This window comes from Balearica regulorum, chromosome 2 (assembly GCF_011004875.1).
Source record: "Balearica regulorum gibbericeps isolate bBalReg1 chromosome 2, bBalReg1.pri, whole genome shotgun sequence".
Lineage (NCBI taxonomy): Eukaryota > Metazoa > Chordata > Aves > Gruiformes > Gruidae > Balearica > Balearica regulorum.
Window position 1 is genome coordinate 73042438 of NC_046185.1, and position 72089 is coordinate 73114526.

Genomic DNA, 72089 nt, shown 5'->3' on the forward strand with positions numbered 1-72089 from the left:
ACGTGAATGTTTATCTGGAAAGTATGTCAGGATCTTACAGGAAATCTGGCTATGGCAGAGTATTTTCCCAGACTCCTAAAATTCAGGAGATGATAACTAATAGTGTTTTCTTTTTATCTAGTGTTTACTTATACTACAAAAATAAAATATGACACAGACAATATTGATGGTTCAGAAATATAGCTACAGCCATCAATATAGTAAGAAAGATTGGTAGGAAACTTCTCCTTTCTTGAATGTGTGCTTTGAGTGGCTGCAAAATATTTAACGATGTTGACACTCAGATGGTCACAGTGAAGCTTCAGCCTGAATGTCTTCCGGAGATGAATGAAGCTGCTTATGATTCAGAAATATTATTTCAGCATATGATAGGTGCTGTTTTCAGACACCACATCAATTATAGCTTTTCTCACGATAAAGATTTTCCTCACAAGCAAAAGCATAAAGACTACACAAACCATCAACCAAAAAAACAGTCCTTATATTCTGAAAAAGAAGTGAAAGTGTCAAATGAAGGGGGCAAAAAAAAAATTTACTGAGGAGTTTTATTTTACTCTGGATGGAAGTTTTGGTTAGCTATAATAAATGCTCTGCTAGCAAGTATATTCTCTCTGCTTGCCTGCTGACACCATCTACCCTATTTTACTTCTGTGGCCTTCAATCTAAAACTTTGTCTGTGTGGTTTTGCCTGGTTCTGTAGCTGCTCCAGGTTGTTGCAGAGATTGTGTATCTGCCTATTTCTGGTTAGCAATCTTGTGCCGTCTGGAGCATGTGGGAACACAATCAAGCTTTCACCACTTATTTTTTGCATTTCTTATTGTCCGTTTCTGTATAAAAACCAGTTAGTCATACAAACCCTAAAGTTATGTACAGTTGTTGAAAGAAATTGCCCTGACAGCAGCAAGTATCCGTTGTACTGCCCTGCTGACTCAGAGTTACTCACTGGTGCAGGAGGGTGTGAGGTTCTCACAAGAAAAGGAGGTGCGCTGCCTGCCACCTCCACCCCAGCAGCCACCTCTGGAGGGCTTCGAGATGCTCATTCCAGGTGTGTGGAGGAAAGTTAGACTCCTAACAGCTATGAAACACTGTAAATGTGATGTGAATATGGCCATGGTGCAATGGGAAAGTATCTCTCCTTAGAATAGTTTTCCAAGGAGGAAGGTGGTGTACAGAATTGCTGGAGGTGGCATCCACAAGAAATGTTGCTTTGAGGTATGCCGTGAAAACCTGAACTGAGCAGCTAGCCTGTTTGCATGTCAGAGAATAAGCAATTAAGGTGCATGTTGTTTTGATTTGTCTTTTTCTGGATATTCTGTTTGGGTTTTTTTACACAATCAGTGCATCTACAAGGGATTGTATGCTGATGGTCGATGAAGCTGTATTTACACGATTACTGAAATTATTTATTCAACAGGAAGGCAACCTAACCAATTCATCATTGTTTAAATTTTAATTCAGTGAAAATGTAACCACTGGAAAACACGGTTTGCATCTATAATTAATAGGTTGTTATGCTTAGTAGTTTACAATTTGATGTACTTTCCTCAAACTCTGTGAAGAAGTGTTTCATGTGATCTCTTTCTGAATTCACAACAGATGAAAATGGCCTGGCTCGTTTGGTACAAGGAGGTTCATTCGCAGGGAGATGCAGATCCCGTTTGCTGTTTGCTGTCTAATATAATTTAGGCAGAGCAGCGCAGCGTTCCCTTTTTCTCCTGACAGCTATTCTCCCTCCAAAATGAGGTTCTGGCAGTCTGCTTTTGTACAAAGTAGACTCAAATGTAATTATGCTGCTATGACAACTTAGTCTTATAGCACTCACCATCCTTTTTCTTCTTGCCTTTGTAGTGCTGCTATGGGTAGAAACTGATTCTGTTTTTTCTTCTTCCAGTATAAATAGACATGCACGTCAATGAAGTCTAAGTTGTACTGGTATAAGGTCGGGGTCAGCCCCAGCATATTAAACACTTCTCTCCTAAAAATGGGGGAGTGCAAAGAAGGAAAAAATGTAAGGTGCTCAGTCCCCCGGCTCTCACTTACTGCAAGCTATGTTAACCACCCCTATCCACACATCTGCATGGGGAAGGAAACCTTCTCTGTTTGACTCTCCACACTCACATGAGAAGACGGTAGCCATGGCCACATCTCTCCCCTCCTTACCTTCCATCAGGAAAAAGCCACATTATTTCTTCAGAGTGTTTAGTCCTTACAAAGGGGTCCTGTGCGTGCTCTCACCCAGGCTGCTCCTGGGGCTGGGGTGGCTTACGGCATGAGAACGAGTTACTGCCATGCGGGGAGGCTTGCGTTGAAAGAAAACAAAACTTTTCTGGCCGCTGCATGGTGGCTCTGAAGGAAGGCAGACTGAGGGGCTGAGAAATACATGGGAAGAGCCGGTGAGGGGGAGCTGGCCGCAAGGACACCCAGGTTGCTGGAGGATTTAGCTGCTCTGGTGGGAGAACATCACGGGAAATGTTCGATAGCTGAGGAGTGTTTTATAGAGAATGGGCACCCGCTTTCTGTTCCCTACTGCCCGTGCCTAGTCCTTGTACAGGGTCTGAGCCTGCCGTCTCCTGCTATGAAAGCAGAACCTTTGTTGGAACAGGCTTTAGCTTCCCTTTAGATCTTCTCATCCAGCCTTTGAGGGAGGCAGTAGAAAGTGTCTTTTGACAGTCACTTCAAAATTCGGAGCCTGGTGCAGGCAGGGTAATAACGCAGAACGCCTAGGGCCAGCCCTGAGGGAACACGTGGTTTCGTTGTCAAGACATCTCTGTTAATTGCTACCAAAGTCAGAGGTTTTCCATGGGTTTACTTTTGGTGAGTTACGTTCAGCAAAAAATTGTAAGTGTAGCCAACATAACTTAATTTGCAGTGACAAGCAGGGAGCTGTGGAGAGGTGCCAGAGGTGTGATAGAGAGCATTTTAGTTTCATGTGGCTTCCTGAAGCTCCCCAGAGCACACTGAACAGAGTCCAGCCTTTTTTTTTTTCTTTTTATTTAAGGCAAAAAATATTCCCTTTCCAGCTGTGAAAGCAACTGCATAGGCCAGAACAGAAGGTGTTTGTGGTAAAAAGACACAGAGCCTTAGCCAGACTATTTTGATCTTTTTTTCCCTCCCTGAATTCTCCAGGGAGGAGAGGAGCTGGCATCAGATGGCAGGAGAGACACTCAGGGCTTCTACTTAATTTTTTCCTTCTGTCCTGTGCCCTGGAAGAAGTGGGTACTTCTGTTTGCCTGATGTCCTCTCTGTCACTGAGGCTGAGACCTGGGGTCAGAAAAAGACTGTTCCCAGTCAGCATTGCTGAGACCAGACCCAGTGAGGGGCAGGAGGGAGTTTGTGGCTCACTGCTTCTGAAACAGGCTCCTGTCTAGAGGCGATGACCCACACCTTACCTGCCCCGGAGCCCCTGGTGCCCCATGGCCCTCATCTTGTGTGCTCCCTCCTTGCCGCCATGTTGTCACCTTGCAGTGGAGATGTAATTCCCCAGCTCCTCCTTCCCCGCTGCACCCACGCAGCAGCTGCCATTTTCAGAGCTGGGGGTAAATGGAGTGAGCACACTGGGTCTTACAGAGTTGGAGGAATTGCAGCTGCCTGGGGTGCTGCAATTCAGCCTCAAAAACAAGCTGAGGAACAACAAGCGTTAATGGTAAGGAAGTTGTTGGCCTCTGTAAACTGTGTGGATTGTCACCTTGCTTGTGCAGGGCTCTTTTCTAGGTTTAACCCTCCGAAGCCCTGCAGCAGAGATGGGACTTGGTTCCCCAGACAAGGGAACCATGACAGCCACAGTGGGTCTGGACCTCTTCTGACATTGTACCCCACCCCGAGTGCTTGATTCTGGGTGATCCTGGGTGCTGCGGCACCCATGCCTTCTTCCCTGGCTTGGCCCTTCAGCGGGGTCTGTCAGCACGGGTGTCACCTTCATCCCAGGATGGCCTGGAGCCCTGTATGTCTGGGAACACCAGACACAGAAAAGCTGCTTTCAAAATGGCATCTGGCAGCCCTTTCTCATCCCCTTTGCCCCTGCCTCAGAAACAAGAGAACAGACACCACCGCAGGTGTTTTCCGCGTGTTACTTTGAAGGCTTTGAAGTGGCAGCCTCAGAGAGGTGTCTTTTCTGTGAAGAAACACCTCCTTTTCCACTCACCCCTTGACATTTCCATGGATGAACTAAGAAGGTTCTAGCCTCTTTTAATGAAGTAATGCAGATTTCATATACAGGCTGGTCACCCTGGAGCTCACGAGAGCATATGAGAGGTTTCTTGTCTGAAATAGAGACCCAAACGCGGCACTGACTTCACAAACACTGTTTCTGTCTCAGACCCCACGTTTGCTTGTGCACGTGTTCCTGGCCAGCCGTGATGCTGTCTGCTAAGCACCTCCTGGCCGAGACCTCACATTTTCTCTGGTGGGTGGCTCTTTCCCTGTCTTGCTGTCTAGACTTCTTGTGTCTTGCAGACCAAGAGTTTGTCTAAGACTCATGAAAGCTGAGGCAGATCCCTGACAAAGTAATGTTGGTTGTGGGCCTTGTCTGTAGCTGAGCGAGATGAAATTGGAAAGGGAACTTTTTGTGTTTCCATTGAGCTACAGTTGCTGGCTTACAGCCTTCCCACCGTAGAGGCTCCTGAGGAACCTTTCCCGGGGGAAAGTCTTAATGCATCTCCATACGTGTGGCAGCTGTTCTCCTCCAGGCAATCAAAGTGTTCCCGAGTCGATTTTATATCATGTCCATATTCTGCCCAACCTCTTTCCCCTCTTGCACACACTGCTCCCTACACCCCCCTGTTCCCAAAGGATGTCCTGCTGAGCACCAGTCTGCTTTACCTCTCCTCCAGTTTGTCCTCAGCTTGGAGGGTGCTTGTCCTGTTGCACACTAGATCTCCCACCTCGGGATCCATGTGCACCCCTGCTCTTGGTAGCAGATCACTGTCTGCTGTAATGCATATCAGCCCTGGGCACTGGCTGCTTGAGCCGTTTCACCCGTCTGGGTTTTTTTCCTCAGAAGTAAAACCCCTGCTCTTGTTTTTATCTGAGATGAAAATACCTGAGCATGTTCATTACTAAAATCAAGCCATATTCACAAGAAAAAAAAGGCATATGAAAGCTTTATATTATCACAGTCTTGACTCTTCTACAGTAACCTGTCCTGTGCCATCAGTAATATCCCCACAGAGTGCAAAACAATACCTAGTGCTGTCTCTTGTATTTACTTTGTGAAGATGCTAATGACTGTGGGACCAAAATAAAGTGGGTCTTCCCTGAGGATATGATACCATTTTGTTCTGAGAGGCAGGTCGTAACAGCTGAGATGTATGTGCACTTGCTTTCTGGTGTGCACTTCTCATTTCTTCTTTCCTGTTTTCTTACAGAAGCGAAGTTAAGAGTCACTAATACCAGCTGATTGTTGTCAGTAGGATAAATATTCTCTGTTTGAGGGTTTCATAAGAGAAGAAATAGGAATCACACTCTTCCCTCCTTCTGTGTAGCTCACATCACAGCTTTTTTCCAGGTGATGCTCAAACTTAATCTTAACAATAGCAATTTGCTATCAATAAATTAGAAGTCGAGTGATTGAACATAATAAAAGGAGCTCATTGGGATTCTTGTTTCATTTCTTTCGTCAGCTTATATAGTAGTTGGACAAACAATGTTTCCTGGTTCTGATTCCATATTAGATTCTATGGCTCTGTATTTCACAGCTACCATAAAACCAGGTACAGCAGTGATGGAAGCCATAGAAGTACCTAGAGAGATGATAAAAATATTGTTGCTAAGTCCCTCAGGGTATGCTTTGTGAGAGAAGACACTTAATCTAAAGAATAAGGGATTGTTAACTTTTACTTTATAGCATATGCAATACTAGAATTTATTACTCTAGTGTGCAATACTGATGTGCTATTTAAGTTTTGGGGTTTTTAATCTGTGAGATAAAAGAAGTTCCCAAACCTCCTGCCTCAGTTTTCCTGTGTGCAGTATGTGGATACTGGTGATACTAAGTGCAAGTGCAGTAAATTGAACACTAGCATACATATATAGCACACAGGTGGAACATGAGTCACTTGTGTCCTGAAAAGGTTTGGGTTTTCTCTGGATCAATAAAGGATTGATTTCTAGTTTAGCCACAGTAATGTAACTGTGTACAGTGGGCACCACTTGCAACACTCCGCAGTTCCTGCATTTGAAAGCGTCCAGGAGAGCTGGTCAGGGTTACATGCACTGTGGCACTCTTCAAGCTGTCTGTAACAAATAGTTAATAAAACACTGCTATGTGGATGTCCAAATCTGTCCCCAACAAAATAACCTGCATGAAGGATTAACACAATCCCTATTTGTGTTTACACAGGCCCTCAAGCGGGCTAGACCTCGTGCGCTGCCAGGTGTGGTCACTGCTGCGAGGAGCTCACTGCCGCGTGTGCAGTGCAATGGTGAGCAGGAACAAACAGAAGAGAAACAAAGGAAAGAAGCACAATTCAGCCACGCAGTCTCACAGTGCTGTCCCTTCATTACTTGCTGTATATAATAGTAATTAGTAGAAAGTATTGCCAACCTTTTTTTTAATGTATGTTATCCAACATACTTTTGTATTTTTGCATTTACACTCAGTTTCTTTTTTAAACTGAGTATGAATTGACAGGTTTAGCCCTTAGCTGCTTTCAGCATGCTGGGAGAGGGGAGTGCTATTTCTTTACCTTTCTGCTGTGTGAGGGAAAAGCAGTCATTCTTTACACAAAATCTGCATCAATGGCAGCTTTTAAAGACTTCCTTGCTTGATGTCTGAATTTAGTTTTTAAAAATTTTGAAGTGCCAGCTATTTCTGCATAAAAGCTGCTTATCCTTCAATTGCAAGAACTTCAGTTTGCTGACAGCATCTAGACAGCCCCAACTGAAAAAGCGTGTGATGGTTATAGCTTCTCTTGGCAAGTGGGGGAGATTAAGAGCAAAATCCTATGGTGATGAAGATCGCTATGCTCAAGTCCCTCTCTGCCATTGATCTCTACACATCCTCAGGCATGATCGCCGCTTTCCACATTTCCCTGCCTCGCAGTGAGCGTACATTGCTGCTGTGCAGATCCATCTGCAGGAGCAGCCTGTCTCTCTGTGCTCTCTTGATGTTGGATCTGGGCTCAGCCAAGAGGCAGCCTGTGCTCCGCTGCAGTGCTTGCACATGGCTGGTGGTTGTCTCACACTGCTTCATGCTAGTTTGCAATGCTAACGTGGCTACTTCACCCATTTCAGTGTCTGACATTAATTCATCCCTCCTCTGTGCCTCCAGGGTAGTAGAGGAGCACAGTGCATTTATGCTTTGTTAAATCTGCACGACATTCAGTGAGATGCATTTTCATTATTTTCATCTGGGGATGTGCAGTATAGAGGGACAGTGTATTGATTTTTCTGTTTATTTTCCCATCTCTGAATGAATAAATGTTTTTCTCTCAGCAGCTGTAGACTCATAACCTCAGGCTCACCAATATTTACCTTTTCAGTTGGCTCTTCCAACTTTCACTTACCTGTTGCATAACTTGGTCATCTACCATTACATGGTTCTCAGAGACATAAAATTAAGATATACATTGATTCCAGCCCCCTTTTTGCTGGGACCTGAAAGGAGAAAGTCACTACAGGAACAGGGGCCCACAGCAGCTAGGAAGCTGACCCCCGTGACTGCAGCGTGTTCAAAATGCCAGAGTACCTTTGGGACTATGAACCCTGGTGTCCGTGTAAAGGGTCTGCTGTGATACCAGTACCAGGGTCTATGGCATCTCTGTCTGCCCATCCATGCCCAATTTCTACTGGAATAAGCAGAGGCTGGATAGGTCAGTGGCTCTGGGCAAGGAATTTTTTACTGTGGGCTTTTGGAGGCAGCTTTTGGATGCAGAGCTCCACATATTAGAAGAGAACAGGGCTGGAACTGACATAACACAATTACAAGCGGCAGGTGCTGTGATCCTTCTGCGTCATACCATCCTTTCAGCGGCTCAACTCCGCATGCGTGCACAGGCAGTGGGTATCAAACAAGCGTTGCAGGCTCACGTGTGTCTCCTTTCTAACATAGTGCAAGCACTGTATGTCTAAGGAAATGGAAACTCCGAATAACTGGCTCAGTCTCAAAATACTGTTTGTATGGATGCTCATTTTAGGAACCATATTTTCACCTAGCTCACAGGGAAGGCTGCTTTACCCCTGCAGGTGGAATCAAGATAGGCAGCTTCACAAACCTCATGAAAATCTTTCTTAGTAAGCAGACCAAAGCTATCACTGAACACAGAAAATACTTTTTGAAAGGAGTAAAAACATACGTAGTTTTTGTGCTTAAGCTGACAGGCTAGGCTGAGAATAGCTGATAGTCCCTGCCTGGTTCCAGAGCCCCTTGCAAGCTCCAGCAGCCTTGCTGCAAGCTGTTGCCTTAAACCTGGAGGAAAGGAGCACCTGCAGCCTTTTGGGGCTTATTGTGTAACAGCTGCTGTTTGCTGGGGCTCTCTCTCTTTCAATTTGCAAGTACTCCTTTGCTTTTTTCCCCCCTTGAGGTTACTTTGGACTCCTTTCTTCTTTCCTTTCCATGTACTCTGTGATTTAAAAGAATTGGTCATGACAAACGTTGAGTGGAGGACTCCAGCAACGTTTTTCCCAGCACCTCTTTGCATGGCAGTGTGCTGGGGAACCTTTGTGAAGACCTTTAGCCTTGTTAGAAGATAAAGATCTGTAAAGCATCAAGTCCTACTGTGCTCCTCTGCTTTATTTTCCTCCACCCTATGCATGCCATGGGGTCACTGGTATGAAGGTGGGCCCATGAGAAAAACCTTCCCTTTCCCAACTCTTTGCCAGCAGCCCCACATGCAGATGTCCCCGGGTACTGCTGTGCCACTGCAGAGGAAATCTCTGTGCTGGCGGAACATGTTTCAGCAGTGGCTTTCCCTGCCAAGCCCCCAAGAGTGCCAGTTGCTGGTGGAAGCTAGGTTTTGGTTTGCTTTTCCTCTTTTTCTGCCAACTCAACATATGAGATGGTGGTACTTTTTGTGATATTTTAGTAGTTAACAAATATTATGTGCATGGTGTGAGAAAAATCCTACAATGAAATGAGATAGTGTGTAATGTATGTCTTCCTTTACAGCACCTTTTAAATGATTTTTCTTTTTTTAAGAAGCCTATGGAACTGGAGCATGACAGAGGAAGACAGGACAAGCTGAGAAGAAACAACAGAGAGGAAAATCTTCAAGTTTGTGGCTACCAGAGCAAAAGGCAAAAAGGTAGGATTTCATCTATGTGGTTGTTAATCTTTCACCCACTTGCACTGGCTGTAAGGTAGCTGTTGGCTCAGTTTGTGCCACTGCCCATATACTGGCATTGGACCTTCACTTTCTAACGGTGGAAGGGGACATTTGAAAGCTCCAGAAGATTGGGGAGATGGGAGCCAGGTTAAGGCAGACTTTAGCAGGCTTGGTTCCAGGTAAGTGAGGGGTTATACCACTCTGCATGTGAGCTGGCCCTCACAATGCCTTTCTCCCACCTCAAAGTGTCACTGCCTCTTTCAGACCAGCTCAGTTTCACCACCACCTCACATACAAGTACATGAAAAAGAGCAAACCCTGGTTTATTTGCTGAAGCAGCTACCTGCTTAGTGTTTAAAACTGTGCTTTCATTTCCATCGTACTATATGGCAGCATCATAACCTTTAACAGTCCATGAATCAAAAGTTGACAGCTTTTCCCCTTCTGCCATGAGCCTTGTGATTCTTGCTGTGTGCTTTAGTTTCTTGTGGTTAGCCGAAGCTTGCTTGCACATTTTTCCGGTTTAGAAATGTCCATCATTTCCTGTGCTTTTTAACAACAGAGGAATGCCAGCCAAGGCAGGCAGCCTTTCCACGCAGCTCCTCGCTCGTACGCACCGAGGGTGCTTTCGGTAAACAGGGTCACTGCCTCTCCCTGCCTTGAAGCGAACTGCAACGAGACTCCGCTTTATGCCTTTCTTCTGGTGGGAGTGGGGGCTTGGGAGGCTACAGGGGGAAACTGGCCTGAAAATGTCAAAAAACAAACCAAACCCAAACCCCAAATAACCAAAGAGAACCCCACAACTTTTTTTCCAGTTGTTGAAAAAATGTCTTATATACTTATGTGGAAGTTTTCCTATTATTGTTATTATTTCAGCTTGTAGTTGGCCATGGGAATGTTTCCAAAGAAACCAGTACTCTGGGAAACCTTTTGTTTTCCAGAAAGGCTGTTATTCAAAAGCAATTAACATAAAAACATTAAAATCATCTAACTTCAGAGACAGAAGAATGGAGGAAGGAAATATGAGAGTGTGTGTGCACGCAGGAGGGAATACGGCAGTCTGGGGTAATGTAAGAGGCAGAAGGAGGGGACCAGGGGACTCAGGTCAGCACGTGGCTGGGCACAGTTGCCGAGGAGGGTCGGGGTGGGGAGACCACACACATGGGGTAGGCAGGAGCAGGGAGGCCAGCTGGGGGGCTGCTGTCACCTTTGAGGGTAGGACAAGCCAAAGAGAGGTGCAGCAGGAGTCCCAGGATTGAGGATGGAGATGCCCAAGTGTGTCTCCTTTCTTCAGACCAGGTATGAAATTTGTGTTACGTGCTTTTGCAGCTCTGACTGCCTGTCGTCATGAGGTGCAGCTGTGATTTCAAGACCAGGCTTGTGCTCTGGCAGCCCAGGGCAATGCTCCTGAATCATCTTACTTCCTACCGTCAATGCTGGGTGAGGGCACCAGCAGCTGCAGTACTGGTGATTTTACTTTACATAGGTACTGTGCAAGATTTCTCCACCATTTCTCCAGTGAGTTTTGAACTAGCTGGCTGATTTCAGTCGCACTTAAGAGGGCAGGGGGTCACTAGATATTAAGGTATCGTCTAGTTGTGTGGAAATGGAGGTCGACCAGAGGGAGTTTCCAGCTGCTCTGAGGCAGATCTCTCTGCCTTTATTAAAAAAAGCACAACTATTTTAAAGTCTAAACTGCACCATATGCAGCCTGAAGTAAGGCACTTGCTTTTGCAAGGGGGGTGCAACAGCTATACATTTACAGCTTATCTCGTTAGGCCTTCCAGCCTTTCTGTCCTTCTACCTTCACTTGGTTTTCCCTCATCTCTTACCCTGCTCGTGTCTGCAGACATCGTGCTCAGCCAGCCAGAAATGTGGGAGAGACCTCAGTCCTCCTTGGGGAGACCAAGGTACTTGGGAGGCAGCCAGAGGTAACGTTGCAGGCAGGAGACTTGTGGAAAGGAGAAGCAGCAGTAAATACTGTGAAGGCTGAGATCACTGGGGATGGGAGAGATGGACTGGAGTCACTGAGGTGGAAGGGAGGGACGTGGAAGTTGATTAAATATCCCAAACCAGCCACGATTCCCGAGTTCAGCGACACTCGGAGGAACTTACCTGTGTCCTAGATGTGTATTTGAAACAGAAATTCACAAAGACCTTTGCTTAAATACAAGTCTGAAATGGGAAAGCTTGTCCTAGACAATGGTCTCGCACTCTGAAAACCCCAGAGAAACGGGGCAAGAAGCATTGCATCAACAGGCGTGCAAACGGCAGGGCTGGCAGAGCTGGAAGCGACTCCCAGCAGGCAGAGGCTCGAGGGAGCACCGTGTGCCAGTGGCACAGGAGGAGGAGGTGTCCAGGATGCTTCGCTTGCTACAGAAGGAGGCTGTGCAGGTTTTCGGGGCAGTGTTTTTATGGTGGTGGTTTCCTGCAAGCCTTCCCTTCCATTCAAAGCACAGCATAAACTTTTAATAGATCATCAGTAGCCGGTACTGCAGGATCCCCCCGCTTGCATCCTTCTGTCTTGTTTCAAGATCAAATTTTAATTGAAATGAGATGTGGCAGACAGGATGAGTTTCTATAAATAGGCTCTAAAATGCCATCTTTAAGAGGAATGTATGTGACCCAGTTCAAATACTGATATGAAGAAAAAAAGTGTTAAACGCATAGCCCTATTAGGCACTGGAGGGTCTCCGTGTAAATTGTTTCATTCTTTGGCAGATATTTCTTTAGGCTGGTTCCAGCAAATGATAACATATTTTTCTGCTTTGGTGCCCAGTAAATGTATTTTGCTAATAGTTTCCATTTATATTACACTTTGTATTGTCATTGAATTTGTTGCGCTCTTCCTAGTTTCCTCTTCTTTCACAATTTTTATAGAGTTTAATTTATGTAATCTATTACCTGGTATTCCAAAGAGATTTTGTTTGGGCTTTTAACCAAATCCTCATTTAAGATGTCTATTTTTTTTCATGATATAATATTCTAGGATGACCATATGATTTATCTGAGAAACAATTTAGAACATTGTAGGGGTGGTTTAAACACGTAAGGTGTTTAAACTTCCCGTTGCATTTATGTAACACAGTACTTAAGTCGTCTGAGCCCCCCCAGAAGATTACCTGTATAAGTAGCAGAGGCAGCCAGGATTCAGCTTTTGTTATTCAATCTCTTTTCAACATATGAAGTGCTCTCAAACAGCTAGTTACGTAAGTCGAGGTTTGGCGAGGTTGTATTTTTCAGTACTTGACTCTCTGCACAGCATATTTTTTCATTTGGTTTGGGTTTTTCTGCCTCGCTTTCAGAGGGGTTGCATGGATCATCCTTACTGCTGCAGTATATATTAGAAGTGTAAGTATGTTTTCACTATAAAAAATATAAAGCTAAAATAAGAGCCCAATGTACATTTTTAAGTATGCTTATGCAAGTTTAAATAAGTGAAACATAGACCTTTAAATATTATCCATACTCACTGAGCTTGACACAGTATTACTGTAGTCAGCACTAGGAGCCAACTACCATTTAAAGACCAGTAACAAGTTTCCAGGGGTTACATTAAAATGAAGCACTCCTTATCTGTTCCGTGAAGTTAAAGAAAACTTTACCCCATACAGCAGTGCTGGCTGTTTACGTACATGCTGCAGAACTTTTAAAATATTTTGAAACCTGTGTTATATCTGTGTGAAAGCCATTGATGTTACATGAAGATTAAGAAACAATGCATTCACTGGTCATAAATGCAGAGTGCAAGCCTTAAAATTCAAAATATAGGTGCTTTGTTTCTTTTTTTCTTTCTTTTTTTTTTTTTTTTTTTTTGACTAGTGGGTTTACACATAAAACTTACACTAATGGAAGTTGTGAGTTTAAATATCCCAGGCAGTCTCTAGCATGAGAAGTCACAGAGCTTATATTACAAAATGAAATATAAAGTTGCCTCAAGCCACAGACAGCAAGCAGTTTGTTTTGATAAGGTTTTTGGGACAGGCTGATAGTTTAATTCATTGTGACATTGCTATTGCTTGAATTTGGCCATTAATCTTGCTATCTAGTAGATACATCTTAAAATGTGTTTTAAAACTTGTTAGCCTGAGTACCGGCATATAGGAAGGCAGGATAAGGGGTTGTGGAGGAGCAAAAGAGAGGTCCTCTGCCTACAAGTACCTGGTGTGTCTCCGCTCCCTTGAGCATTAAACACATGTTCTTCAGTAGCAAAACACTGAGTAAAGGAACCTCAGGAGAAAACGATGTGCCTGGCACAGGCTTCCTCTCTCACCACTTTGGAGACTTCTTTCTGGGCACAACATCAAAGGGCCTCAGTTGCTTCCATCTCATCGTGGTTCCCTGCTGTGGCATGAAGTGGGCAGTAGAAGAGGACTTTTAGCTAGGTAAGGCCTGGAGTTCCCAGGAACCGAGAAGATCCACAGGCTCCTGGACCATCTTGTGCCCTTTACACACCTGGAGTGCTGTTCTTAGCCAGCCACACCACGATATAAAGCAGACATGACCCATTCATCAAACCAGTAAATATGTGAAATATGAGGTACGTGCCATATGAAAGTATGCATCTCTGTGAACCTTCAAGCTGGCATTTAGATTTGAAAGCAGTAAACTGAGCCAAACTGAGACCTGTCTGCAATTTTTACAGTAAAAAACTCAAAGCATACATGCACAAGGCAGGACTTGGAGTAGATGTGCTGAGTAAAACACCATCTAGACAGGTCTGCAAGTGGAGAAAAAACACAGGTACTTTAAAGTCTGAACTGCACATGTACAGCCTTATATGAGATACTTTCTTTTGAAGGGGAGAGAAGATTGCTGAATTTTCTAAACTTGCCTCCCTCCCTATATCCCCTTTCAATGCCTTTTTGATTTTTTCCAGATAGTCCTGGCCTTTGTAGGAATCTGGTTAGGGAATGGAAACCATATTGTTTAACATGGGTGACCAGTCACACAGCATATTTGAATCCTGAACAAAAATGCTTGGAGGTATTGGTACCATTCAGCAACCCATAGGCAAAAATTGCTTTTATTGAACCTCTTCACTACATGGTTATAAGAAAAGACTGTAAAAAATGTTATCCATTTGTGGTCAGGAGAAATATCAAGTACAACAAATTACTCTGAATACTTCAGTTACTGTACTTGGCAGTGAATTTGCTTTAACTCCAGAAGAGCGTTGCAAATGAAATCTTTAGCAGAGATGCAAACCAATTGTGCAATACTGGGTTTTCTGTTTCTCACACCATAGAGAAACTCAGATTCACTATGCCTACCAAGAACTATATTCTATCGAGGCAGCAGAAAATTTAAGCAGCTCCTAACTGCAGAAGCCAGAATAGCAGCTGAGGTACTTGGGATGAAAGCACCATGAGACAACAGCAGCTCCAGCAGGATTTGGCTCAGGGATTGTGTGGGAAGCCTTTCCACTGCCAGACCAGTGATGAAAAAGAGAGAGAGAGTGAGGGTGACACGAGCTCCAAGTTGTGAATCACTGCTCATGTTGGCCAAGGAGGGTTTGAGTCCGCAGACAGAAAGGGGAGGGAAGCGACCACTGAAGCCGAGCTCTGCAGACTCACCTCCTCTGCCCGCTGCCAGGAAGAACTGGTTCCCCCCCCCCCGAGATAAACCTTCTCATATGGCATTTGCCAACATTAATTGGAGCATCTCCCTCCTGCATCCTAATTAAATGGTGCTGACACTGCAGAGTCAGTGTTAAGAGCAACTGCTGACATGCTGGGCAAGTCAGCTGGTGGGTTGTTTGCCTCAGGCCTGGTGGGTAGAGGTCTCCATCTAATTTTATTCAGGATAAAATGATTAACAGCAATGAAATGTGTGCAGACTGTCAAGAAAAAGAAGGAGACCCTATCGTTGAGAGAAAGCTTGACTCTTGGCTTTTCTTTTTTCCCTCAAACACATTTAAAACGTTAACTTTCTCCCACTGGAGCGAAATACCACCAGGTAAAAGATGGCAGTGAACACATTAAAGTGGGGGTTACACCAAAAATCAACAAGAGAGGAAAAAACAGCTGAGGAAGAGGAGTTTAAAATCATCCTGTGATGTCCCTCATCCTAGTGAGTACATCTTTGAGCCAGCTACTTTGGAAGTGATTTCCTACTGCAAAGGACAGGTACCATCCAGGTCTGTGCCAGACCCAAACGTCCTGCAACTGCAGTCGACCAGAAGTGGGATTTTGGCCGAGTCTGCAGTGGAAACACACGTCAGCCACAAACTGGCTTCCAAGTCTGGGTTGTAATTTTCCCCAAATGTGGTACAGAAGTGAGATTTTTGCCTCTCCCTGTTGTTGGGGCTTGGGCTGATTTATCAAGAAACGTCAGGGAGCTGCACAGATACTCATGGAGTGAACTTTAATATAATTTAATTCCAGCGAGGGGGCCTGCTTTTCACCCTGTTTCCTGGACCCTAAGGAAACAACTGGGGAAAGTAGGATCCTTTGCAGCAGGCTTGACCCCGTGTCGCAATAGATGGAGCCACCTGTGTCTGTGTCACTGTGCCCGCGTCCAAGTCAAACAGCTCGCTTCCTGGAGTCCCCGGCCGGAGGGGAATGTCGCGGTGCGTCACGGCTTGGAGCGGAAAGCGGATAACGCTGTGGGGAGCACACGCTGTGACCGGCTCGGATGTAGGCATTGGTCCTGTGAGTTAATGGCAGCAGATGGCTCGTTCCTGTACTTGACAGCAGGAGAGAGGCAGGGAAACGGGAGGGAAGGGGGGGGGCAGCAGTATTTCCCCGGAAATGTATCTGCCTGGCAGATATCAATCCCAGCATCTGTGTGTCCTGGGAAGTTCAGATAGACGCGTTACACCGCTGATTCAGCCCCTGAGCTCCCCAGCTGCTTGGCTGGGGGTGGGTTTGGCAGATAGTCCTGCGTGAGCCTATTGTAAAAGTTAAAAAGTTATTTTCTCAGCTCTTCCCCCTTTCCCAACCCCCACTGAGGCACCAAACCTCTGGTTCCTTTCTCGGAAACTAACTAAAGCTTTGCCACTAACGCTTGGCCACCACGGGAAAAAAAGGTATAAAAATATAATGGTTAATATAATGGATTTTCTCTATAGAAATATATTACAGATTGGAAGACAGTCACGTTTCTTTCCTTTTTCTGTATTTCTCCCTTTTAGCAGTGCACACACCTTTCCTCTGGGGTGGGTTTCCATCACTGCGGTTTTAGGCCACCTCCGTCACACAGCGCTGGGCTGGGCTGGGACAGCTGGCAGCAGCCGAGCTCTCTGGGACAGGAGCTGGCCTTTGTGTTCCCCCTCTGCGGAGAGGGAGGGAAGGGGGACGACGTGCCTCTCTACTTGTCTAAATCAGCATATAGGTGGTGATAGATAATGATAAGGCATGCTGAAGAAGTATGTAAGTCTTTCGATCTGAGATTAACACTATGGCATGTGTGAAACCGTGGGTTTAATGGGCTGCGCCGGCTCTGGGTGGAAAGGAGAAGGTTTTGCAGTAGTTCTGCCTACCCCCTGTTCACCCAGCCTGGCTCCCTGCAGAATAACTTGTTTTCCAGGTATATGAACAGAGATGCCACTGCATTCCTCCAAAGCTCAGTAGCTGGCTGATTGCTTTTTTAGCATGAGCATTCAGAAAAACATGCCTAAGTCATGGCGTCTCCAGAGGTTTGTGGGAAGAAAACAATGTTAATTTGCCCAGTCTAGAAAGACAAAGATGAAAAAAGAGTAAAATACACTGTGTTTTGTGTTCCAAATACCTGGAACTAGTGTCCTTGTTGGAAACAAGTGCCATAAATGGCTTTAATGTTGTTTTTTTTCCCTCTTATTTATGGAGCAATGCGGTATTGCTGCCACAGTACTGGTGTACTGTACAGCACAATCTACCTATTTTTAATTTTTAATGACCAGTGACTTTACTGTAGATATTGCATTGGGTGTGCACCCATGCTTTACTGCATTTTTCCAAAGGGGAGAGTGTCATATCAGCTTCTAGAAACATTCAGGATAGCTGCCTATGTCATGGAAAAATAAGACTTGATTAATAGAGCATGTAAGGAAGCCAAAGTAAATACTAGAAATATGTAAAACAGTTAAGGTGGTGTAGATTAGTACATATGAAGGGACGTGTAAATCCCAGCGCTTGACATGATTGATCTTACATTGAAAGGGAAGTCATTGTGTTACTGCATTTTAAGTTGGAGGGCCCTGCTGATGGCGTTGGAGCTATTTCAATGTCCCACTCAACTCAAAATCTCAAATATTGTGAACATTTAGACCTGCATTCAGGTCTTTCCCAACTTGCAAATGTGGAAGGATGAGCAATGAGAGAGTAAAAGTGAAACTTTAAAAAGCATGCCCCTCAGCAAGAAGCGCTGGTGTGCACACACAGCACCTCTTGGTTGAACCGCATACCCAGTGTTTAAAAAAAAATCCCTCCCCGCGAAAGGTAAAGGTGATGGCAGCTGGGTAACAGGACTGGCTAAAAGGCAGGAGGAGCGCTTTGCGAGCCTTTGAGCCTTGCCTCAGAGCTCCTCTTACCCCTTTTTGTGGTGGTGTTAGCGGGCTGACACATGGAACTGCAATAAACATATTGCTGACAAAGAAGCAGGTGAAAAGCTGCAGTTACTTAAATCAGTCACCGAGACACATCCAGTTAACTCAGTTATGCAGAAAGCATGAATTATCATGTTGTTACCCTGTCATTTAAAGACAAATGTTTTACAGCGCAAACCCCATCATTATGTGTACATATTAAAAAAAAAAAAGTATTGTTTTTGTTTTTTTTTTTACAGCAATCATGAGAGTTTTAGACTTGCTAAGAGGTGGGTCCAACTTGTGGTTAAATCCTGCAGACGATAGTCTTGCTGATCTCAGGATTTTCCAAAGATTAAAACGCAGATGTCTGGGATTTCTCAAAACCCCATGAAACTTCAAAAACATTAGACCTATTTCACTCTTCCCCAGATATCCAAGATGACCATAAACCGCTTGAGCATCCTGGCAAGATTTCCAGTAACAGCCAATCTGTTGAATAGCACTTAGTGGCTTATTAGCAATTTTAGGTTTTGTGTTTTAGCAAATGAAATCAAAGTTCATCCTTTAGCTTTTGCTTAACTACGATAAATTATTTAGAAGGTGCACCCCCATGTTTGCACAGGTACAACATTTTTTCCGGTTGTGCTATATTTAGAGTACCACTCGAAATGCATACGTGTGGGGGGTGTTCTGTATAGAGATATGCGTGAAGTCTGAGCCAAGAAAAATAAAGAAATCTCCCAGTAAGTAAACCCTGGCACTCCTGTGATGGTGATCACCGTTCTGTCCCCAGTGCTGCTTCCTGCACAGGTCTTGCTTCCTACCGGTGCCTGAGGCCGAGGTGTGGAGGTCAGTCGGTCCTGCCTGCCGCATCACCCTGGATGTGGGCTCGTCTAGATGAGAATTTGTGTTAGCTGCATCTAATGGAAGTCATTACCCAGAGATGAGCCTGAAGTGCTCACGCACTCAAAGTTCCTGGTAAAAATCTTTCCAATGTGTATATTTATGTTAAGGCTTTGTAGATAGAGTTACAGTGTGGCAAATGTCCCTAACATAGACAAGTTGGCAGGAAAGAGATGGTATTAAGAACAGAAGTGCCCACATGCCTGCTTGAGTGAAATCTGGACGGTCTCAGTGTGTGCGTGTGTCTTTTTCATTTAGTTAAGTTGTTTTAAGGTTCTTAAGTGGTAACTGCGAGCCTGGGGTACCCATACAGTTCAAGAAACAGAAATACGCTTGCTGATGGAAAACGCTTTGTGTATTAGGATAGCTGGCTGGCTCCATGGCAAGCCAGTTTTGATTTTTCTGGTGAACTCATTCCATTTTAAGCTTTGTTTCAATGGTCCTTTTGACAGAAGGACTGCTGTAGAGGATGCTTCTGGTTTTGGCCCACCCTGGGGTTTCGATCATCCTTTGCAGAAGACTGCCTTTTTGGCAACACGAGCCATTAGCTTTCTTCTTGTGGTTTCAGCTTTTTTTTCTTGCTTTTCCACTTGGGATTTTTTTTCTTCCAGTATTTCTTTTCTGTTTTCAGTAAGCAGTTTCTGCAGATCTCCAGGTGAATTCTACTGATTTTATATAAATACCTTCCTTTGATTAACTTGGTCATTTATTTTTCAGTCCTCATTTTTAAGATGAATATCACAGGGCTATAGTGGTTTGAGGGGTTTTGGTTAGTTGCTTGGTTGGTGGGTTTTTGGGAGCAGGGAGGGGAAATGGGAGGTGGAGGGAATTATATCTGCCAGGGAAGGTGCTGTTACTAATTAGGCCTGGGAGATTATTTCTTAGTGGCTCAGACGTAATTGCTACTTGATCAAATTCGTATGTGCTATTTAGGACAATATAAAGCATCTCCTTCTGTATGACCCAAAGAAACAAGCTCTTACTTCAAATAGTCAGTTTTGGGGGTCAGGAAACTGCATCTGTAATTCTTGTGCATCCTACAGCCTTTGTACCTCTTGCCACAGGGGCCACCCCTGCAGCCCCAGTACAGAGGTGCAAAGGAAGACTTTTCAGACACCTGTTACTGCTGGATTCTGGTTATGTCTTTTGAGAACTGCTTAGAAATGTATGTTGTAGGACAGGATTTTTAACCTTGTCCAGTGTCTTGGCTTGAGCTTGTGACATAAGTTTGGAAAAGCTGGAGGTAGAGGGTAGTGTTAAATAGGTCATGAAGGTAATAGACACATGGCTGAAAGGCAGAGAAGTTCTGGGAGAATGACAAGAGGGCTCCTGTCTGCCCTTGATTACTTTTTTCATCCTCTATTGCTCATGCCTTCACCACTTCAGATCCACTACCGGTGGCAACACCAGGTACCTTCTGGTGATGAGTGTGTTTTATGTGAGCTGGTCAGATGATACAGCTGTTGAGTCAAACTCCACTAAGTTGGTAAGACTCATTCCCAAGTCTTCAGAGAGGAGCAGATCTCCAAAAGGGATCCAGGCTGAGATTAGACAGTCTATGCCCAAACCTCTGTGCAGTCCCCCATATCCTCACACAGCTGCTAGATCCTGGATGGTTACCGAGATATCTGAAGCTCTGCCTTTGAGCGTGCCTGGGGACATGTCAGCCTTGAGACAGCCGAGCAGCTCGGTGCCAGCCTCCTGCCCACGTTCTGTCCTGCAGCAGCAGATGCAGTGCTCTTCCAGACCGCACTCTGTCAAAAGGCTATTGTAGGCTATTGCCTTCCCTTGAAGTACAGCCAGTACAGGGACGCTGCTGCAGTTCCTGCTCTCCTTATCCAGCCGCCCAGGGTGAGGATGCTTCCTCCCTGCTCCTTGATACTGGCTCAGTCTCCTCTTTCACCTAACAGATTCAAAGGACCTCTCCCACTCTCTGGAGAACGTCCAAAACTACTAGGGCTGTATAACTGTTTTGCAGTGGGTGCAATCCCATGGTTTGTAGGGTTGGGGGGGATTAATCAAGTGACTGTTAAGCACAGTGAGCAGAGCATGTGTGTGAAAGGTGGAAGAGCAGGATTTTGCTGCTTGTTCCAAAAATCATCCGTGTGCCTTATGCGTATTTTTTATGAAAGATATAAACAGACCTTGGGATGAGAGTCACTGCCCAAAGGCTCTGGAGAGGTCTCTGTGTCCCAGTGGCGTTGTATACAGGAAATGTAGAGGAAGAATGGCTTTTGCACTCTCTGTCCCAGTGTGATCCTTCAGAAGGACTTTTCAAGGTCCACGGAGAATTTGGCTTCCAATTCATTATTAGGTAAATTACAAGAATGTGGAGAGAGCTGCTGAAATAAACAATTTGCAGGGGGACTTTCACAGTGGGGGTTCGACGTGTCATTTTCCAAGGGTTTAGGAAGCATTGGGCCAAAACAGGGTACTTCACTAAAGTGGCGTTAATAATTCTCAATTTACAAAGCTTGTAGCAAGGGCTCACATAACACTGGAAAGGAGTTGCTGGTACTTATTTTTCAGCTCTCGGGTTTTGTACAGCGTGGTACAAGAGATGAAGCATGATAAACAAACAAATTCTTGGTTATTAGAGGGCAAAAATATTTGGTTGATTGTACTTCACCATCAGCTTCAGTAACAAAAGCCCATTTAATATGAGGAGAACAAGGCTTGTGCCTATTAGCTGCTGTCACTTGTGCACACGAGACTGATGGCAGTCATTGACTCCACATCACCAGCTATGACATACCTTCCAGAAAGGCACAATTTGAAGTAGTGAGTTATCCTCTATTTATGTTCTTTATTCCAAATATAAAACCACCATAATGCCATATGTGTTATTTCAGAGGATTAGGCATCACCCACAGAGTGTTTTATAAATTATTTCTCTTCAGCATAGCCTTATATTGTCAGGGCAATTGCTTCTGCAGTCACAGTTCCAGTCCTCTCACTCCAAGTCCAGCTCTTGTTGAAATTCCTAAGATTTCCTTTTTATTAAGGTTGTGATGAGATCATTGCCCCCATGCAAGATCTGCTATTCAGGCACACTCTTAGAGGCTCCTGGCTTTTTCCAGTTGTTTGAAAGCAGGTGCCTGCATTTTGGTCCTCAGCTGGAAGGCAGACTGTCACCATGAGATTGCCTGCACTTAACTCATCCCCTCCACGTTTGCCTAGCCACCCGGTGAAGGATGCAGCTGCGGACAGAGGACAGGAGGCACACACACAGGACAGCCAGCCTTCCACAGCCTTCCACTGTCTGGGTAAGCAGCCATGGCCTGAAGGTTTCACACGATCAACTGCTCTAATTGTTTGGGTGGAGTTCAGCCCACAGGAGCACTCCTCCATGTGAATGGGGTCACTCCTTCATGCCCTTCTGTGAGCACGCAGGGGTTACCAGCATCCCAATTATCTAAGCTGGAAGATGAGAGAGGATTTGGGCCAACAGACAATTATATTAAAAGATCCTTAATTCTGTCCCCTCTATGTCATCTTGATGCATTAATCATGAAACTAATGACCTGACACATGGTGTGTAGGCAATGTATGTGTGTGTTTATGGTGTCCTTTCAGAGGCATGTCCTCCTCCTGGGAGAAGAGAATCAAAAGAAGGTGTCTTGTAAAACTGCTGTCCCTCAGGATATACATGGGATCACAGCCAAATTTCAGATAATCCCTGTTACCCTTGCTTACCCACTGCCCAACACCCACCAAGTATTGACCAAGCAGACCAGGCCTGCATCTCTCCTCATAAGGGTTTATTATTGTAGGCTTATCAGATCTGTAGGGAGGCACCGAATGTGCACAGATAACAATTTATTTTGATAGGATGAGGCAGGAAATGCTTTCTTCCCATGCACTGGTAGGCAGCTGTCTTCAGAAATTCCAAAATCTGATGCTGAGAACTTGCTTGTGTGTGACCTGTGCTGAAACAGAAGTCCCCACACGAAGGGCACGTATTCTCCTTTTACACAAACTATGCTTTGGATTCAAGACTTGCAGAGAAAAGGGACGCTGTTCACATGTGCTGTGCAGGGTTAGCAGATTGTAACTGATTTCTTCACTTGAGAGAAAAGGAATCTTTGCATTCCAGATTTGAGAAGACTTCAGGTAGTCCATGAACCAGATGCAGTTTTCTGGGGTGCTCTGCTGGGTGTACTGGAGTCAAGTCACAGAGCCACAGCAGTCAGCACGCAAGCAACTGATGGGAGCTCTTGCCCAGAGGAGAACATGCTGGCAAACAGTAACCAAAGCCAGCCCCAAACCCAACTTGTTGTCTAGCCCACTAGTACTATGATTTTGATGTAGAGATTATTGATTTTAGGCTACAGTGTCAGAGAAAGCAATGTTCTGTACTTAGTGCATGTGATCTTATAGGTCATAAACTGTGTGCAATCACACAAGCACTACTTACCAGTGTGTGTTAGTTGTTATTATCTCTCCCAAGAGATTACTGCTATTTCTGTCCATAGGTTGTGATTTACAGTAGTGTAATCATGTGGAAAGACTGGATTTGTTAAGCTTCTCAGATAATACAAAACAAAGTCAAGCAACACATAGAGATACCAAATGGACTTAAACAAAATGTTTTTCTTACCTGAAGATGTATTATTATGTCCCACCCATCCACTCTCGAACAGGCAGAGAAAAGTGGTTTTTAACTGGGGGACACGTACTAAAATAAGAAACACACAAAGGGATTTCTGTGAATTCTAATATTAGTGGTATGATTATCTAAGTCAGAGTTTTTCTCCCAGAACCTAACATCGTCTATGAAAGTCGTCTTCGCTGAAGTGATTCAGAAAAACTATGTGCTGTTTTGTCTGGAGTGTGTAAACCACGTACATTGTTAGAGATTGCAAGAGGCCTTAAAATGCATTAGTAAGTTTTCTAGTAATAAATTATTGTTGTATTAATTTATTAAAGATTACTTAGCCCTTCAGGAAAAAAAGATTGTAATCATGCAGGGAGCTTGACCTTTTTTCTTAACAGAGTGGACTTACAAAAGCTTTTTAACCTTATACTAGTTAATTTTTACTTTGATATTCTTCACCAGTAAAAAGGCCTCCCCTTTGCTTACCTGCATCTCCTTGTGCTTTGGTGGGGTTTGGCACTTACAGGCCTCTGTCAGAGGAGATGAAGGTACAGCTCCCTACTCCCGTCCTCCATGGAAGCCCATATATAGCAACTCCATAGGGATCCAGAACGCTATCATGGGAGAAAGCAGGGAAATACAGGACAGTGAAATGCAGAGACTCTGAAATGAGCTGGCCCAAGGCCTCTCTGAATTTAATTTTGCTCCCTTCCGGGACATGGGGGCAAGATCATTCCCAGTACAGATGCAGCAGAGGGCAGGAATTTTCCATGGGTCCAGACCTGCTGCACAAACCAGCGGTGAATATTTATGGCAAGAGCCCTAGAGCTCCAGCATCCTGCTCTCCCATCCACTAGGGAGGCTGGGAAGGATGGAGGCAGCAGCTTTGGTCCTCTCATCGCCCCCAGCAGACCCCTTCCCTCTGGAGCAGCCAGCCAGCCCCACAGTCCTGCAGCCCCTGCCCAGCTGCAGCAGTGTCCTGCAGCACCAGGGCCTTGGCCATACTAGGCAGTTCTGCTGCCCTGGGGGCGACTGCTGAAGGGGCCATTGCCTGCTTTGTCCCGGCATTCGAGAGTAAGCAAGCAGATCCACACAAAGCATGAGGTAAATACAAGCTACTGCAGTCTCAAAAAAAAAACCAAACCAAAACCCAAAACACAACCAGAAAACCCCACAGTAAGCTGGAGGTGACCCCCCACCTCCAGCCTTTGCTGGCCCTGCAGTGTGTGGGGCAGGTAGCTGCACAGAAAAACAGGAGCTTGGCCTCTGGTGAATGTCCTCATTCTTCCTGAGGCATAGGACAGATCAGGTGAGGAAAATATGCTTTCCACCCACCGAAAAGACTAAGGGTAAAGCTTTGCCAGTTGGACTGTACCTTGCGAGTTGCTGGACAAGCTCACTTTCCATCAATCTCAGTGGGATTTCTGTGGGAGCTTAGCAGCTGGTGTGCTGTAAGCCATTACAGGGGAAGCAGAGGGGGGTGACAGGGGAACGAATTAATGCTGAAGCCATCCATGGTCTGTATTAAGTGACGCACTCAGGTGATATTTCACAGATAGTAACGGTTGTACTTGAACAAATTAGTCCTTACCCTGACTGCTGGCTTTCTGCTTTACGGATGTGGCAGTACTATTAGTCAAAATACATTCTCCTCAAGTCTGAAATCGTATTTGTTGCTGCTGCTCTTTTCAAATGCCTTCCTTTTGTCCTCTTTGCCATTTAAACTCAAGTTCTTTATGTTTATCTAGATAATGTCTCATAAGTACATTAAAATATAAAGATACTCCTCAATTTTCACTTCTAAGCTGGCAAGAATACATACTTTAGAACTACTGCGTGGCACAGACCAGCTCTTCTGTTACCCGTATTTTCTCTTATATGCAGCAAGGTAGGTACTGCTCGGTTCCCTCCTAGCAGGCATTGATGAGAGCAGCCGGTCCACGTGCTGTTCCCAAAAAAGAACCTAGTCGGACTGAACAATGTCGTACATGTTGGCTGCTAGATCTTTTCCGTCCTCGGCTTCCTGCTGAAACAAATTTGTTTTGATTGTTCGACATAGTAAAGTGTTGTTGATCAATGTAAGGCTGAATGGTTCTGGTGGCTGACTCATCACTCTTGGCTTCACTACTGCACAGCTAATGAGTAACAGTGAGGTACTACCAACTAAGGAAAAAGGGGCAGTAGCTACCCGGAAGAAACCAGGACAGAAAAGGGAATCTAGCAGCCATCATGTGGACAGAAAACATTGAGAAAAGAGTTACTAACTTTTTTTGCTAAATCTAAGCTGTATTTACTTTTCTGATGCCGATTGATTCAGTAGGACACTTACTTAGGTTTTGAAAATGGAATGCATAAGCATTTTATAAGCATGGAAATCAGCTGAGAACAGCACAAGAGTGTGTAGAGCACTTCTGATGGCGAGGAAGCCTGGGCTCCTAAAGTCATTCCCAAAGAAAGTTAAAAATATTTGTGGGAGAGAACAAGCTGGTGAAATACAATTTGCTGAGCTGCTGTCTGCTTATTTAAAGCATAAATGATCTTACAGCATTTCTATGTGTTTTCTTTTCATATCAATGTTAAGCTTATCTTATAAACACATCTTCAGTACATAGAGTAAGCTAAAAACATCCATTCTAAAACTCGGATGCAGAGAGAATGTGGCTTGGATGCTTACTGGCATGAAGAGAGATATCCTGTCTTATTCTTTTTTGTTCTGTGATACAGTTGTAGCATTATCTGGTATCCAGGGCTTTGAAGGATCTATTGTAAACATGTCAAAGAGTTTTTAAATTACTTTGGTTTTGTAAATATTAGATCACAAAAACTGACGGACAAGTCCCACAGACTTTCATTAAACAATATGTGTCCCATTATTGTTTTTCCTGTTTTGGAGTTGAAATTAAACTAGCATTAATAACACTCTGCATATTTATTCTTTCAATGAGGAAAAAACCAAACCTGTTCTAATAATTATCATGCCTACAGAAATGTGCATTCAAGGTGCAGCTTCGACGCTAACTAGTCACCACTGCGTGCTGCTTGCGCATTCAGAGGGAAGAGGTGCCTTGCACGAGATCCCCACATCCATGATGGAGCTTCGGTGAGATGGGACCGCTGCGTTCACTTGTGATGAGTATCTCACCTCCTTAGTGACCTGGGCAGTCTAGGACTAACAAGCTATGGGACAAGTCCTTCCACTGGGCAGTTTTGCACACAGGAGTAGAGGATTCCCACAGCAAGCGGGAACTCGCGTAGCCGCCTTGCTGGCTAACACCCACTGGCTCAGAGAGCTAAGGCAGGGAAGTGCCACAGCTGCAGGGCAATTGGAGTACGGGTGTGACGGCTGTGTGGTCGGAGGCTAGGAATGGCTGAGCCTGAACTTGGAGTCCAGATGTCAAAAACTTGACAAGAGTCTAAGGCTGGGACAAAGATGCAGCAGTGGGAAGACAACAAATCTGCAACCTGTCATAAGAAAGAGGACAAAAAGAATGGCCAGAAAACCCTCTGCCCCCTTGCCACTAGACTTAGTTTCAGGAAATCATGGTCTTTCTGATGTTGGCATGTACTTTTCAGCTCCCCCCGCCCCCCCACAAGAGTCCAAACTCTCAGTCTCCTTTCTCTAAAGGGTGACAACGTTCAGTTGCTATCCGCTATTCTTCTTCATGGTGCAAAGGTCAGTGTCCTGACCTAGGAGGTCTCACCTTGCTAAAGACTGTCTGGGTGTCAGAACATCACTGGACAGTGCAATTCCTGCTTTTTTTAGCATCGTTTTTAAAAAGTCTGGGAAATTAGTATGTTTTTTTGTACTAATTAGTACTAATAGTGTACTAACTAGCAAAGGTAGAAGAACAGTCAGGCTGTGAAATGAAGCACTCAAAAACTACAAAGTGTCATGATTAAGAGTTACCTGGTGATTTGATTTGATTTGACCCTGTTATGCATATTCATTAAGAAATTTTAGAAACAAGTTTGAGTCCAACTTTATTTATGCTGACAGTTCTGCAATGTAAGTATTTCTGTGAAGCTGTTCATTTCCACAGTGCTTGGTACCATAAACAGTCATCAGAACAGCAGCACTTGCTAGGGATTTTAGCTTCATTTTACAGATGGGACAAACTCCTTCATAGCCAAGTGGCAAGTGCATTTGCAAAGCAGGTTTAGAAGCTGGGATATCTTGGTACCTTTTCCTTAATTCAAATGACTCTTCTGAGCCAGAGCAGTACGTAAAAATATACAGGGTGGAGATGAAATCCTGTCTCTACAGAAATTAATATAACTAACTCAGACATTATGGTGCAGATACGTATCCTTAAGGTCCAAGTTATTCTGTTCACCAAACCAAATTGCTTACAAATTGGCAAAGTAACAAATATCAGCATTTATCAAAATTAAATCCATATGTTCTTCAAATCCATGTATCATCAACTACTTCCAGATGTAACTATCCACAGATAGTTTTAAGGAACCTCAGTCCCACAGTCAGTTTCCACCATGACTCTCAAAATTAGCAGTCTTCACAAGCGATACACATTAATAGTTGCTCTCTTCAGGAAACAATGCTTGTTGCTTTCCTTAGAGCCAGGTATCCTGTAACCACATCTGAAGGGAGCATCCGAATATAGGCAAATTCTTCAATAGTACTAAATCTCAGCTTGCTCTGGGGATCTGTGTAATTTGCCTGGAAAAGAAACAATGGCAGAGACACTATTCAAAGAACATCTCGAAACACAGTACTAAAAAAAGTATCTAATTAAAAAAACCCAAAATAGTAATTTTCTTTTCCCAGTAACAGCACTGCTGTTCTACCATGTGACCAAAAGTTTGTATTTTTTTTCTTTCTCCTTGTGTTATGAGAAGTTAACAGACCCCTATAAAATCACATTAGAAATGCATTAAACATAACAGAGGGCTGAAATAGTTTCATACAAAACACGGTGCAAAAGAAATTCCTCAACTCTCTAAACTCACCCTAGCAACTCTGTGCCTCATGCAGTCTCTCACAAGGCAGCTCTCCAAAGAGTCAGGCTGCTGCCAATAAATTACCCACAAAGAGGCTGAATTATGGGTGCTCTGATAGCTTTGGACTGATTTTCTCTTCCTGCATACAACTTAGCTTTTAATTTACTTTAAAGTGGTTGTTAAAGCAAGGGAGTCTCAGCTTATGGTTCTGTGACTGAACTGATAAGAAATTTGAACTCAGCGTTGTGCTTTGCTACAGATGCCTCCTTTCCGGGTAGCAGCCTGGCCAGCTAACCCTGGGCTACGCTTGTATCCTCTGCTATATTTGGACCCTGGGTGCCTGGGAGCGGTGCCAGCTTCCTTCCATCCTCTCCCCTTCCCTGTTGCTACAGAAACCTTGAGCTCGGATGAGGCCGGGCTGGAAGAAGGCAGGCTTCAGGGCATCGCCTCTCCACCTTCAGCCTCTGGGACAATCACCGCCCGTTCAGCATGGGGTTACCAAGCGCCTGCCGAGGCTCTGAAAGGGTCTTCTGTACCTTTTTCTGACAGGAGGAGGTGGTGGCAGGCTGCAAGGCACCTGCAGTTCAGATCCCTTAAGACATTGCTACTAACAAAAGAAAAGGCCAGGTAGAGCTGGAGCATCCCCCCCATCCATACTGCTGAAGCGCAGAGCCCTCTACCATTTTTATGTTGGAAACGATCTGTTGACCACGGTAACAATCCAGTTGATCGTCTGGCCTGATAAGACTTAGCAGAAAATGAAGTGTTATTTGTAGCTTGTTTCTTCACAAAGAAATGCCACAAGGTTAATTGAATGTAGTCAGCTAACAGTCAAGCTGTCAATTAATTTTCAAACAAATGGCAAAGTTAGGACATTAGGAGTAAATTTATCCCTGGTGGTAACTTCATGGTTACAGCAGGTATACATTTATTTTTATTTCACACTTTAAATCTGGCCTCAGGTAAGAAAAAGCCAACCAAGTAGACTGCTTTTCAAATGTGCATGGTTCTGTAATAAACTAGCCAAGAAATACCCGCAATTTGTATTGCGTGCCAATCTAGGTTAAAATATTACGGCAGTTCTTCACCACTCTCATACTTCGTATTGGGCTGTACTGTTTGCACACACTAATGTATGGAAACTCCTCATTTATGCCATGACTTCAGTCTGAAAACAAACTACTGCTACTTCAGCAATAATTAAAACAGATTAGAAAAGTGAAGTAAGGTGATTTTGCAAAGAAAAATCTCTGTCATGTTGAAAAACTAAGTCAAAGGCCACAGATAAATGCTCTTCAAATACAATAAATTAATTATCTCAGTCTGTTTCTATAGTAACAAGGCTGATCCATTTTCAGAAGAGAAATATAAACATTTGAAGGTTTGGTGAGGTTTTTTTTAAATCTGCTTTACAATAAATAATTACTCTGTTTTGCATGTTAAAATATCTAAATACTCATCTTGCAACTTTGGAAATAACAGTTTTATTTTGCAGTGTCAATATAGTAAATAATAGCCTTTGAATTCTAGGCTGCCTTACAAATATCAATTGGCTGCGCTGCTTAGACCACTGGTAAATTTAATTCCATTTTTGTTAGACACAGAAAGAGAAGAGGATCAGTAGAATTTAACTGTGGCATTTAATGTAACTGCAGATATACTGATGAGAGTTTTAATACACTTCTCTTTTTTTTGTACCTGCTAGACCATTTAATTCTTCCCTACATGGGTAATGCTAAGGAATTTATTTTACTTTTTTTTTTCCCATGGGGAATCCAGCAAACCTACAGAAAATATATTCTTACACAAATGCTTTCAGATTTTACACAGAAAATACAGGGATGTTTTTCTTATACTAAATTTCTAAAATATTCTAATACCCCACATATCTTCCTACTAGGAAATGATCTTGAAAATACATTTAGTGCAAATTTAGTAAAACTTTTCTAGCTTAGTAATTTAAAGGACACACTGTCTCAGTTATCTTAATAAAAAAGATTTTTTTAAACACGGTATTTTTATCATAGTCTGGAGAAACCTTGCAGGCCAGGTAAAATAGGAAACTTGACTCATGATGCAATTAGAGGATGGAAAATTATGAAAAAAGAAAAAAGGGGGAAAGACAAAAAAAGGAAACAAAAGCAGCACTGAATGGATTCATATAGAAAGGAGTGTATTTATACTGAGCTAAAATAGAGTACATAAATCACTGATGGAAAGGAGGTGTTGGTAAAGAAAAAACGAGCAGCTGAGAAGACAACTCAGCTATGACTAAACTGACCCTTAGCTGGTAGGAACATAGTCTTCTCTCACATCTATAACCTGCATCATCATCATCTCACTATATGTGCAACAACTGACTAGCTTTTAAATGCATCAAAGGCTGGTGCTGGAAAGCATTTGGTTCCTTGGAGGTGGGGCAGTGAAAGGGACTTATGCCTTCTGCCCCACATAAGCCCCTCACAGGTCAGAGATGTTGCAGCAACTCTCATAACACCTGGTGTGAATGCTACTAATACTTGCAAACCAACTCTAAGGGGAGAGGATAAGAAACAGATGGACACCATTAAGTGACCCACTATGGAATCTGTGCTATTTTGGTGAAATCTACTCATTTCACATGTCCACCTTCCCCCGCCCCTTCCTCCATCTCCTGCATCTTTATATAGAGTAGGAGTACTTATGCAAAGTTCCTTGTTCAACTGACCCCTGCTCCTTGTCTGAAAACAAGCTGCTATTATATCAAAGCAATACTCTTACAAGATTGTAAGTCTGCCTGGCCGGAGGGAATTATTTTCCCTAGGTCTGTGAGCAATCTCTTCCATTTGCCGTCTGCTAGTTCATCTGCGAGGGAGATGTTGCTTCCCCATCCCCTTTTGATCATCAAGGGTTACCAGCCTTGATCAGAGCAATCCAAACTGTTTTCAAATCATGCTCAACGGCACAGGCTGGAAAATGTGCCACCTCCTAGGTGCCTTATTTAAATGTGTTACTTAAAAAATAAAAAAGTCAAAGAAAACATATGCTACCAAATCAAGAACTCAAACGTTAGGATGTGCAGGGTTACAGTTGGTGCTCTAGCTATTCTTTGATGCCTTGCACTGTGAATCCATTATAAGGTAGGCCTTAATTAAGTGCTCACCTTTTTTTTTTTCCCCCAACAGGGACTTTCACTTAATTCAGTGCACAGAATGCAAGGTGCTGTGTTAACCTGCATCAACATAACAAATGTGTATATTTACAGGCATCTCTATGAGGTGGTATCAAGCCCGTAAGGTGGGCTAGTGCCCTACGGATGAGAAACAGATTAAACTGGGGGAAAGGACCCAGAAATTCTGTCTAAGGCTCTTTGACGTTACAAAGTTTTCATTATTGTAGTTATTTAGTGTAACCATTACTTAGCTCTTTTTATAGTCCAAAATACAACATTCCCATTCATTTCAATTGTAATAAATGCATAGGCTTCTGCAAAATATATCACTCTGGGCTGAAGGTGAAAAGTGAAAAGATATGCTGTTACTAACACCTGTTTTGTTTTAAGTAAAATTATTCATGTCACATAGGAACAGTGTCAGCAGCAGATAAAAATTTTTGTTGGGCAGAATTCAATGACTTGACTCCTGGTTTGTGCCAACAGAATCTTTGGGGAATTCAGGTGCCAAATTGTAACTACCGAGACTTTTTGGAGCATGTGCAAACCATATCTAAGTCAAATGTGGTGGATTTTTTTCCCCTTTTCTTTTACTGTTTTCTTTAACAAAAACATGTAAAAGAGACCATCTGTGACACACAGGCTATACATCTGCCAAACTCCCAAGTTCCAGCTCTGAAGCATGGGGGTATTTGAAATTCTCAAAAGTCCATGCCAAGTGTCTGTGTCAGGCTGATTTGTTTGAGGGAAAGTTTGAGAGCAATGATCACAAATTGTTTAGTTTTGTGGGTTTTTTTAACCTGGGCCAATCAATATAATTTTCCCTCATCTCATTCTTGGAAATTGCTGAGCCATCTTTTTGAAACTGTCTCTAAAAGATATAAAGAAATAAATTAGCCTCAGGCAAACACTCAGCATGGAAAGTTTTAGTCTGTATGGTTAAAGCTTGGCAAAGTAGCAGTCATGGAGACTGTGGGCTACCAACTTTCACTGTAACAATCTAAAGAATCAGAAATTGTGGGGACCAATGCAGACTTTACAGCTGGGAAAGTGGTCTGGTAGGAGCCACCTGGCAGGAGAAGGTATAGAATCTGTCCTGACATCTATTAACAACCTAAGAATTTTGTGATGTAGCAACAGCATTAGGTTTGGCCCTAAATCCCTGGACGACTATTAAGCACAAGGCTGAATAGGAACCTCAGCAAGTACATCTTTTACAAAAGTACGCACCAGCTTTATTTCATTGTGGAAAGTGAGATGCCAGTTTTGAAGAGAAAAATAAAATAGTTACCGGAAGTCCTGAAATGTCCGAATATTTCTTGGCAGGCTTAAAGGAAGGAGGAGCATCAATATTAAAATCTAGAGAGAAACAAAGGGATAAATTCATTGTGCTATATGTATTTTAAACCTAAACCCAAAATATAAATAGGTAATAGTACTTCTTTAAAATGCTACCTTTACTTTCTGAGGTCTCTGTTAACTAGCAGCACTAAGGCAAAGAAATACAGAACAGAATTACTTCTGAAAACATTTAGCCTGGTAGCACTGTAAACAGCAGCCTGACTTTGCTCACCTCTCTCATACGAGTTCAGTAAGAACTGCCCTCCCCAAAAGGAAAAAATGTGAGAGCTATTTGAAATGTGTGGATTTCTTTCAAGTCTTAATGAATTCCCTTGCAGCCAGTTATTTGCAAAGAATAGCCATTATCATATGCATGCTATATGTTAAGACCACAAAACATTGCTCAAGATTGCAGCTCTGAAACGCTATAATCCAGAAAAGCAAAGTAATCTTTTAAATCAGTTAAATCTTTAAGCATGTACCACTTTAAGCCCAGTCAATGACCTAGAAAATTGTCTGAAAGTTTAAATTAAATGATGAAAATTGCTGTTCTTTGGTGCCCTTTTGATAGCAGCTCTCACTCATAAACTATTTTTAAGATATAGTTGGTATGTTTAAGTAGTTAAATCCCCAATTTTGGATGTTTACAAAAATATGTTGTACTTGACTCATTTCTTTCCTCCTTCCTGATCTCCTTTGCACCTCATTCAGATGCTATGATCAATGCAAATGCTCCATCCATATCAAATTTCTAAACTCATCATCTCAATTCAAAAGACACTAATGCCACAGACAGCTGGTTTTAAATATGCAACTGAATTTCTTTTCCCACCTTCTTTAAAAAAAAAAATCCTGTAAATTTACTGTTGCAAACAGAACGTAATAGAAATAGCAACATCAGCAGATTGTCAGTTACAATAGCCAGGAACACACAGTAGTCTGCATTTTTCTGTAACAGTTGCATGTAAAACACTTCAAAAAATGGCAAGCTATTTTTGGATAAAGCACCAAATCTGACAAAAAGTATATGCATATGCTCAATTCTGAAATGCCTCCACTTGCTTAAGTAAAATCTGAGGATCGCATTCTGCCTCCAGCTACCTTCAAGAGTATCCTACTTTATGAGTAGACTTGAAGTATATCTAGATTAAGACCACTGCTGTAACTCTGCTCCTGTAGATGTACACCAGCTAGGACTGCTAATCAGGACCGCTAATAGTATAGTTTCAGCTGTACTGAACTAAATAGGGGATGTAGGATTTAAATCTCCCAAGAATCTAGGATAAGGAGCTGGATAGGAAGCTTGGGCTGAAGTCTAAGCTACTGCAGGTATGTGGCTTAGCAGAACCTGTTTGAAAATAGTTCAAATAGAGCTAATCAAGCAGCAGCCACCCGTCAGAAGGTATTTGGGCTGTATGCAGAGGAGGCGGCTCCTCAGCAGTGAAGAGGTGACAAAAACCTGATGCGAATAAGGAGGTTCTGTCCTGGTTTGGATAAATAGGTTTCCCTTACTAAACTCTCTCTCCAAATGTATTTGAACTTTGTCACAATACTCCAAATTATTTGCTTCCCCCTGCTTTCCACTTAGGGCTGGTGAGTGTGGTTGGACTAGTCTTAAATGTACTACTGGACTGTGTTCAAGCAGGATACTGCATACACTGATGAAATAATTTAGGTTTGTTTTAAAGAAAGTTATTTGTGTGGATTTTATTATTTATAAATACATGCAAAGCGTCTAAGCAGCTTACAGCTAGGATCATTTAGTTGCCATGGCAATGCCCTTTCAGAAGCAAGAATTTGTTTTAGGTTCTTCCAAGTTCTGTTCTTCTTGCCAGCTGCTGCTCCACCAATGCCGGAGTGCTAGAATTAAAAATACGGTGTTTAGAGAAAAAATAAAGAAAGAATACTATTTCAGAGCATGACACTTCTATTTCATAGTCCTTCTGATATGTCTCATCTTGTCATGAACCATTTGTTATCCTCACTTATTTCATCAGCAGGCTAATACACTGTACACTTTAATCTTGGCTGCAAGGAAAACAAAGCTTTTGGGACTGTGTCGAAGCTACTATGTTTAGGATTAACTGAAGGAAATGAAAATCTGCTTTTTACATGGAAATGGAAAATCAATGTGGTTAGGTTCAGCCTGAGATTACAGGATTCTGTATGTACTTCCCATCATATTAGAACTTATTACTACAAAGTTGTGTCTAAAATTGTGATTACACGGCTAAATTTTCTCTCTCCTTTTCATGGCATATTACAGGTGCAGTTCTAGCTCCTTTACAAATTATCCGTGACTGTAGAAAACACAACTGATCTTGCAAAATGTAATGAACACTATGAGAAACTTTCTGGAAATTTTATTTTTCTTTCAAAGGATAGAAGACAGAAAAATAGAAAAAGAGTAATAAATAGAATGTTGGCTGCCAAGACAATTTTGCATTTTGAAAGGTATGCTAATGGAAGACTTGCTACAGGTACTGTAATGGTAGTTTCAGTTATCAGATGTGATTGCTAGAGAGTAATTTATTTACATCCCTCCAGAGACAGAAGCTGTGCCACATACTGTACTACTTCTAAATGATGAAAGGACACAGATTTACAGCTTTACTTCAGAAAAGAAAATGTTCTTACAATTGGGGAGTTGTTGTTATTTCTGTTAATAATTACTACCTGCCACATCAGTCTCATCAAAACTCAGCAAAGTTCTGCAAACACTTCTGCTGTGATTGGTTTATAAATCAGCCTGTTAAATTGCTAGGAAGGATAGGAGGAAGGATTCAATGAGAAAGCTTGTTTCTGTAGATGTAAGATATATTCAGAAAAGATGCTCGTGAGCTGACCATATATTGGGTTTTGGCAACGGATGTCCAATATGGAAAATACATGCAAATGTTTGCTCTGAGGGTAACACCTCAGTAATCTAGACATGATTGTAAAATATAGAGACTGCTGGAATATGAGATGAAAATACATGGACTACCAAATTACTAATTCAAATTAATTACATGAATTTTCTTCCAAATCATAGCATAATGAGGGGTTTTTTCAGCAGTCTGGTTTCTCAAAAGCAACTATTGAGTTTATATGAATTTACGACTCCTAGGAATGGGGCTGAGTCTCACCTCACATACCTACAATCAAAAGGCAATGACTGCCAAGTGCAAATGAACCAAAGCTACCTCTGCACTAGTGAAATTCAGGGAAAGCTGGAGCTAGGACAGGTGGAACTATCCATTGCTCTACACAATTGTCAGAAGGTCGTCTTCCCCTTCCCCATTGCCAAGGGATGCAAATTGCATTCAGGAAGTTTAGAAAAGTTAATTTCTTCCTTCTTCTCTGCTTTTAAGTCTATCCTCTGCAGTGAGCTAATGGTTCAAACTTGGGCATATTTATGAGAGATAGACATTATTTGATTTATTTTCTTCCTTTTAAGGCAAATTAGGCTGGAAGGATGCAAAAAGTCATCCAGTTACTACCAGTTCGTACCGACGAAAAGCTAGTTAAAACTCAATACATTTCTTCTCAAATTAGTTACTGTATTGGGGAGGGCAATTTCATGTTTTTATTATAACTGCCTATTATTTCTGCAGCGGTTGCCAAAGTCTGTGCACATGCATTATTATTTCAAGCATGCAGGTATTAGTATTGCCTCTTTGGAAATGGTGGCGTCCCTCTAAGAACTGAAGGATCAGCACAAGGCCTCGTGGCTATTTAAATCATATATAGAAGCTACAGGGAATGCCTCTGGGGCAAATGGAGCTTTTCCAATACACTCCATTTCTCAAAGACGTTGGTGCTCACTGGAGGATTAGAGTGAGCAAAGTATACAGTTGTTTGAATGCCCCTCTTGTGACAGAATCCGTCTGCAAAGCAGACACAGAGCGACTTGGAAGTCAGAGATTAATTTTATACCCCCTGGCAAACCTGTGCTTAGTGAGCTGTGCGATGCCCAATTACTCAGGTTTTATGCTGTGGGATATTGTATCTTATTCATGCAGAATGAAATCTGGGATAAAATCCTTCTTTCTAAGTGCTGGCTTAGGACCAGCAGTCTGAGAAGTTTGCTTGCCTAGAAAGCATTTTTAGAGTGTGCCAGTGAGTTGGCCCTGGCACAGGAAGATAAAGAGATATTAAAAACAAACCCAGCAGTGACAGCATTACTAGCTGTAGTCTTCCTTCACCTTCTCTCCTAATTTAAACCTCAGAGTGTTTTAGCAGCCTGTATTTCGTCAACTGTCAGAGTTTACATGACTTCTGAACGCCAGCAGGCCAGGCTTCTGGGGAGCACAGAGCATTTGCTTCTAAATCTAGCAATTACTGGAAAAACAGACACCACGGGTCTGTTCGAGTTTCAGGGACCAGGAGAGGAGTGAAATGCCAGTCGCTAATGACTCTCTGGCTGATTTCTAGTTCAATTGCTTTGCAGCCTGCCTTGGCTAGGAACTGGAAGATGGGATTCCTACATTCACAGCGGTATAAATTGTTCCTCTCTAGCAGTGGTAGTTTGCGAGATCCAGACCATAAAACTTCTGCACTTACCTTGATCTAGCAGGTTTTCTGACTCTGTTCCAGAACTTAATATAATAGTTCTGCCTCTGGACCAGTGCCACTTTCATGCTGTAATATAGTGTGCACGTTGGACCACAGTGTGGCATGGACTTAAGACGCATTTCTTAAAAATTGCCGACCTTTTATTTGGCTGTTAAGCTGACTTTCTTAATATTTACATTAGCAATATAGTTAAATAGAATCCTAGTTAATGTTTTGTTTGAAGAGTTTAGAATTTCAGTTTGTTAAAATAATATACTTACAATGAAGTTTGGATCTTTAAATGGTAAAGGCTTGACGGTTGTTTCCACTGATCCTGTGCTGGAGTCTGTGTTCAGAAATTTGTTTTCGTTCATAGCCTCTCCACCTGCACCCTGAAGAAAAAATACAATCTTAACTGATTGTTACTCCAAGCAAGTTTAACTGGAGACTGAGCTGTCTGCTGTGTTACATACCTGTTGCCTTTTTAGCCTTTCTATCTCTTTTGAATCTTTAAAGATGTTGCATGCCAGCAAGTGGGGAAGCATCAAAGAATATTTGTCAAGCAATTTACAACTGACACATAAAAGGGAAGAGGGGAAGAGTGGCCAAAGTCTACTGAGTAAAAACAGCATTGGGATTTTTTTTTTCAGTATTAATGAAAGCCATCTCTGTAAAGGGCAAGGCAGCGTGTGAAACCAGAAACAGCAGAAATGTACATTGGATTTGTTTCAGAATGCTCAGTATTAGAGCATTAACAGGAATATATAAAATTCATCAAAAGTTTTTTGTCAAGGTTCTAAAGAATAATTGATTAATCAGTTTATTTACCATATTTGGCTTCAATCATGCCTGAGTGAGGATTGAGGGGAAAAAAAATTTCTAATATATATTATTTTTATATACAAGCCTCACAAAATCTACATTGGTACTAGTTGCTGTTTTCTAGGTTTTTCTTTATGGTTTATTTAGTTAGCAGGAAGAGCAGTTGGAGAAGGTGTGTGTGTGATTGGAAAGCTAAAAAAGTTGTGTGTCAGTCTAAACAATTTCTGATAGTTCTGCATGGCTGAGTCTATGGTTTTTTTTTTTATTTTGCGAGCACTCTGTAAGTCTCCACACCACCAGAACTAGCCCATGCTACATATATAAATGTTCCTTGTGAAATCCCGATCCGTACTGAAGCCAATGAGAATTTTGCCATCGAGTTTGGCAGTTCAATCAATAGGCTTTCATATCCTTGATTCTTTTTTTCTTGAAGAACAAAAAGCTTGGCTAAAAGCTAAATCAATATTTACTGAACGGGTGGTTAAAATGTTTCTTTACCTTCAGACAGATAATATTTAGAACAAAAAAAATGTTTTCCTGTGAAAACCTGTACTGCAAAACCTTCTGTGTTGATACGATACTCTCTTAAGTAGGAGAAAAAAGAATCATTATTATTAGTGAATTATGGGAGCACCTCTAGAAACTGAGACTATATAGCGAAGGCCATGATTCAGCATATCCTTCTCCATGTGATTACAAGGGAAGTGTTTGTATTCTTAACTACATGCACAAGTAATTATAGGATTAGGAACTAGGCAAGTTGAACTTTTCTTTGGGGAAATACATCAGTTATTCAACAGTGCCTGTTTTTAACATAGCAAAGAGAGGTCTTAAATATCCAAAGTACAGTATAAAGACGCATTCAAGTAAAATAGGCACGTTTCTAGTGTCTCATTAAAATACATGAATAGAGATGATCTATTTTCAAAACCACAGTCAGTCCTCTGTAACATCATAGTACAGGGGACACTGCCGTAACAACATCAGTGGAAGCAGCATTGAATGTAGCTCAAACTTGATTCTTCCCTTGCTGAGGACAACATTAAAAGGCAGTGACTGTCACAGAAACAGAAGAAATGCAGATAGATGTTTAGAAACATGCGCACTATGTGACAGTGAGCAGAGAAAATAGTATCTTCAGCAACTCCCAGTAAAGTGGCTTTCTACAATGAGTTGCTAGGTTTCAAATCACATTCTTAGACATGCACACTTCCAGCACTTTGGATTTCAGCAGCAAACATTAAAATCAATCTTGAGAAAGACAAGGCTTGAGATACAAGATTATTTTTGGTGAATAAATTATCTCTGATACTGCTCATTATCAGTGTAAATTCTGTAAGTGGAGGAATCAGTACTCAGTTATTCTTCAAAGTGTTCTCGTCTTTTATTTGGTACCATTTGGTCGGTTTTAAATCCAATCCTACAGTTTTTTATTAATTACTTTATCACTTTTGCCCCTTCAGTGATCTTCTCCTAAGTATTCTGTTGTTTATGAAACAGGTGTTGAGTAGCATTTCAACAATATCTCAAAACAGCATCTAGTATTTTGAGACGGAGCTACCTTATATATATATAGTCCTTAATTTCTGCAGCTGGGTACATTTACATAGTACACTCACTGTCTTCAGTGGGTTTTCTGTGTGGATTCAGTGCTAATCTTGCTGGCGCATTGGGAAGGAAAGTAAGGAACTGTTCCTGGCAGGACAATTCCTCAATGTAAATTCTACACGTTGTTTCTTTTCCGGACCAACCCCTAAGGGATTTTAGGTATTAGTGCTGCTAAGAGTTAGGATAAATCACGTTACAAGCCAGATGTTAATTTTGTTTGTGCCAGTATCCCTTGCACAGTGGCAGAGGCAGCAGGATCCAGAGCAGCAGCTGCTGCTTTTCTGGGCCCTGTGGACACCCAAACGATCCTCCAGTCCCACCCAGACGTAACGCCAGCAGGAGCTTCTGGATGTGTCACGGACAATTTGAGAGCAGTGGTTTCTTCTCCAAGGCAAAGGATGCAGGCTGGTGTGCGGGACTGTAAAGCAGCTTGCGTACCATAGCGGTATGCAGTTGATACTGTGATTTCAGAGCCCTGTTATGGACTGGGAAGCAAGCAGGACTGAGTACTATGATCCCAGTTAAATGCTGGGAACTGAGATAAAGTCATACTGTAGAGGCGTGTCAGTTCCCTCACTCAGCATTGCTTGTATGAAAACTCTGATTTTTAGCAGTAGCACTATGGAAGAGAGATACTCATCTAATGTGCTTCTCTTTCTGGAAAAACATTAAAGAGTTGAGTAGAAGCACTGCTCCCTGAATAAGGCGCTGCTGCACAGAGGAGTGAACTCTGGCAAGTACAGAGCTTTGAACTGCTATTTCCGTGCAGCCTGCAGAAGTCTCAGCTGATATCCTCAGCAGTGTTTCAGCCACAAACTGAAAGCGTCTCAACAATCTACAAATCTGTACAGCCTATGTTTTTAAATGCCAAGATTTAAAGCATAAGAAACATCATTTAATCTTTCACATTTGTTTTTTTGAAAGCTTTTTTAAAGGGAGGGGAGAGATGACAAATGAATTTTAACCAATATGGATCTACCTTTGCACTGCAAACCCCATGTTTCCTGAAAGTGAATCATACAGTGATCATACAAAACATTATTTACAGCTTGACAGAAGATTCCTCAGTGAACAATTACTGTACAGTAAAGGTAGTCTTTAACTTTTAACACTGGTTGAACAAATCTCTCCCAAATGTGCTTGTTTGCTTAGGCATTTAGTTTGGAAGATAGCTCATTCTTCACTGTCATGTGTTGGGACAAACAGAGGGGAATGACTTCAAATCCCCTTTGTAGCCCTAGGAAGCGATGGCGGTCTCGTGAGCACGGTGAGGAAGCGCCCGTCACCAGGGAACACGTACCGCTCAATGTGTGCTGTAACCCCCGGCACGCGTGGGGCAACTTCCCCTTCCTGCCAAATTCACACCCAGTCCCCAGCACATTTTCTCTACCCAGCCGGTTCCTCAGCTGACTCCCTACCCCCCCAGCATACTAGGATAATCCCAATGCTTTGCAGCAGGGCTAGAAAGTGTAACCATGGGCTGAAACTCTCGATAGCTTCTTTAAAGATTCTTTTTTAACTGATTTTGTAATGTAAACATCCTTTATGGGGAGCTCAGTATGCACTTCAAGGAGAGAGATGTTGAAGCAGCTTTTAATGAGTGCTTTATAACTAAATTGTGTCTTTTACACAGTGGTTTATGCAACTAGGGCTACAGGGAATTTGTGCTACAGTAGTCCCTAAGCAGCCTGTATTCCTCCATAGGCCGTTGAAGATTATAACAACAAAGACTTTGGAGTGGCTTTACATTTACAAGGTACACGTGCACTGGCAAATGAAGGTGTGATTTCAGTATAGCTGAACATACTTACGCTAGTTTTACCCCAAATAACAATAAAACCACTACAGTAAAGACTGCAGCTAAGTCATCAGTAACGATGTTCATCCTTTCCCATCAGTTCTTCCCCTGGCTCTTAACCTCCACAGAGGTCCACACTGCCACCACTTCTCATGACACCTCCCTCTGTCCTCGTCCTCATCCTTAGTATCCTCCTTAGCCAGGTGTAAAGCAACTGTGGCTGGAATGGCATGTTTTAAAGTTTGTAGACAGCTGGACAAAGGCTTCTTATAGCACCACTTGTGCAATTTTATTCCCTCTATAAAGTTGTGTTTATATGCTTTAGCTGAATTTTAACTAAAACCACAGTGTGACAGGTTGGCAACCTCTATCCCTCCTGGGATAGACAGGAGCAATAGTGAGGGGTGCTGCTTCTTTTTTGCATTTCTTTTCACAAGACCGTCTCTCAAGTATTCAGTGCATCCCAGCTGGGTGGGATGCTGTCCTCCTCGTTATGTACTAGGACGGGGTGACAGCGGCCAAGTGAGGAAGCTGGCCGAGGACTTCATTTGGTTAGGAGACGGCAAAAATTCAAGAGAGAGCGAAGGTCTGTGGCAAACACTCGGCAGTCGGAAGAGGTTTGCTGTAAGAGCGGCCAAGTCTGGGGAAGAGACCTGAGCTAAGCTTTGCTACCTTAACACTGGCTTCTTTTGAATAAAGCCAAACCCCAGGAATGAGCCTAGTTTGGACCCTACTGTATATGCTGTCTGTACTGGGAGAAAACATACATTGGGAGGCTGCCTATTCACATACTAGTTTCAGTCTTAGGTTTTGGTAGATCTATTAATTTTTTCAATATATTCTGTTCCAAATTCCCTACCGCAGATGTACTGGTTTTCACATGATTTCCAAAGATTGCTCCATCTGTCTGGTTTTATTTAGGGAGAGGACAAGCAAAATTTGTAGACCATGGAAGCCGAATTCTTTGTTTTGGCTATTTCTAGGTGGAATCAGCATTGTGGGGTTTGGGATGGGTGTCTGTGATGGGACTAAATACCAGGTGGAATTAGCTTATTATGAAAGTGCTTGTCTGAATCGTCATTCTTTTTTGGGGTTTTTTTTCCCAACAAGGATGAAAACTGCATAACAGAATAACTGATTTACTTTGAAGTATGATTTCTTATCTATTTACTTTTGGATTATATTCTATAACATTTTTTATTATTTTAGATGAATAGGATTTTACAAAGTAAAAGAAACATAAAAATATAAAACATAAAAGTCAAAGATGCAAATTTGTGCATTTCTGGCATCCTATCAGTGCATACCATGCATGTCATGGCTTAGAAAAAAAAAAAGGATTTGCACATCACTGAAGGCACACTATGATTGTCAGTGGCCATTTTTGCTAGATGTTAGAGTTTCACATGGTAAAACAAAATTTAAAAATAGAAGATGTGCTAGTTTGGGCTAGGATAGAATTCATAGTAGCTGGGGTTAAACCATGACAGAAGGTAAACGGAACATTGTGTTGGTAAAACAAAACTTAAATGCATAAATAAATTCTTTAAGAACTGGAAAGGGAGTTTCTAGTTTAAGGGAGCAAAACCAATACTGTAAACATTGATTTTCTCTGTCTGTTTTGTTTTCTGCAAATTATTCGTTAGCCAGTATTAACACTGTATTGAGTACAGCAATTGTAGATGAAGGCGATTACATATGTAGTTTTTTTGTTTTGTTTCTGCGTTCAGTATTTCTGATACTCTGGCTTTGTCTTAAAGTGATGACTAGGAGGTTGTACGTCACTATTGAAAAGTAAGTAGTAAGAGGGATCTGGTGCTAAATCAAGCCCTCACACTTGGTGATAACTTTCCCCCAAGCATCGAATTTGGCTTGCTGAGGAACCCACTGGTCTCCAACCTTTGTATGTAAAGCTTAATAAATAGTTTAAATTATTTTTACTTGCTTTTGGCAGTTGATTTGCATAATCACACTAACACCACAATGACATTCTGAATTTCATTGATACTGTTGCTGTAACTCAGCCTCAGTAATGGTATTTGTCTAATTATTCCTGCAGTAGGTTACTTCTAAAGCAGCAATATCCAACTTGTAGCAACTTACTTAGCTAAAGTTCTGTGACATCCTGACAAAGCTGTGGCATGCAGCCAGGGAAGCAAATGGTAATTTCTAAAATAGATGGATAATACCTGTATTTTCACTAGCAGCCAATTACAGTGAGTGAGAATGCCATGTGGAAACAGAGCATGAATGTCACTAGATGACAGCAGCGATGATATGAGCAGACTTTTCAAAATTGGGAGTAGACTCTGAATGTCAGCTATTTAATAGAGTCCCAGCTAATACTGCTCATACTGGAACATATATTAAGCTGTTTGATTAATATATTAGCTCTCACTGTATAACAAGCCTGGTACAGGCTCTTACACATTCTGAATATTTAATTCATTTAACTTTGCATGATGACATGACAGGAGCCATTAAAACTTGAACACGTACACCCTGGCTGGCAAAAATGCAGCTCTACATTGCTGGGAACAATCCACAGAGAAAGGTGTCAGAATTTAGAGGTGCTTACGCTCAAGTTAAAATGATAGCTAAAAAATTTCTCATCACCAACATTATTAGCATAGTGTATTTCTGAAAGCAAACTCACTGAAGACTCAAAAACAACGTAAGACTGAAGAAATAGCACTCTCTTGAAACAGATTAACTCTCTCTACTTCTCTGAAGGAAAGCTTTGCTGGAAGGACTTACTCAGTAAGATGTATAAGCATGTCTTCCCCATCTGGCTGCATTTTACTAGTTCTTATATTCAGCAGGAACAACTTTTTCCTTCTTCCTTTCCACTCACTAAAATGAAGCCCGATACAATTTCCCCAGCCTTTTCTCCCTCAGCACTCTGGTACATGGTAGTATTTTAGGAACATTATCCTGTCATGGGCTGCATCAAAAACAGCATGACCAGCAGGTCAAGGGAGGTGACCATGCCCCTCTACTCCACTCTTGTGAGACCCCACCTGGAGTACTGCGTCCAGCTCTGGGGGCCCCAGTACAAGAAAGACATGGAGCTGTTGGAGTGAGTCCAGAGGAGGGCCACGAAGCTGATGAGAGAGCTGGAGCACCTCTCCTGTGAGGACAGGCTGAGAGAGTTGGGGTTGTTCAGCCCGGAGAAGAGAAGGCTCCGGGCAGACCTTCCAGCAGCCTTCCAGTACCTGAAGGGGCCTACAGGAAAGCTGGTGAGGGACTGTTTACAAGGGCAGGGAGTGATAGGACAAGGGGTAACAGCCTTAAGCTGAAGGAGGGTAGATTTAGATTAGATATTAGGAAGAAATTCTTCCCTGTGAGGGTGGTGAGGCACTGGAACAGGTTGCCCAGAGAAGCTGTGGCTGCCCCCTCCCTGGAAGTGTTCAAGGCCAGGTTGGATGGGGCTTTGGGCAACCTGGTCTAGTGGAGGGTGTCCCTGCCCATGGCAGGGGGGGGTGGAACTAGGTGATCTTTAATGTCCCTTCCAACCCAAACCAGTCTATGATTATGTGATTCACAGGAGGTCCTACCTTATTTTAAATTAGGACAAAAAAGTTTTCAGCTTGAAAATGTTGAAAATGCCAGGAACGAAGAAAACAAATCTTTCATATTCATGGCAAATTTTGTTCCACAGAGTACTGAAAACCTCAATTTACTAAGCAAAAAACCTGAGTAGTAGCCAGCTGAAAACAGGTATTAAGTACAGTGCAGATCAATGTCCTTGATTTCAAGCAGCTTGTAGGGTGGGCAACAGAGTCATGCATACAGTGTAAATTGGGAGTAAATCCCTTTAAGTAAATGGGTTTCATCATTGCCAACTCATCTAAAAAGACAAGATTTCTGCTTCCATTGACATCAAATGTAAATCTCCCAAATGCCCGACAACAAAAATATTTTTATTTAATTACGACATAGTCCTCAGATGTTGCTGTTGCTTTCATTTATAAAGAAAGCTGAAGGAGACTTGTTAAAAACAAACATAACAACACAAAGCTTGAAATTAGATTGTTGAATTATTATAATATTAGTTTATCATTCAAAGTACTTGTCACTAAATGTATTTCAGCTTCTTCTAAGCATTCGCCAGAGGATTTCTGAGTCACCTATCAAACTACTTTTCTGTGTGAGACTTAAGAAATCTGCCTTCCTTAAAGCAGCAGTTCTTTCCCTCTAACTTGCTGGGTATTTCCGCTGAGCATCAAGAGTTAATCAACTATGCAAATTAACTCCAAACATATGACTAAAATGTAGAAATAATCTCTCCTGTTGAGTACATAAAAGGGAGGGGGGGAGGTGTTTGAAGCAGGACATGGAAAACATTTCACTTGCAATCTAAATAAAGATAATACATAAAGACACATAAGCTGTCCAGAAAGCAATCTGTACATTACGCTTTTGAACTTTTACACTGCTGTTTTGAGGTGAATTAAGACATCTTATATTCCAGCCGCCTTAGAAAGGCTGAATAAAATTTTACTCATGCACTAAAAGATTGGACTGTCACAAAGTGATGGATGGCTTTTCTGTGTTCTCTGTAGGGCATTTCAATACCATAGACTCCAAGTGCTCTTGATTAAAAGGCGACATTCTCATTTAGGGTCCCATCACTGCCTGAGCTTCAAACCATTATCATTCACCTGCACTGGTGCTTCCAGTGACAAAATACTTACCAAAATGTATAAAATACTAATTACTTCAGTCACTTTGATAGAGGTATAAAACACCCTAAAGCAAAGCTCTATTACGCTGTGTGAGGGTTAGAATTCAAAATTAAAAATGCAGCCAAAGGGAGAATAAGATTTTAATTACATTCCCACTTCTCAAACATTTACTGAAAACCTAGGGGAAAAAGACCTACCAATTTCATGACACAAAAACTCCCTTCTTGCTGGTACTGCTCACTTAAGGAAAAACAAAATCCAGAAAACCTCAAATTTACTTTGTTCTCTTCAAAATTATTAAACTTTCAAACATAGAAAGAGACTAGCAAGCTTCAATAAAAAGCTCTGATTTCTTCTCAAGAGATTTCAGATGCCAAACATGTTTTTCCATTTAAAAACTTTCAAGCACTATGATAGACAAAGTTTTATAACTTACAGATAATATCAAGGAAAAAAAGTACTCTTTTCTATGGGGAAAAGCCTCAAATAAAATGTAATTGGGGCGCAACTGTGAATAGCTTTACACTATCCCAGAAAAGCCTGGTTTAATTTGCATTTGCCACAAAGCTCCCTTCGGCTTAAATAATTGCAAAGGATCTCTCACTTTTAGATTTCATTTGGTGGATTGGGACTATTCCTTGTTTATAACATTGGACAGTTTTCTTTATTAAGAAAATTGTAACTTGGACAAATTCATGAGCTGAATGGCATGCTGAAGCAGCTCTGGAGCTAAAAATTTCAGTATATATGGAATGAAAAAGGACATGTTAGTTCATACTTTCACCAAGGGTAAAACTGAACCCTGCTAACAGAATATTTTGATTCCCCAAGAGGAAAAAAGTCTTCTAAATTGATGGGCCTTAAGATTGAAAATGGATGGAAGCATAGTAGGAAAAAAGACTAGAGTAAATCACAATTGAATTTTCATAAAATCTGAAGTACATTCCTTTCTCTATCAGAAAAATGCAGTTCAGTCAAGGACTTTGGCTAAACCGCTTCTTAAAGTTTAAAATACATCATTTGATACAAAACAGTTAAGGTCAAAGTATTTCAGGAGAAAAGAATGGAGGATTGCAAGATGCTTATACACTGTTAACACTGCAAAATCCCTCTGTTGAATAACAGGTTTCAGCCAAGGGAGGAGAAGGATCCAAGTCCGTTCATCTGCATGTGACTGAACCAGGGACAAGGAAAGCAAAAAGATGTCAGCTCCTATGGCTGATGCGAAAGGAATTCCATTCTGCAAAAAATACTCAGTTTCCTGATTCTAGTTTATTCTGTAAAACATTACCCATTTTGACAGGAAACGACATTCGAGTAACAAACAAAAACAAAACAACATCTCTTCAAGGAAAGGCAATTAATTACTTTTGAGTAAAGACAGGGTGTTCTGTCTTCCAGAGCTCCTATTCCATCTACTTTTCTTAGTTAAAATAGACCTGAATTAGAATAGTCAAATGTTACATTCAGATGTTACGGACTAACTGGTAAACCGATACAGAAAACAAAACTTTACTTTTGCATTTTCCCTATTTGTTGTATATTTTAGCACTTCCTTCTGTCTTAATTGTCACTTTAAGTAAATAAAAATTCTGTTTCTCTTATGTTTCTGCTAACTGCACCTACTGCTGCCATGATGCATTAGTAAATACCAGCAGTTGTACTGCAAAGGCTTAGCGCTACAGTCTGAAGTTACTCAGAAGAAGGTTTTTCCATTTGTGTACAGGTACATAAGACTGTCATACCCAAAAACAGTGTCAGAAAGCCAAATGTTAGGTACAGTGACGTATAGAACATTCCACTTCTAAAGCAACTGAGAATAAAAATAGTCTTTCTACAAACCTTCAAAAAGTTATCAAAGGCAGAACGTATCAGAGAGTAGTAATTTTATCAGATGCTCCAAAGGTCTTGAAAAGAGGACAAGAAAAGAAACTATACCTTAGTTTTTAAAAATCTGCAGACTACAAATGTCATCCTTATTGCTTGTCTCATATTATGGGACCAAAAAAATCTGGCTGTACGTGCCCTGAATACTACATCCACTTTCCTTCATCTAGCAAACTCAACACCAGCCACTCCTGCTTTGAATAGCACACCAGGTCTCCTGTACTGAGCAGAATTGTAGGTGCATTGTCCTATGGATACCTACATTTAACTGGATTTTGAAAGAAACCTGATGACTGAATCAAAATAAACATACAGCAAATTCTAATTTAGATGAAAATAAGGTAATGCAAGTATCTATTATAGACTATTCTGGGGCTGCTCAGGAGGAAAAGGGAGGAGAGAGTTACACAGTGACGCTAATTTCACGGCAAATTTGCAAAATATTTCTGCAGAAACATTTGTACAAGTAGGTGGTTGTTTACTCACCTATAAAGTTCTGTGGCCTTACACTTCACCCTGATACTATATACTGAAGTTGAGGAACTGCAGAACATCTGAAAAGCACCAGAGTTCAGCGTTTTGCATATAAACTTGTATCCTGACTGCCTTTTTTGCTGGACTCAGAACAGAACCATTAAAAGACTTAATTTTTCCACTAGATTAGAATTAGTGAAGTTTTGGTATCACATCTACGATCGTAGGTGAGAGGGAAACATAGTATTAATATTTTGTGAAGGGGTTTAATGGGATATTTTAAGAAGTTTCCCACAATGAATTATTTAGCAAATTAAAAAAATACCTTTTGGACAGATGGAAAGGAGGAGTATACAAAGGGCAATTCTGTGGCTGCAACAAAAGGCAATTCTGTCCGCAACAAATAGTTTTAACAAAAAATAAGGAGAAAATGGCATTTCTGACTTAGAAAATTTAAGGTCGTTCATGTGAGACTCAAACTGGCATTCCTAGTTCTAGACTATGTAAACAAAGATAATCAACATAAGGAGTAAGGACTTTCCAGCTAACTACTTTGGTTTGGGGAACCTGAACTCACTGTGCATGTGTCAAGGAAAAATGGCCTTCTCCTATTCCAGTTTGTTGATTTGCTGGAAGAACATTGTGCTGTTTTGCCCAGGGACAAAGCATTTCTACTAAAACATAACTATTGTTACAGTGTAGGGAGAATTAATACTGTCTAAATGTGGTCACTGAGTTTTAATTACATTAATACAGTACGGGGAAAAGTACCCAACTGAGGTACCCCGACCTGCCCATGGAAGGAGCATACAACCGCTCGTCTAGGGAGAGGGCGCACCCATCTTAATCATATGAATCAGACATCTGAAATGAGACATCGGAACACTGAATCATTGAGGCTGGAAGGGGTCTGGGGAGGTCACTCGCCCACCTCCTGCTCAAAGTGGGGTCAACACTGACCTTGGACCAGGCTGCTCAGGGCTTTGTCCCAGCAGGTCTTGAACACTTCCAAGGACAGAGATTCCACAGCTCTCTGAGCAACTCTCCATCTCCCTAGCTAGAAATCAATATCCTATAAAATAGAAAATGCTGGGTTTATGAACAAAAAGCTCTTTTGGTCATGAGCAGTCATATAACTCACATTAATTAGTGCCCTAATTTCTGCATGTTCCATTTCAGTGGTATTTTGCTGTAGTCCTGATGGTTTCAGGGCATAAATGTAACAAAGTTTCTAGGCAGAGGGGTCATCTTTTATCAAACGTACCTGTTTATCTGGAAAATTAAGACAAGCTTCTGGACGGACTGCATACCAATATACCACTGACTCAATAGAAAAATTATTTTTACAGCACATAACTTTCAAGCAGATTTCTACAGGGTTTTCACTCCCTCCTCCTTTCCCCTAGATGATGAGTATTTTCATAATACTCTCTCCCTTCCCTGATTAACATCCCCTGTACTCCTGGGATGCTACTAACCTTTTCTTTACAGATGGTCTACTTGATACATACCTAACCAAACTCTAAGCAGTTGTTCTGTATTTAGCTTGGGAAGTTGCTGATTCATTTTCAGATTTGAAAAAAAGACCTGTACGCTTGAAAGCTTATTTGATTTTTCAAGCTGTACCACTTAAATGACACTATCCATACCTGTAAACTTTGTCTAATTTATGCAGAAACTATCACAGGCATCTCAGTCTTCTCTGGCCTTCTTCTCATTCTTTCACTGAAGCATAAATCTGAGGAAGCAGTAAATAAGAATGTGGTGATAAGCACACTGCATCCTTATGAACACAGGGGTAAGTAGTGCTACAAGCATGCCAATGCTGTAAGGGCAGAAAAGTAAAAGAACTAACTTGCTTAAAACTGTGTAGAAGGTTTCACCTCTAGGCTGGATGTTTGCAAAATGAGGTACCTTTTTAAATTATGTCAGATTTTATGTAATTCACATATTAGGCAAGTTGTGCGTGGAAGCACATGGAAATGTGGTATTTTGTTTAATGAAAATTAAGGGCATATGATATACAACAAATATTTTTTCTCTAATAAATGATAAAAGGACAAATACAATACTAGAGGGTCTCTCTTCATGTGGTAAACCCTGGCAATGGCCTGCAATGCTTTACAGAAGGATTCTTCTTTGAATTCCCCAAAATGCTCCTTTATCCACAGCAGGGTCTTATAATCAGGAAGGACAATTTTTTTTTCCTTAGTCAGCCAGCACTTACATCCTGGGGCGGGATGATTACAAACCGTGTAACTACAGCTATTCACCCCTCCCAGAATGATGGACTCAGTTACAGTTTAATTACATATTACTCACAAAATAGTTTCCTTCTATCCATTTCAAATTTGTTTCTTGAATTAACAGTGATGCATTCTAATTACAACATAAATGCATGTTATTAGATGGCGTGACTATGTAGCTTTTTGGCTAGAGTTTTGGAAGGAAAAGATTTCTGATCGCTGTTTGCACAACTGTGTATTTTGCATTAAAATTATCATTAGACAAAACATGTAACAAATAAATACCTAAAATACATAAGCAGGCCATTCTGACAACTGTGTTCAATACCAGACCTCAGAGTCGTTCTCTTCGGAACAGACAGAACCTCCATCCTCAGCTGTAGAGGAGAAAACATTTCTATGGTCCCCTCCCAACAGACCAGACTGGCTTCCAGCCTGGTGATTAGGGTGTGCATGGGGAAAAAGGGTTTGAATCCCCTTGGGCAGTGGCAGGACTAACTTCAAGTGGAGGACACAGCAGGGACACATGATATAAAAGCCAAGTATCGGTGCCGTAAGTGTGACTTCTGTCCTACTTTTGAAAGAAATGATTTAATATTTGCCTTCAGAAAGGCAGATGTTCATGCTTCTGAATCCCAAGTGGAAAGAGTTGCCTCAATCTTCAGGGAGAAGTAGAATTAGGACTAGCCCTTAGTATTTCCTGCTAGTTTATTTTGGTGGCATGTCACAGAGCTTGCTGGAATTTGTACTATCAGTTCTGAGGTACTTAAGAGACTAACAGACAGGCAGTGTGGCAGCTGAAGCTGTTACTCGCCAGGTCTTCCCACCGGCAGGGACACCGGATCTACTAATGAATCAGATCTTGGCCTGCTCCAGTTTTCGTTTAGTTTGTCACGGTAAACTAATGAAACCTGCAGTTAAGAGTATCTAAGCTCATGAAATAGCTCGCTTGTAGTGGAAAAGTGGCTCTCCTTCCCACACGGTCCTGTTTCTTCCTTGTGCTACCTCCAACACCAGTTAGGCCTCCCTGTGAATCGCTCCAGTTCGCGAGGGCAGCGTCCTGGGAGAAGGAGAAGGTTCGTTAAGTTAGTCATCTGACTGATGACTGCTCTCAATCAGTGGCTGAGCAGGTCCGGTGAGTACCAAAACCGGTGTGATGCAGGCAGCAGGAGCACGCGGCTGAGGCTCGTGGAGGTGGGTAAGAGTGAAGAAGACAGGTGGAGACTGGGACTCTTTCCTTTTTGATCTGAGAGGCTAACGGATTGCCCAGTGGTGCCTCTTGAAGTCGCAGGTGTGCTTTGGAGGGAGACAAGACGTGCTGTTCATGGATACGAATTCTGCTGTGAGGGCCAGGTGTATTTCACAACATGGAGTGCCACCGCTTCTATGGCTTTCTGTAGGTCTAAATAAACAGCCAATGTCTTCATTCTGTTTTCTTGGAATGCTTAAAAAATGCGTTCAAAACCCTCCCAGGCTACCAAATTAATATTTTTATTAGCCTTTCTAATCCAAAATTAATACATTTATATAACTACTAATGCCTTGCTAAAGCAAGAACTGAAGTTATTACCTAACACAAGCATTACACTTTACAAAAATGTCAAAAACAGTCTGACACCTCTCCGAATCTGCAATATCTAGACAGTTAAGTTATTCCAAGGTGGGGTTTTTTTGTTAATCTGAACCTTTTAATGCACTAAATGGATTCTGAGATTGCTTTTTAGGAGCACTACCTCTCAGACAAAATGTAATGCTAAAGTACATGCATGCAGTGTTTTAGATTGCTCTTTCTCTCAAAAAATAACCTGTCCTATTTTATTTCCTTATGATAGAAGCAGTGAACAAGCTTTATTATGTCTCCTAAGCTTCTTGCATGTTTATTATGAATCCTGAAATTAAGTGTGATCATAGTAAGACTCTCCATTTTCTGTTAGCTAAAGGAAAAATTAAAATTCTCTACTAGTATAAGGAGAGAAGGGTAAAAAACCCATGACAGCAGCATACTGACGCCCATAGTAAAAGTCAATACACATATGCTTTTGCCTTTCTACAACATAACACATCTGTGTTTACTCTAAATCTACAATCTAATCACATTTGGTTGGGGGGCTGGTAATTCTCTGAGACTGGCATAGACTGGTTTGGAAATTCACATACTTTTATGATTACAGATATCTAAAGCCTTCAGTAAGTGATAAATGTCAACCAAAGTCAATTCTTAACTCTCAGTTTTGACAGTTTCCTGTTTAATCTAGATTGCTCTATAAAAGCAATTCCCTTTTTTTTTTTTTTTAATAAAGCTAAACTTAAAACACAGATAGCTTTTGCCAGATTTCCCTACAAAATTTGCTAATTGTCTTTTAATTATCATTTTTCCGCATCAGGGACTGGAGGGATTCTGGTTCTGTAACAGATTTGACTTCAAATATGCAAGTGACAAAACTGGTACCTTGGGATAATCCTGACTCTCATTAGTGAACTGCGTGAAAATAAGATGTTTTTTGGGAAGAGCACAAAAACCCCATGGAAGAAGAGATGCTTAATATTTCAGCTGTTCACTGCCTGTTTTGTTGCAGAAAGTATCTTTGTGGTCATGTGTTTGAAAGGAGATGTAAGCGGTGACCCTCTGAGCGCTTCATACAGAGAACAGCAAGTTTGGGAGATTTTCGGTGCTCTGTGGACTGGTGACATGCAGTGTGATGCCACATAGTATGTTACTTATCTGTGGGATAGCTACCCCAATTTAAGCACGACCTGCTGAAACTCTTGTTAACACATGGCAATTTGTTTTAAACTGGCTGAGTTAATTTTGTGAGAGCCAAGACTCTTGGGTAGGGTTGTGAATAGGCGTGCAAGTGGCTGAACTTGAAGAGCTCACCTCAGCAGTTCTTATCAGTAACTAGCAATCGACTGCACCGTATCATGATATCTGTACTTTATCCAATTAAAGTGTCATTTAAATCAATTTAATTAGGTTTGAGTTAACAGTCCCTGGGAGGACGTTACATCTTTTAAAGATACTATTCCAGGCAAGCACTATCTTCACATTGGCACTGCTTCATTGGTTAAATTCATATATTTTCAGTTACTGTCATAACCTTAAGGGCTGAGAGATGGTTAAAATAAAAAAAAAAAAAAAGTGTAGTCTAGAGCATCATGACGTGATAGCTTTTTAATAAACTGGCAAATACGTAGGTACTTACATCTCCCTACTATCATACTGTATCAGGGTCCTGCTGTCTCTTTCAGGGCAAGAGGACTGGTAGAAACTGTAATTTGTTTATTAAATTTCCAACTACAAAGGAAAATCATGTTTTTCTGTTACAGAAAGTCTTATATGGAATGGTGTTATAATAATTAGAGTAAGTTTAGTGTTAAACTCATTGGAGTAAGTCTGTAAACAAGGTCTGAATTTGTAAGTAGGTAATTTTTAATTTCAGCTGAGAAAGTGATTATAGTGTGATGTACTAGAGGAGGTACTTGTCCCAGAACATGACGAGAGCAGCAGCTCAGCTCAGTAGTTGTAGTGGTACTCACCGATTCTGTACTTAAACTCATTCTCCCTAACCTCATTTTTCAGGAAATTACAGCCAGATCAAATGGACTCTTTAAAACGAAGTTATTTTAAAATTGATTTGATAGTTTCCTACTTACAGCGATCGGCTTGGTAAAATAGCAGAACAGGAGAATTGATTAAATTTACTGATGGTTTGCAGGCAATCCCATGCTATTTATGTACTAGGGTAAGCTCTCTGTCTTTAGAGGACAGATTCTGAATACGTAACAGTAACCATGTTAATACTTTATATTTAAGTCTTGTTGAACATACAGCTGTCCATCAGCACGTTAATCTGCTGATCTTCAGTTTACAATATAAAACATCCTTCAGTTACATTTAAAATAAAAATAGAGTTTGAAGTGTGTCTTAGAGTCGCTCCTTTTATTTTCATGTTGTGCATGAGAGGAGCTTATTTAAGAGGACGAGAACTTTAAACCATTTTGACTTTTGTATGTTCTAATATTGTTGTATAGCTTCTATTTTGAAGCATAGAACAAGAAATACCGAAAGTGTTAAGTATACATATGAGAGCTAGTTACATAAAAAGGTTGCCAGTAGCACTGCTGCAATATTCACAATTAAAGATAATATCAATATATTTAATAATTTAACTCTTAAATGCCATTGCAGAAGAGGAAGTTCAGTCTTTATTTTATGGTACCAAGACCTGCTGCTGCTGCTGCAATGATGGAGAGGAAGGAAGGAAAAAGCATTCTCTCTGTATTTCTATCATTTACAAGGCAGTTTACATCAATGTGCAATGTAAGACGAACCATGATACAATTCTCAAAGGTGTTTACTATGCTTCATCACGCATGTCTGAGGTTTTTGCGCAAATACAATAAGCAAATATGCATTTACCATAATATTTAACATATTTTGTGTCTTTGTGCTCTGACAAATTCAGACACTTTTTCCCTCCCAAATCATTCTCTTATCTCACTTCAAATTCTGTCTTTCAAGCTTGCTAGGTGTCACGGGCAAGCATTTTCTTTCATCAATTACATCTTGATGTAGAATATACTCATTTAAAAGCTTCCTGTTGCTGTACAATTTATAAAAATAATGGTGTGAACATTAAGGTAGAGGAACTGGTGGCATTTTAAGATCAGTGTCAAAGATTCTATCCCAGGTTAAGTGATAGTAATTAAAAAGACGGGAGCCCTAGAGACAAGTCTGGACAAGAGCCAGCGATGGAGCTGAACCAGCGCAGCAGCTATTGGGAACCACTGGGCAAGGACATCTCACTGAACAGTGCTATGTAAACCATGAAACAGCACTGGTTTTGACACATAAATGTTACCATTTAAAATACATAACAATCCTCAGCATTAAAAATCTGCTGCTTTAGCAAAGACCGAGGTATTTTTCAGTGGCACAACTGCATGGGAGGAATAATTGTGTAAGGCTAATGAAAGTGAGGTAATCAATTTGCAATCATGCTTTCCTGTAAACCTGTTTTTAATTTTACATTTGGTAAATACAGGCATTATATCCAAAAAGCATATGTTGACATGACTGACAAGCCCTATGTGCAATGTGCTTCCAAAACAAACATGACTCAATACCTTTGGGTCGGTAACTCATACAAATGATGAAGAATGTTTTTGGTAATGTTCCTAAAGTGCATCTTGGAGAAAGTAGCAATTCATATGCTGGAGGAACGTAATCAAAATTGGGTTTATAAAAATCTGTACGCCGTGTGATAGCTGTGCCTTCTTGTAGGATACACACAGTTAATCAAACCAGTTGATTACATTGCTATACTTAAGCAAATTTGTTATATGAAAAAAAAAAATACATTTCTGAAATCTATGTTTTAGCAGACCAGCATGTCTTTCAGGGCAAGCACTGTCATAGCTACTTGTGACATAAAGCACATTAAAGAAAAACAAACTTTGTGGAACTTACAAAAACCCTTTTTTGTTTCATTTCACAGTGATGGAATCACAGATGTGGGTAAGCACACAGCTGGCACCATGTGAAGTGTATTTTCATGTAGGCCAGGCACAAGGTTCTCAGCAGAAGTTGCCAGTTAATGTAACAGGGAGTCCCCAGGTCCTAAGGTGACCCCTGCAAGTAGTTACAAACCTCTCGGTAGGGATCCCCTTACCTATGGTTTGCTAGTTGACCAAGGAAATAATTCACTATTTCTCTGTTTCACAATGTCAGTTTAGGTAAAATAGAAACCATTTTGTGCTGAGCTATGGCACGATATATTTGGCTTCTGAAAGGCTGAAAACAGGCTGTAAAAGGCTGTTAAAAAATATCAAAGGGGTTAATTATGAAAGTGAACAGTCAGAGGAGTAACAAGTGCTACCTCCAAACCTGCGCTGAAAGTGGTGTGTATTAAGGGTGTGTACCTATCAGGCTGCCACGTGACTGTTACTTCTTTGGAGTTAAAACAGTAAAATAAAAAAAAATTAATCCCACAATGATTGGATACTCAGTATATAATATATTCAGAAATAGTATTTTAAATTCATGGATGACCTAGTCCCTGATTGGCTGAGCCACTTAAAGATTGGATCACTTATAGAGCGTTAAGTGCTTGTTGACTGGCTATATTCTGAATAGCTCAGCAGACTAGAATTACTAAGTGTTTCATCATGTCACAGGTTTCCTTATCCAGAAAAAGTACATTACTCAGCAATTAACTAAGAACTTTATAAGGACTTCTGGAGATTAAGATTAAATAAGGTACTGCAGAAGAAAGTGCCCAATGATCAATGTTTCTAACTAAAAAAATGCAAAGCCTCCATTTCATTTCTGTTTGAACTGGCTCAATGCAGAGCTAGTCAGCAACACTGAAGGTGATTGCTAGAAGATCAACGAGCTGTTTCTTGTCCCATTTGAGGTTACACATTTTCTGAGACTCATTTTTTTTTTCTTTTCCTTATGAGATTGATCTGCACTGCTGAAGTCAGTGAATGTGTACGCTAATTTGGACCTAATGTTGAGAAATTACTCCCTTCTCCACTGAAATCACTTGTGAGAAGAATTGCAAAAACTTTACCACACACTATCAAAACCCAGTTTGAGTAAGAAATCCTGGATTGTCTCATAATACTGGAAGCTGTCCACAGGCTTATGTTTGGCGTGAACATCAGAAAATAGTTATAGAGGCTGAAGGGTTTGGGGAAGTTTTTTAAATCTAAAAGATTTTATATGCATTTAAATTATATATAAGTACACATACACACACAAGCACATACATGCACACGTTCTCCATGCTGGAAAATCTAGACTGTTATCTCTAGCAGACCTTGAAAAAGTTGTCAAACAGGATCGTGCCAGGCAGTAATTTTTCACAGTTGCAGTACAGTTAGCTACATTAAGCACTATGGTACATACTCCTCCTCCTAGAGATAAGCCCACCAGAAAAGGAAAAGAAACTATGTATATGCCACAGGGTGAAAACAAGTGTTACAAGAGCATCATTCAGAACAAGGAAGGGTTTGCGTCTGTGCCCTCCCGTGTGCACAATGGCTTTGTCTGGAAAGATCTGCTGAAAAATGTAGAAACATTCCCCTGATCTGATGTCTCATGTGAAAATACACAATCTAACTGGCAGTATAACTTTGCAGCTATGCTACTGTTACAGGTCATGAAATATTACTGAGAAGAATCTTGGGGGGGGGGGGGGGGGGGAGGGAAAGAGAACCAGTTTTTCCAACCCTTTTTTGATCACTTTAGCTACCAAAGTCCTTCCAAAAGAAGTAATCCAAGACATACTGCATCTAAAGCCTATACAGTCATATACACACTGACTGTGAACCTCTTCTTGGGCTTAGTTTTGGAGCATGAGATGCTACCTCATGATCAAGGGGCAGATGTCATCAGCTGGGGATATGTCTGTGGACCTGCACAGCAGTGTCACACAATACAGAAATAGAGGCTGCAGTACTCACTGGTACTGGGGTAGGAGGTTAGGAGAAATTCACATTAATAGCCCGTCTCCCTCCCTGACCCTGTTCCCCAAAACTCAGGCTTTGAGGTTACATCTTCATTTCACATTTAACTTTTAGGTCCACCAAGCTCAACTGAGAGAAGGCCATATGGCAAAATTAGATTTCAGCTGCAATTGTGCTCGTTCGAGTGCTAGTCCCTCCTCTGTGATCAACTACTTCAAATTAAAATCATCATCATGAACAGGTTTGTGCATGCAGGTGTACCTATGGGACACTGGCATAATGTCAGTAACAAAGCAAAGTAGTAAAGGCAAGCATGGAAAAAAAATCAAGTACAAGACGGCTTGATCAGGTGCCAACACACACAACGCTGACAGTTAAGTGATTTTAAACACAGCTTTACCCAAATCTCGGTTAAGCTTTGCTTCTTAGTTACACACCCAACTAGAGAAAGCACAAGAACCATACTACCAGTCTAGTTGTATACACGGAGGTGACATAACCTCCACGCTACAGGGAGGGTGAAAGAGACCTGAAACTCGGGGTTCAAACGCCTGGAAAGAAACCCCCAGCCCGAGGGCCACCGGAGCCCGCGGCTCAGCGGCACGCACCCAGCGGCCAGCCCTTCCCCAGGGCTCGGCACCTTCCAGCCCGGCCACGGGCGGGAATAGGAAGGAGGAGGCAGAGGGGCCGCGGGAGGCAGCGGGGGGCAGCGGCGGGCCCGGGGCCGCTGAGGGCACAGCGCGAGGCGTCGGTCCCCGCCCAGGGACACACGACGCGCGGGCTGAGGTACCGCACACGCCACCCCGCTCGCGAGCATGCCCCAACCGCCTTCTGCAGGCGCACGCGCGCTCCTCGCTTGCCTCCCGTGAGCATGCGCGGGGGGGGGGGGAGAGAGCGAGTCGTCGCCGCGCATGCGCGCTGGCCGCACCGCGCCCATTACCTGTGAGCCGCCGGGCGCCGTCGCTTTCTTTTTCTTGGCGGGGCCGCTACCGGTACCCGGGCTCGCCGGGCGCTTCTTGCTACGGGATGGGGCGCCGGCGGGAGAAGAAGCCGCCGCGGGGATCAGACTCGCCATTTCCCCCCCACCCCCCCCCCAAGCCCCTCCGCGCCCGGGCTGAGCAGGTCGGCGGGGCGGAACCGGAGAGAGCGCTCCCCTCCCCCTCGCCAGCCGCGAGGCAGCCCCCGCGCAGGCGCAGTGGCAGCGCGGGCGCTGAGCCGCGGCGCTGCAGTCGGGCATGCGCAGTAGGAGCAGCGCGACCCTCCCCTCCCCTCCCCTCCCCCCGGGCTGTGTCAGGGAGGCCGTTAGCGAGGGGGGTGTCGAAGGAGGGGCGGTCACGGCGGTTTGGCCGCCGCTTGTGAAGGTTTCCACCGCGGGCGTGTGAGGCCGGTGCTGTAGCAGCTGGGGCGAAGGTCGTAGGAAGTCAGCCTGCCTCCTCATTGCTTCCCCCCACCGGGCCTGCGGTAGCCTGGGCCCCTTCTCGGAAGCTTGACTGTGGTAGCAGAGTCGGCTCCCGGGGGAGCTCACCTCACCTCGCCTCACCTCGCCTGGCTGCCCGGCCTGGCCCCCGTGTGCGTGGGAGGTGACAAAACATGGCATGCTTTGGGTTTGCTAACCGCAGGAGTAAGTGTGCGAGGCTGGAAGGAGCACTATCGCTGGGCCTCATATATCGCAGAGGCTTTTGAGTCCTGCAGTGTGCTGTCATTTGGGAGGTGTAAAATAAAAACCTGTGTAAGACTTGACTGAGTACAAGTTGAAGTTCGAGGGATGGAGGACCTAACCCATGCACAGTGTGAGCACTGGAGGACAGCGCTGTGTATGCAGGCAATTGCTGTCTTAAGCCTACCCAAAGTGAGATAAAGTTTATGCAAAACACTTTCAGACCAGAGAAGGGTCTGTGAGTCTCAAATGTGTCAGCTTTTTCCAGTTAAAATCTTGATAAAACCTTGATAAAACATGCAGCTGGTTTTAATTGTTCCCTTCAGCTCTAAGATTGTGAACTCCAAGAAGCCTATCCATAAGTGTTCTATGTTATTGTCCACACTTAAACTGTATATAATCTTTTTAAATGCAAATTGTAAATAATTACAATTGTCATTAAAGATTTCAAAATATGACTACAGATAACTGATAGTGTATGACTTTCTGAGTAATTCATACCATCACAGATTTGGTTGCTTCCATCCTGTTTTGACATGGCTAGTGACCTGGTCCAGCAATTTTTCCTCTCGTTGGAATTTGGAGTAATTCTGCACCAGAGCAATGCATCAGAATAGATTTATGGTGATTCGAACTGTGCTCTAAAGTGTTTTCGCATTCCTCTTGCTGTCTGTGCCGTTTCTTACCCTACCCCAGAGAGTTGGTTGGTGGCAATGTGGGGTTGCAGACAGATGTCAAGCTGCTTGCTGGCTGCTAAAACTGGTTTTAGCTTCTTTATGCTTGCGTGCACCTGCATTCAGCATACTGGTCAACTTACTACCGTATTTGTTTGAGCTACCTCTCTGCAATGCCTGCCTACTAGGTTTCTAGCTGCAGCTGTATGAGATCCTGCCCCAGTGCATGCCTTGTGGAGAGGCAGAAGTCCAAGAAGTTGATATTCAGGCATAAAAATTAGGTCGCGTTTATAGACAGTGCTGTAATGAGGACTGAGCTTGGTCACAGTAGGGGTGCCAGGCAGTGCTGTGTAAAACAAAAGCTTTGAAGGTGGCCTGAAAGAAAGTTGAGGACAAAAGCCTGGACTTCCAGGCTGTGTTCCAGGCACCTGTGTATGTAGCAGAAAAGCAGGGCAAGATTTGCTTTCCAAGGGTGTAAGCAAGGCCTTGTACAAACATCCAAGCCCCATCTTCTCCTTACCAACTGTAGTTGCTGTCTTTCTGTCTGAGCGTGCAGGCTGCCAGCAGCACTGCAGAGCAGGCTGGTAAGCATGATTGCATTTGCCCTTAGTGATTGTTTTAGGCTGTTGCATGTTATGCAGCATGTGTTTCTTCTTGCTTTAGATGACAGCCTCCCATCGCATGCTCAGGATGGTGAACTGAGTTTAAAATTAGCAGGGGCACTGGGAATTGCAGGGGATCCGTGTCCCCTGACAGAGCCAAATCTGCTTTGCTGTGTGCTTAGAGCGTTGATCTTGTCTTAGTCAGCCTTTTCTTCTTCCCAGGGCTGGGTCCCATCTCTTTCCCACGTACATGCTGTGTGCTCAGCTCCCAGGCATGCCCAATTAAAAAGAAAGCATACCTTATCATAGGCATGTTTTTACTGAGAGGAGCATCTTTAATGCTACTGTAGTGTAGATGTTACATGTGAATCATGAGAGAATTAACGTGCTGCATCAGTGAAATTTTTTAAATAGCACTTAGCCAGGCATTTTCTTATCTGTACCCATTTTTATCAATTAGTTTACTAAAAACAAAATCAGAAGGCCCATGTGTGTTACAGCAGTATTAAATACGATGCAGTTTTACACGGTACCAAATGCTTTACAATCCCAGAAGGCCTACAACTCACTGGAAAATAGCAATAATGGCAATGTAAACGTTGAGAGTTGTCCACAGGGGATGAGTAATAGAATTAGGGATGTGGGAAGGGCTGTGGAGTTGCAAAGCTGCCTTCTCCCCACTCCTTGAGCGGCTGTCCACACCCAGGCCTGTCAAAAATTAAGAAGTGGTGTTCTGGTGAGTAAGCACAATGTATATCTTGCTGGCTTCCTGTTACACGCTTAAATGGGCAGTTGCTTTGTGATACGGATGAGGACTCACCTGAAGAAGTGCAAATTGCAATTGCTAGTCTGGCTTGGTGTGATGTGGCTCTTCCTGCTGTTCATTTTGAACCTGGCTCAAGGTGAACACCGTTTCCTTCACCAGTACTGCAAGGTCTATTTTTTATATGCTGCCTCGCTAATAAGAAAATGAAAATACAGCTCAGCAACAACCCTGCACGCCCTTTGATGGAAGCAGTCACCCACCTGCCTGTTAGTAATAGTCTCAGTGAACTGGAAAGGCTCCTTGTACTTTTTTTGGTAATACGTGAGGAAAGATGCAGGAGTCCTCTGAAATAAGGAAGATCTCAGGCTCCTATTCCAGGTTTCTGAGGTTGGGTTTTAGTTTTGTTGGTTGGTTGGGTTGGGTTTTTTTTCCACTGGATGAAAATGGACCACTAACAGTTTTTCTCATCATGCAGAGGGGATTACTCCAGTTTGAAGCTCTTGAGGCATATGAAGGGTGGTGGGTGCCTCATGATCAGGATAATTTAAGATTATTTTTTTTTCCTTAATGGAGGAAGAAAGTGATGAGAGAAGAATGTTTGGAAAAGCCAGCAGGAGGATCTTTAGCATGAGTTAAGATAGAGCAGAATAGAGAGAGTGAGGCCGCCAGCAGCCAGGCTCTGCCCCCGTGAGCCGCGGGGGTCCTGGGAGGGCCCTGCCGTGCAGGTGGCTCTGCTGTGGGCTGCGAGGTGTGACATCAGCTGCCGGGACAGCAAGGTCTGACTTGAACTGGAGGAGGATGGCCTACCATTATAAATGTCGGTTAACATCTGTCTGCAGGGACAGCAGATTCAGAAGATCCATAGGCAGAAACGGTATGCTTTGTCAGAGCTGCCCCAGCCCCAGGAGAAGCTTCCTAGTGAGCAGAGAATTGTGCTAGCTCCCTTCCTACTGGTACTGGTGAACTGGCCGAGCAGAGCGGCTGGTTGCGGTGGGACATTCTCCGACTGCCACGTTCGGACTGTGTGGGAGCAAATGCCTTGGATGCTTTTCGACCAAATGCATTGGTACTCTTCTGCTCCATCAAAAGGAAAAAGCTGGACCCCACAACTATGACTTATGCTGTCCCAAGCTTTGAAATTAAATCTCTCTCGGTACCTAATTTACATCCCACCTGGCTGTTTAACTTTCAACAGTCCCACTATTGTTACCACCAGAAAAATGGAGGGGTTAAAAATGAAATTGTCTGTGGCTTCGCTCGTTGGCCATATTGCAGTATGTAAGATTATTAAGTAACTAACATGGTGTTAGAGAATATACATAATCCCTCTGTATACCACTGAATTAAAATGAAGGTTTTAAAATTTTTACATAACCTCTTTCTGCATTTGTTTTCATATCTACAACGTAGGGATGACTTTTTGCTAGATGGTATGTTGAGCTCAACGTAGGAAGTTGTGGCAGTTGCGAAATAGCTCCTAGTGATGGTTACATAGTAATTTGTACCATTACAATTTCCTGGCAACAGTACCAAATGACTTTTCTGTTAATTTATCCATCTTTAGCAGCATTGTTGAGATGCAATTTGTGCTATAATTTTTAAGTTTTAAACTCTTTAAAAAGACTTAAGTTTAATTTAATTTTTTTTTTTGTTTTAGTTGTGTATGTGTCTACTGGGTGTCATTTGCACTTTTACAGAGATTCTGGAAAAATAAAGGATTGACGTTCTTAGCTTCATCACTCTATCAGGTGAAAAGCAATGGATTCCTGCAGGGTAGCTTGTGAGGTCTGGTGGTATTTTGTACATTATTCTTTAAAAGTACTTGGAGGCTTTGATGACTTTTCAGAGCCTGCAGTGTGAATTCTTGTGATTTGCATTTGTTCCCTGCAATTTGCAGCTGCAGGCATTGCACTAGCTTTGTTTAAATATAATGCTGAATGCCTTTAAAATAGGTATTTGAACTTTGGATTAAGGAGAATACTTTTGTAATATTAAAGGCCTTTTTACTGCACACATCAAATATCTAACTTTCAATGCAATCTTCCTGTTAGAAGTTTTGAAAAAGCCATTGCTATATTCTTTGTAACATAAAAAGAGAAGCAGGGTCTTTAGAAATGCCTTTTGTGCCATTTTCCAAGTAGCCTTCCTTCTCAAAGTTTATTTTAAAGCGTGATTAATTTGACACATCAGAAATGAGCGGCAAGAGAAGAGTCAAAGTGCTGTTCTGTTTGCATTTTAGTTGTACTTTATTTGAATTTTTTGCTACTAACTCAGTAAAGTTATATTGGCAGCACACTTGCCATTTATCAGCGTTGTTACCTGAAGTATGGACATCTTACCAAAAATTTGTAGGCATGCTGTCTGGCACATTTAACCAAAATATGCTTGTAGGCAAGGGAAACCTAATCCAAAAGGTTATGTTAAATACAGATTTCACTATGGTAAAATAGAGTTCTACATTGGAAAAAAATTATGACATGTAGTATTTGATTTTAAACATTCTGTTTGCATACACTGTGAAAGGAAGAAACGCCATTGTGTAATTAATGGAACCCTGTATTCTGTATAACCTAGGTAATTATTTATTGCACAATGTTTAAAATATTTACCTACTGTCTCAAAAGATTTATGGATTAATTTATAATATTAGATTTAATCTTATCTTTTTGAAAATGAAAATTAGTTAAGGATTTCCCTATTCAGTTTACATTCAGATTCTGATTAATGTTTTCTGCAGTTATTCATGTGAACAAGTTCTTGATTTCTGAAATGCTTAGCTGAGAAAGATAAAAATGTCATGATACTCATCTGCATAATCTTTAATGCAGTAACCACCTCGAAAATGCTGTAGGTTTGTAGACTGAAAAAAAAGTGGATTAGCTGAGTAAGTAATCTGATTTATGAACATAAGATCTTGGTGGAATGGCAAATAGTTTGCGAGCAATCTGGAGACTGAGCATAGTCATATAATTAATTTATTAATAATTCTAAATAAAGAATAAATTCACAGAAATAAAAATGTCCCATTGAATTCATTAACAGAACAGGGGTTGAAGTCACTGAATAAATTGCTCACAGGGATTAGCTCATGCATCTCTGCTTGTTAGAGCGAGTCTTCTGGTGCTAGAGCACTTTTAGTTCTACAGTAATTTTGCATTTGCTTGCAGATTAAGGTTGTGGTATTTTTATTGCAATTAGGATATAAATTTAAGTAAGTTAATATTGCCAACAGTATCTCTAAGTGTTAGTGGGCTGTCTGTGAATGTTATCTGTTTTGCTCAGTGTTATTTTCTCAATGAAGAAAAAAAAGATGAAGATGCAAACTGGAACCCATATGTGACATCTGTTTGATAACATCTTAACTTTGGTGGTTAGTTGTCAGTCTCACTATTTATTTCTTTTTTTTTAAATGCAAGCTAGGAATTCAGGTGCTAGATAAACCACTCTGGTGGGTGCAGAATGAGTCAGACTGCAGCCAGTGTCTTAACCAAGGTCTGTGAGAGTCTCTGCTGAGTTGCTGCTGTGCAAACCAGATGATGGGACAGACAAAAAACCACCCCATTTGCAGATGATACCAAGGCAAGAGGAGACTGTTGCTGGAGCACAGAATTTAGAGAAAAGGTGTTTTGTGTTTTTTTTAAATATAAATCAGCACAGACAATCACAAATTCATACTTCATTTTTACAGCCAATGATCTTTAAGAGTCTGCTCAGTTGACCCTGGGAAGTCCGTAGGGACCGTATGAGGTGATCAACAGAAGCAGATTGATACTGCTTAGCATCAGTGTAATTTTTGTGAAATTCCCCAAAAGGTCATCTCTTTTTTTTTTTTTTTGGGGGGGGGCGGGGGGGCGGGAAGAGTAGTTTACAAGACAGAAAAATAATGAAGATGATTGGAACAACATGAATAGTGGGCTGGGGTAAAAAAAATGAGTGGATAACAATTGCAGCAGAAGGCATCGCAGAGCCTGGGTAAACTATGAGCTGAATATGAATCAGTGGTATTGTAGCACCTTGAAACACAGACGTCACATGAGCAGGAAGCCTGCAAGGCACATGCTGTAATCCTTTCACTTGTCAAAGCTTTGGTTAGGCTCAGTTTGAATGCTCTGTCTAGCTTTGGGCATTACACTTCTGGACTCTCTCCAAATCTTTCCTGTCTTTCCTGAAGAGAATAAGAGGATGCTCAGAGGTCTAGGAAGCATGATCTGTGAAGAGTGATTGAGACTTTGGGTTAGATGTGTGGCATAAGGAGGAGAAGGGGGCTGGAGGAGATTTCCGTTCACTGTGCCTGTTGTAGATGAACTTAGTTGTCTGAGCAGTATAGGCAATTCTCTATACACTAACCATGCTCCACACATTGGATTTTTTGTGCTACTAATGACCCTACTAGAAGAATCTGTTTTGTTACTTTCTGCAATGCATTCAAGTGGGTAATATGTAGAGGAATTTTGGTGTTCGGGGAGGAATAGTGTTTCATTTTTTTTTTCTTTCAATGATTAGCTGAATATAATTTGAGAGGGCTTGGGTTTTCTTCCTAGATTTTGGTAGATAAGTCCAAGGCCACTGCAAGGCGGGGAAGGACCATCTCTCTCCATCTCTGTAACAATGAAGAAATAAAGGGATTAACTTTGCAGCAAGGAAGATTCAGGTTATATGACAAAGAGCTTTTTTCAGAGAAGGCCAGCTTCACACTAGAATAGCTTGCTTTTGAAGGTTTTGAAAAACAGGTTAGACATCTGCCACAAAAGATCATGAACAACTGATTCTACCAAGAGACAGGAGAGTAGATTAGAGGACCTCTGATGAATTTTTTCCAGTTCTGTTTTCTGCAATTCTGTCAATGCCATCGTTATTCGTAAAAGGCATGTGCTTTCACACAAAGAGTGAGAATGTGAGGCTGGCCAGACAGGGTCAGGCTGTTTAACCCAGTATGCCATCCTCAGTGGGAGCTGAGAGCAGATGTGTAGGGAAGACTGTACAAACGGGGCAACTACACAGGATGATAATTGTTCTGTAGATGGTTTCTGTGTATTGAGTGGCTCTTGGTAGATTCCAGTTCTATGAATTTATCTGGTGCCCCCTGAACAAGCCTGAGCTGTTGGTGTTTGCGGTATCCCACAACCAGAAGTTCCTGCAGTTGAACCACGTGTGTGAAGACCCAACTCTTTCTCTTGGTTTTGAACCTGACTCCCTTCTAGCTTCATTTGGTGCTTTTTGGCTCTTGTGTTTTTGAGATACATGAAAGACCCACCCTCTCCATTGCCACCAAAGAATTTATGGATGTTTACCTTGTTTAGTCTTAAACATTTCTGTTTCTAAACTCAAGAGTTCTAGCTTAGTTAGCTATTTTTTATATGGAAGATGATGCTTGGATTCTACTTGTTGCCCTGTTTGGAACATTTTCAGCTCTACTGTATATTCTTTGAGATGGAGGGAACAAACTGCACCCAGTATTTAAGATGCAGGCACTCAATAGGTTGCAAGGAGATGTTCTATGTTCTATTCTCAATTCCTTTTCCAATAATTGTTTTTCTTTTTTTTCACTGCTGTTGAGCATTAAGCTTATGTTTCCATAATCTATCTGTTATGACCTCAAGGTCTCTCTTCCTGAGTAATACTGTCTGACTCATTGTATATTTGAAATTTGGGCAGTGCATTGGGTTTGCATGGCAAGGTTTTGGTGGGGGGGGGGGGGGGTGGGCCACAGGGGTAGCTTCTGTGAGAAGGTGTGAGAAGCTTCCCTCATGTCTGACAGAACCAATGTCAGCCGGCACCAAGACAGACCCACCGCTGGCCAAGGCTGAGCCCATCAGTGACAGTGGTAGCGCCTCTGGGATAACAGAGTTAAGGGTAAAACAAGCAAACACCAACAGCAATTGCAGCTGGTGAGAGGAGTGAGAAGATGTGAGAGGAACAACTCTGCAGACACCAAGGTCAGTGAAGAAGGAGGGGGAGGAGGTGCTCCAGGTGCCAGAGCAGAGGTTCCTCTACAGCAACCTGTGGAGAAGACCATGGTGAGGCAGGCTGTCCCCCTGTAGCACATGGAGGATGATGGTGGAGCAGGTATCCACCTGCAGCCCATGGAGGACCCCATACCAGAGCAGGTGGATGCCTGAAGGAGGCTGTGACCCTGTGGGACGCCCACATTGGAGCAGGCTCCTGGCAGAACCTGTTGCCCCATGGAGAGAGGAGCCCACGCCAGAGCAGGTTTGCTGGCAGGACTTGTGACCCCGTGGGGGACCCACGCTGGAGCAGTCTGGTCCTGAAGGTCTGCAACCTGTGGGAGAGACCCACGCTGGAGCAGTTTGTGAAGAACTGCAGCCCATGGGAAGAAGCCATGTTGGAGAAGTTAGTGGAGGACTGTCTCCTGTGGGAGGGACCCCAGGCTGGAGCAGGGGAAGAGTGTGAGGAGTCCTCCCCCTGAGGATGAAGAAGCGGCAGAGACAACGTGTGATGAACTGACCACAACCCCCATTCCCCATCCCCCTGTGCTGCTGAGGGGCGTGGAGGTAGAGAAATTGGGAGTGAAGTTGAGCCTGGGAAAAAGGGAGAGGTGGGGGGATGTGTTTTAAGATTCGGGTTTATTTCTCATTACCCTACTCTGATGTGATTGGTAAATAAATTAATTTTCCTGAGTTGAGCCTGTTTTGCTTGTGATAGTAATTGGTGAGTGATCTCTCCCTGTCTTTATCTCGACCCCTGAGCCTTTCGTTATATTTTCCTCCCCTGTCCAGCTGAGCAGGGGAGTGATAGAGCAGCTTTGGTGGGCACCTGGCCTCCAGCCAGGGTCAACCCACCACAGACAGCTTTATTCTCCTGTGCATCTTTTTACATTTATCTATATTGAATTTCCTGTGCTGGTTTATTTCCTAATTACTAAGTCACATAAGGTCTGTGTGTAGTTCTTCATGATGAGCCCTCACCTTGATGTGGTTTAGCCCCAGCCGGCAGCTGAGCACCACACGCTGCTCGCTCACCCGTCCCCCGGCGGGATGGGGAGGAGAACGGAAAAACAACGGCAAAGCCTCGAGGGTTGGGATAAGGGCAGTTTACTGGGACAGCAAGGGAGAGGGAAAACAATCAACAACAGTACTGATAACAGATAGTAACAATGGTGATAACAGAGAACGATTTACCTATCCCAGGACCTGACCTCAGCCCATGCCGAGCCTGCCCCTGCCCGACTGGCCCCCTTTTATGGTGAGCATGATGTCACATGGTATGGAATAGCCCCCGGCCAGCTTGGCTCACCAGTCCTGGCTCCTTGTGAAATTAACTCTATCCTTGCCAGAACCAGGACATTATCCACCCCTTATTCCATACCATCTACATCATGCCCAGATTATTTCACTGACACCATTCTCTTACTCCATGGCCCATCGCTCTATAAAGTGTCCATTGAGTTCATTTAGTCCATGGCTTCGGGTTCCATCTGCCATTACAGTGTCTCAGACCAGGAACAATGGTGCGTGCTGCTGGATTGTTGCATGCTGCATCCGGAGTATTTTTCACAGCTGGTGTATCTGGTATGGTCCATGCTCGCAGTCTGGAGGCCACAGATGTAATTTTCGATGAAGTTCCTGGGCACCAGTTGAAGTCAGTTCCAAAGTCCATCCTTCATTAGTTTTGGGTGATTCTTATGGTTATACTATTAATACAGTGTATAGCTATTAACATCATACAATTTAATTTATTGGCTATTTTCACCCAAAATCAGATCCCCTTGGGGTACACACCGGACTTCCCCATCCTTCCGCATCACCCACCAAGTGCACCCTGGTCCCTGAGCAAAAGCAATCCTGCAGATGGGCTTGCCTTTGCCTAAAGCAGAGATAACCCAAACTGTTTTACCCAACATATTCTTCATGCGCACTACAGGAACTTCATCTCCTTCTACTGGGCGTGGAAATTTTGATTGGGCAGGGCCAGCTCGATTGGCAGATCCCCGAGTGTTAACTAACCAGGTGGCCTTTGCTAAATGTGTGTCCCAGTGTTTGAGGGTCCCACCACCCATTGCTCTCAGGGTAGTTTTTAGCAGTCCATTGGACCTTTCAACTTTCCCAGAGGCTGGTGCATGATAGGGGATGTGATAGACCCACTCAATACCATGCTCTTTGGCCCAGGTGCCTATGAGGTTGTTCCGAAAATGAGTCCCATTGTCTGATTTGATTCTCTCTGGGGTGCCATGTCGCCACAGGACTTGCTTTTCAATACCCAGAATAGTGTTCCGGGCACTGGCATGGGGCACAGGATATGTTTCCAGCCATCCAGTGGTTGCTTCCACCACTGTAAGAACATAACTCTTGCCTTGGCGGCTTCGCGGGAGCGTGATGTAGTCGATTTGCCATGCTTCCCCATATTTATATTTCAACCACCGCCCTCCATACCACAGAGGCTTTACCCGCTTGGCTTGCTGCTTTGCAGCGCATGTTTCACATTCATGAATAACCTGTGAGATCGCGTCCATGGTCAAGTCCACCCCTTGATCACGAGCCCATCTATATGTCGCATCTCTTCCTTGATGACCTGAGGTGTCATGGGCCCACCGAGCTAGAAATAATTCACCCTTACGCTGCCAGTCCAAATCCACCTGAGCCACTTCAATCTGAGCAGCCTGATCCACCTGCTGGTGGTTTGGATGTTCCTCCATGGCCTGACCCTGGGGTACGTGGGCATCTACGTGACTCACTTTTACAACCAGCTTCTCTAGCCGGGCAGCAATGTCTTCCCATAATTCGGCAGCCCAGAGGGGTTTGCCTCTGCGCTGCCGGTTGCTCTGCTTCCATTGCTGCAACCACCCCCACAGGGCATTGGCCACCAACCATGAGTCAGTATAGAGGTAGAGCATTGGCCACTTTTCTCAATCAGCAATGTCTGGAGCCAGCTGGATGGCTTTCACTTCCACAAACTGGCTGGATTCACCTTCTCCTTCAGCAGCTTCCGCAACTCGCCGTGTAGGACTCCATACAGTGGCTTTCCACCTTCGATGCTTTCCCACGATGCGACAGGACCCATCAGTGAAGAGGGCATATGGTTTCTCATCTTCTGTTAGTTTATTATACTGTGGGGCCTCTTCAGCACGTGTCACCTCCTCCTCTGGCAATGTTCCGAAATCTTTCCCTTCCGGCCAGTCTGTGATCACTTCCAGAATTCCTGGACGACTGGGGTTTCCTATTCGAGCCTGCTGTGTGATCAGTGTGACCCACTTACTCCACGTAGCATCGGTTGCGTGATGTGTAGAAGGAACCCTCTCTTTGAACATCCAACCCAGCACTGGCAGTCTGGATGCCAAGAGGAGCTGTGCTTTGGTGCCAATCACCTCTGAAGCAGCTTGAACCCCTTCGTAGGCTGCCAATATCTCCTTTTCTGTTGGAGTGTAGTGGGCCTCAGCTCCTCTATATCCCTGACTCCAAAACCCCAGGGGTCGACCTCGAGTCTCCCCTGGTGCTTTCTGCCAGAGACTCCAGGTAGGGCCATTCTCCCCGGCTGCGGTGTACAGCACATTTTTTACACCTGGTCCTGCCCGGACTGTCCCAAGAGCTACGGCATGAACTATTTCTTGTTTAATTTGTTCGAAAGCTTGTCTTTGCTCAGGGCCCCATTTGAAATCATTCTTCTTCCGGGTTACATGGTAGAGAGGGCTTACTATCAAACTGTAATTCGGAATGTGCATTCGCCAGAAACCCACAACGCCTAAGAAGGCCTGTGTCTCCTTTTTGTTGGTTGGTGGGGACATGGCTGCTATTTTGTTGATAATACCTATAGGGATCTGACGCCGCCCATCATGCCACCTTATTCCTAAAAATTGGATTTCCTGCGCAGGCCCCTTCACCTTCACTACCCTAAATAATGAAGTAGCATCAGCAACTTTTGTCATCTTGCTACACCTCTTTTCTAGCTTTCTTATAAATACAATGAGCAGCGTAAGTCCCAGGACAGATCTCTGTGAGCACTATTTACTTCCCTAACTCTTTCAGGCGATTATATCCTATTTTTTGACAAGGTGTCTATCTGTGCAAGAACCTTCATTATTTTTTGGTAGGTGCTTAGGTTCCTTAAGCCTTCTGGAAATCCAGATAGATTGTATCAACTGGATTTCTACTGTCCATGTGCTAGTGGGCATAAAAATATGACA

The 72089-nt window shown here is 42.6% G+C and overlaps 1 protein-coding gene across 1 annotated transcript; it reads right to left on the reverse strand.

The window, feature by feature from the left end:
- Positions 1–27223: 27223 nt before the first annotated feature.
- INO80C (INO80 complex subunit C) lies at positions 27224–59439 on the reverse strand. The gene is made up of 5 exons (XM_075744695.1): positions 59193–59439; positions 37538–37648; positions 34469–34580; positions 32671–32738; positions 27224–27947 (listed from the first exon to the last, which is right to left on the reverse strand). The coding sequence occupies exons 1-5, from the start codon at positions 59325–59327 to the stop codon at positions 27816–27818; spliced, it is 558 nt and encodes a 185-aa protein (XP_075600810.1). The 5' UTR covers positions 59328–59439; the 3' UTR covers positions 27224–27815.
- Positions 59440–72089: the final 12650 nt, after the last annotated feature.

Coding starts and splice junctions, on each gene's coding strand:
- INO80C (XM_075744695.1), bottom strand. CDS start 59,327: ATGGCGAGTCTGATCCCCGCGGCGGCTTCTTCTCCCGCCGGCGCCCCA. Junction 37,649..59,192: donor CGGCGCCCGGCGGCTCACAG/GTAATGGGCGCG, acceptor TTTTTTCTTCAG/GGTGCAGGTGGAGAGGCTAT. Junction 32,739..34,468: donor GCAACTAAATGATCCTAGCT/GTAAGCTGCTTA, acceptor GTTTCTCTCTAG/ATTTTAATATTGATGCTCCT.